At 41.7% G+C, this 72,089-nt stretch overlaps 3 protein-coding genes and 1 long non-coding RNA gene across 10 annotated transcripts in view; all 4 read left to right on the top strand.

Annotated features, from left to right (window-relative positions):
* The first annotated feature begins 21,003 nt into the window (after positions 1 to 21,003).
* On the top strand, positions 21,004 to 25,897 carry LOC136485152 (uncharacterized). 7 transcript variants are annotated; one of them, XR_010766333.1, is made up of 11 exons: positions 21,004 to 21,351; positions 21,446 to 21,538; positions 21,635 to 21,726; positions 21,814 to 21,860; positions 21,966 to 22,067; positions 22,772 to 22,825; positions 23,122 to 23,189; positions 23,880 to 23,988; positions 24,343 to 24,401; positions 24,817 to 24,920; positions 25,065 to 25,395. It is a non-coding gene; the product is annotated as an uncharacterized lncRNA (long non-coding RNA). The 7 variants fall into 7 exon arrangements; XR_010766332.1 differs by lacking the exons at positions 21,814 to 21,860; positions 25,065 to 25,395 and adding an exon at positions 25,423 to 25,897 and having other exon boundaries at positions 21,005 to 21,351; XR_010766334.1 differs by lacking the exon at positions 22,772 to 22,825 and having other exon boundaries at positions 21,005 to 21,351; positions 25,065 to 25,394.
* Positions 25,898 to 44,756: 18,859 nt separating this feature from the next.
* LOC136485989 (uncharacterized) lies at positions 44,757 to 49,264 on the top strand. The gene is made up of 6 exons (XM_066482762.1): positions 44,757 to 45,465; positions 45,555 to 45,656; positions 45,902 to 46,970; positions 47,067 to 47,590; positions 47,744 to 48,510; positions 48,631 to 49,264. Exons 1-6 carry the CDS (start codon positions 45,295 to 45,297, stop codon positions 49,262 to 49,264), a joined length of 3,267 nt encoding a protein of 1,088 aa, XP_066338859.1. The 5' UTR covers positions 44,757 to 45,294.
* Positions 49,265 to 60,334: 11,070 nt separating this feature from the next.
* LOC136489089 (UPF0481 protein At3g47200-like) lies at positions 60,335 to 65,513 on the top strand. Its single transcript, XM_066485817.1, has 5 exons — positions 60,335 to 61,249; positions 62,046 to 62,076; positions 62,214 to 62,503; positions 65,176 to 65,319; positions 65,409 to 65,513. The coding sequence occupies exons 1-5, from the start codon at positions 60,335 to 60,337 to the stop codon at positions 65,511 to 65,513; spliced, it is 1,485 nt and encodes a 494-aa protein (XP_066341914.1).
* A 36-nt stretch (positions 65,514 to 65,549) lies between these two features.
* The window catches only part of LOC136489090 (UPF0481 protein At3g47200-like), a 7,291-nt gene continuing 751 nt past the window's right edge, over positions 65,550 to 72,089 (top strand). The window contains exons 1-5 of the mRNA XM_066485818.1: positions 65,550 to 65,606; positions 69,934 to 70,350; positions 70,410 to 71,039; positions 71,836 to 71,932; positions 71,999 to 72,089. The exon at positions 71,999 to 72,089 is cut by the window's right edge and continues 157 nt beyond it. Of these exons, the coding sequence (XP_066341915.1) occupies positions 65,550 to 65,606; positions 69,934 to 70,350; positions 70,410 to 71,039; positions 71,836 to 71,932; positions 71,999 to 72,089 (1,292 nt within the window). The remainder of the gene's footprint in view (positions 65,607 to 69,933; positions 70,351 to 70,409; positions 71,040 to 71,835; positions 71,933 to 71,998) is intronic.

Raw genomic sequence — 72,089 nt, forward strand, 5'->3', positions numbered from 1 at the left:
AATATAAATTTTAGGGAAAGAATGTACTTACATACAAGGGATTAACTAAAAACATCTAACCATACACAGAAAGATGACCTCAAGTCATCCTTAAAACGAACAAACTGCAGTAAACATTGATTTTTAAAATTAGCTAGCCAGGCACTCGGACTCGGTTGTCGCCTCAAAAAGACCTTGTCATTCCGCATCTTCCACAATTCCCATGCTGCAATCAACGTAGCTTCTGTGAAGAAGGGTAGATTGTGAGCCAAACTTCCCTGCACCAATCTATCCAAGAGCTGCAATGATCCACCCCAAGCGAAGTTGAGAGTAGCCCAGCATTCCTGTGCAGAAGGACAGTCAAAAATAAATGTTCGATGGTCTCCTCTTCCCCATCATCACACATGATGCAGAAGATACTGTCTTGAATGTTCAGGTGCCTTCTCCTCAACATTGACTTGGTGTTCAAACGGTCCACTAGAATTAGCCAAGCAAAGAATTTGATGCGTGGGGTGCATTTGGATTTCCAGACCGCCTTGAAGATTGGATGGGCTTGCACATTGCTGAAAATGTGGGAGTAAAAGCGTCTCGAAGTGTACTTGTTACCCCAGATGGGCACCCACTTATCGATAGCAGTGTCATCATATGGAGAAAAGTTTTCTTAGTTCAGTTTTCTTTACCCAGTTGAAAGGTCCTAATGGCTAGAGGGGGGGTGAATAGCCTATTAAGAATTTCTACAACAACACTTAACAAACCGGTTAGACAATTATGAGGCGAAGCAAGTGTTGCGCTAGCCTACTAAAATTGCAAGCCACCTACCACAATTTTAGTTTCTATTGTCTCTAACCATACAATAGCTATGGCACTACACTAAGTGAGTGTGCTCTCAAAGACTAACTAAAGAGCCACACTAACCAAACTAACAAGCTCTCACAACTAGCTACACTAAAGAGCTTGATAACTAGTTTGCGGTAATGTAAAGAGAGAGAGTGCAACATAGTTATACCGCCGTGTCGAGGAGTGAACCAATCAATCACAAGAATCAATATCAATGAAGACCAACCACCTCGGAATCAAATGATGAACACAATGATTTTTTACCGAGGTTCACTTGCTTGCCGGCAAGCTACTCCTCGTTGTGGCGATTCACTCACTTGGAGGTTCACGAGCTAATTGGCATCACACGCCAAACCCTCAATAGGGTGCCGCACAACTAACACAAGATGAGGATCACACAAGCCACGAGCAATCTACTAGAGTACCTTTTGGCTCTCCATCGTGGAAAGGTCAAGAACCCCTCACAATCACCACGATCGGAGCCGGAGACAATCACCAACCTCCGCTCAACGATCCTCGCTGCTCCAAGCCATCTAGGTGGCAGCAACCACCAAGAGTAACAAGCGAATCCCGCAGCGAAACACGAACACCAAGTGCCTCTAGATGCAAGCACTCAAGCAATGCACTTGGATTCTCTCCCAATCTCACAAAGATATTGAATCAATGATGGAGATGAGTGGGAGGGCTTTGGCTAAACTCACAAGGTTGCTATGTCAATGCAAAATGGCCAAGAGCGTGAGCGTGAGCCGGTCATGGGGCTTAAATAGAAGCCCCCACGAAATAGAGCCGTTATACCCCTTCACTGGGCACAACACGGGGTGACCGGACGCTCCGGTCAGATTGACCGGACGCTGGACCTCAGCGTCCGGTCATGCGATGTGTGCCACGTGTCCCCTCTTTTCAAATATTGATCGCCCGATCTCAACGGTCAAGTGATGACCGGACGCTGAACCCCAGCGTCTGGTCGTTTCCAGTAAGCATCCAGAGACGACTTTTCACGACCGGACGCGTCCGGTCATGCTCGACCGGACACACCCAGCGTCCGGTCACACGACATCTCCCCTGTGTGCTGCCATGTCAGCAGGACCGGACGCACCCCTCCAGTGTCCGGTCACTAAGTGACCCAGCGTCCGGTCAGAGACCGACGCCAGCGACTTTGCAGCTTCTACCGACCGCACGCGCCGGTCCAACCGAGACCAGCGTCCGGTCACTTACAGTGACCTCTGTCTTTTCTATCTAGGGCGCCGGTGGCACCGTCGGACTGTCCGCACTCTACGGACAGACACTCCGCCAGTGAAGTTCCTAACCCTTGCTCAAATGTGCCAACCACCAAGTGTATCACCTTGTGCACATGTGTTAGCATATTTTCACAAACATTTTCAAGGGTGTTAGCACTCCACTAGATCCTAAATGCATATGCAATGAGTTAGAGCATCTAGTGGCACTTTGATAACTGCATTTCGATACGAGTTTCACCCCTCTTAATAGTACGGCTATCAAACCTAAATGTGATCACACTCTCTAAGTGTCTTGATCACCAAAACAAAATAGCTCCTACCATTTATACCTTTGCCTTGAGCCTTTTGTTTTTCTCTTTCTTTTTTTCAAGTCCAAGCACTTGATCATCACCATGGCATCACCATCATCATATCATGATCTTCATTTGCTTCACCACTTCGAATATGCTACCTATCTCATGATCACTTGATAAACAAGGTTAGCACTTAGGGTTTCATCAATTCACCAAAATTAAACTAGAGCTTTCACCAGTCCAGCACAAGTTAAAGGTTGTTGTACTAATCTGTACCTCTCTCTTAATGCAGAAAAACAATGCTACTTTGGTATGTGTTCTAAGAATTACCAAGTGAGTAGCTTTTGTATCGAACTTGTGATCCCAAAATAAATTGGTTTAACGCTGCATATTTTCACTAATTCAATCTTTGACGCTGAAATTTTGTGGGCTTGAATTTTAATCAAGTTCTTGATTCATGGCTTGATGCTGCTACAGGAGGTGAACGAGATGTTGGGCAGGTCTTGGCCACTACCATATGGATCGATTTTTGGTGGAGGTGAGTTGTGCTCGTAATGGATTGAGGATGAATGATTAGGCTCTCTATTGGAATGTTGACACTTGCTTGGCAACTTTAGCAGCTTTGCTTGTTTACAGTTTTACAACTAGTTAAATTACTGTGTGCATTTTCTTTTCCTTTTTTTAAAATGGTTCTGTTCTTACATGTTGTCTCAATTGTTGATGGATGGTTAGTGCAACATGATACTTGTAAAATGAGCTAAGATATAATTGAAAAATATGAACTAACATATTTCTGACAAGAGCCATAGACTTTCTCTAGAGTAATTCTTCAGGTCCATTGCTACAAAATGTTAAAGGGAGTGTTCACTACAGCTTGTTGCAGTTGCTGCTGCGCGGTTGCTACAGTAACTGCAAAGTGCACCCGTAGTTTGCAGCTGTTGTTAGGTTTTATCTTGCATTTGCCAATTACTACTACCAGCTATGATGATTCACTGAACTGAAATGGAAATTAGATTGGTATGTTCGACCTGTATGTATGCATGCATATGATAGTTTTCACACATTATTACTTCACAACTGATTAGCAGCGTGGCTGCTTACAATTACCATTTTATTACAGTACAGCATATCATCTTTGTTAGCATTAGTGGGTGGCCTCTTGTGTTGTCTATTCCTTGATTTTCTTGCTCTTTGTACATGTGTATTACCTTTATTACAATGTCCAGCAAAGCAACTTATTTCTGTTTCACTTGTTTGATTTGCGGTTTCCATGTAATTTCAGAAGCCAACTAAATACAAGGATGCTGTCCCAACTGCGATTGATCTTTTCAAGGACACCAACTGCAGATGACCTGGGAACTTATTTTGGATCTGGCTGTGACTATTCATGTGTAATGTTCTGTGAATTTGGGTTGTGCCGTTAATATTCTGGTAACATTATGGCTGGTAATATTATGTTAACATTATGGTTCATGTTGTCATTGGGTTGGGCTATGTTGTGTTGTTAATATTCTGGTAACGAATGTAATGTTCAAGGGGCTGTGCTGTGACAATGGATTTTTTAAATTTCAAATTGTATTGCCTGGAATTTGAATTGTGGCCTGTTTCGTTTGGTTCAGCTCAAAAACTGGGTTAGGCTAAAAACCTAGAAAAAGTAAGTGGGTTGCTCTAAAAAAAAAATTTGTGCCTGTGCTCGACATGGGCTGGATCAAAAAAAAATTATGTGAGTTTGCCCAATAAAATTTATGTGGGCCAAAATCAATACAATTGAGAAACATGCTGAAAAATCTTTAAAACATAAAATGTTGTGACTTGTACACTTAAAGGTGATAAGTTGTCGTTAAAGACGCTTATCTTTTGACATTTGATTTTTCGTCAACTTTGACGACCTATGACTTATTTTCTAGGTATTATGACTAATATCAAATGTCAAAAGATGGCACTTTTTTTTGCAGTGAGTAGCCATCTTGGATGACGTGGGCATTCATGTAATGCATGACATAGAACCCTCATTGATCATTGCCCAAGGGTTCTGTTGGGATAGAGTCGGCCTCATGTACAGTGAACCCAAAATTCCAAAACATTCGATACTTATTGCTTTTCTTTGACTTCCTTGGTTTAATTCTGACTTTCTGACGCCCAGTTCCTCGTTCTATCCACTTGCATGTTGCTGCCTTCCTTAACATCAAGCCCCAGATCATCAGATAGCCTCCTCTTCATCTCCAGGGTTGTCATCATCATTTTTTCCATAGCATTCTTGGCGTGTTCTTGCGTATAACCTTCAACCTCAAAAGATATAAGGAATAGTTCTTTGTTCATCTCAAATAACCTCTCAAAAGGTATTACAAGGATTTCAGCAAGCAATCTTTACTCTGACAGACTCATAAAAGGTTTTGAACAGGCTGGGCTAGTCCACCTCAGTCATCATACCAAAACCCGACGTCACCTGAGCAAAGACCTTCCAAACACACCATCTAGTGGAATTCCTAGGATCCTAAACCAGGCTTCCAGTAGCTGACCATAAGGTTCAATATCTCCAACCCATTCAAAAACTTCTACCTTCATTCCCTCCTTTCTTAAGTTGAAAGATGGGTAATTCTTGATATCTTCAACTCTCTTGTTTGGGGTATCTGACTAGGAATCTACCCACATCAAGCTCTCTGATCTGCCAGGGCTAATCCTTAATGTCTGAGAGTTCCTTTTCAAGTTCCCTGAGATTAATGTCACCCTGAATGATCCAAACAATCCCACAATTGCTCATGTTTAGTCAGTTTGAGGCAGCAGGTGTTGGTGTGTTCCATGGTAGAAGCCCAAACCTAAACTGGCGCTACCCATGTAAGCAGCAAGCGGGTGTGGTTCCTTCCACATATATTGGACAGACATTCATGTAGTGACCAACAGTAGAACAAATGAAGCAAGCTTTGAGTTTACTGCATATCCCCGCAAAGTGCCCCAGCTCTCCACAATTACAGCAGGTGAGGTGTGTCTATCTCGCTAATCAATCACAGGAGGGGTATCACCTTGGGGTGTAGCTGCTGGATTTGGGGCTAGAGTAGCACAGCATTGTTGCATCGGTGCTGAACCGCTGTCGACATGGGCCGCATGTCCCTCCGGCATTCACATGTAATATGTGGCCACCGCTGCTTCAAAGGGGCATGAAGACTCGGTTCAAAAAAAAAAAAAATAGGGCATGAAGACAACACAGCTACATCTACTCATAGCCTAGTACAGAATGTCCAATTTGCTGTGCACTGGCATTTTTCCAATTGTTGCACGTATGTATGGCATCGCCGTCGTACTTTCTAGTAGAAACACGGTCGACACTTCCCTTTCGCCAGTCGCCACTTGGGCACAGTGTCCGTCCACCGTTGGATCTACAGGCCAAGCACGTCATCAGGCGAGTATAGTTGAGAAAAAACAGGCAAAGCATGGTTATTAGTGGGCAAACCCGTACTACCGGACGTGACCAGGAGGAGGAATCAAGCTCGACTATGTCCTAAAGAAATTGGGCTGCATGAAACATTTTGAAAAATCCAGAAAGAAAAAATCCATGAAACGTGATTTTTACGTACATGTTCTGTATTCTTGCATAACTGACAATACTTTTTCTGAAAATTGCACATTTAGGGTGTTTTGCCTGAAACCACTAGAAAATTTCAGTTTTTACAGTAGCTTTCTAATTAGTTAACCCTAGACCGTCTTTATGCATATTTACTATATGTTCTGATATTCCTTGTGTATAAGAAATTGTATACAACATTAAATATGTAGTTTACTTGTTGTGTTGCCTAGCTTTATTTTTGTGAATTAAATAGTATATTAGTTCTAAAGGTTTTTCTACACTACTTTGAATTTAATTCTAAAATATGCTAGTGCAACCCTGTTATGAATTGTTATGAATTATATACCATTTTATTTCAAACCAAAATCTTGAATGGTTCAACTAAAAACATGGTACAAGGTTTATGAGCTCTCTTAGTCTGCAGACCTTAGACTTATCAACTTTGAGAGGCTTATATTTGTTTTTCCTAGCATGATGATTTTTTGGTATGAATAAATGCTTGGTATTAATTATGAAAGTCAGTGTATACCATAATTTAAATCCCAAAGAATGCGAGAAGTTAAAAGTAACCATATACCCTGACTGTTATATCCCAAGCGCAGTAGTTACCTAAAAAGATTATAACTTTTACATGTGAAGTCAAATCGAGATGAACTTAATATAAAACTGTAGATGTATAATGAGATCCATAACTTGTAATTGACAAGTTTTTTTATTCAAATTATTTACTGTCCCAAAAATTCTTTTAGATTCTTAGGTTTTGACTTTCAAAATTTAATTTTTTTGAGCGACCTTGGATGTTGACATGTAGGAGCCAATTGCCACAATTGAAAAGTATCTTCTAGCAAAGTGATAACATTGGCTAGTGCCCAGATGCAAATATTACACTGAAGGATGTCTTACAGCGTTTACCCTATTTACTACTCCCTCCGTCAAAAATACAATTCTAGCATAGTACTCCGTCACATAAAGAAGGCAATTCTAACACAATATCTTGATTTAGTATCTTAAGTTTGACCATTATAAATACAAAATATCAATATTTATGATATCAAATAAATATCATAAATTGATTTGGACACATAAATATGAATACCATTCACTGTAAACTTGGTCAAATGTGAATCACTTTAACTGGCATGCAATTCATAGTATTATTTTTTTTAGGACAGAGGGAGCTAGTATCAAGTTAAAATATCTTGAGTTTGAATAACTATATATATAAAAATAGAAACGCTATAACCACTCCACCATGACACACATTTGCCTACAATTATGTGTTGGCAAAAGTTGGGTTTTGACTACCCATTATGTGTTGGCAAATGTATATCTTTTTAACATCAAATTATCTGTTGGCAATAAGGATGTAAGACTACAAGTTAACTGTCGGCGTTTATCTACTGGCAAGAAATGTGTCGGCAAAAAATTCTAGACTTAGTAAGTGTCGGCGTAGCCTACACAGGGCTACTATCCAGGTGTGGGCCAAGGAGTACTCCACATGTGGGTCGGCGGCTGAGAAGCCAAAGCAAAGACTCTCCCACCCGCAGCACACTATTCCGATCTCTCGCTGGGGCCATCGCACACCGAAAAAAGAAAAGAAACAATCCCACTGCCCCAAAGCGTCCACCGCCCCCACGCTGATGCCCCCAATGCCGCCGCTGCCGCTCCCAACGCCGCCGCCGCCGCCTCCAACATCCCCCGTGCCAAAGGGCCACCACACACACCGTCCCCCGCTAGGGCAGTGCTGCCTGTGCGCTAGATCTGGCCGCGCCTACCTCGCCGGATGCTGCAGCCAACACATGCCACCATGCCTTCACTGATGGAGCTGCGTGTGCGGCTGCCTGGGCCAGATCTAGCCACGCCTCCCTTGACCCAGAGGAGAAGGCCCCACCACCGCCTTCTCGGCAGCCGCGCGGACGTTTGACGGTCTGCTTTGGCGGCGGCGAGGTAGGGGAGCTAGAGGGGTGCGAGGGGTGGGGTGGGGTGGGGGGATTGACTCGTCCACTCGTGTTGCCTTCTTGCGGACGAAGCTGGGGCTGTCTCGTGATCTTCCCCGTGGTGACTCACTGGTGAGGAAAGGGGATGCCACATTTGCGAGGGGTTTGATCGACGCACTGGCCTCAGTAGCCGTGGCAGCAGTGAAGGTTGGTGTCGCAATCCCAATTCTGACGATGCTCGAAGACAGCATGCTGCATTTCGGCTACAAGGATGATCAGGTATTTGTGCGGTCTAATCACTACTAGAGAACAGACTTTAAAACGATGTCCCAATTTAGCATTAGCCTCGGCATTTTTTACCCCCGGGACTAAAGGACCCTTTAGTCCCGGTTGGTAATACCAACCAGGACTAAAGCTTTTAGTCCCGGTTTGGGTGATGCCCTGGGAATAAAGATTAATCTTTAGTCCCGGTTTGGACCCCTAACCGGAACTAATTATCCCGGCCTATAATTCAGCTCATTTGACCAAAACAATTGTAGATCTTTTTGAGTTTAACAAACTTGGTATTCAGAGTTTTTTTATCTGAGGTCATTTAGTGTCTCATTTGAGCAAGTTTGACCAAGTCAAATTTGGTCAAATAAAAAAACAACACTTTGACTCTAGTATTATGAACTCTAAATGACTTCAAACTGAAAAGTTTTGAATACCAAGTTTGTTAAACTCAAAAAGATCTACAATTGTTGTTTTGGTCAACTTTCCATTTGAGAAAGTTTGGACGGTTCAAATTTGTGATTTTTAAATTTCGACGCCTACAAACTAGTTTTCGGGACCCTAGATTGTCTCAAATTGAAAAGTTTTGAATACCGAGTTTGTTAAGCTCATCAATATATATAATACTTATATAGGCCATTTTTTCATTTGAGAAAGCTTGAACAAAATGTAGTTCAAATTTCACAAGTGTGTGACATAGTTTTAGAAAGTATATATGAGATTCAAGAAGTTGTGACTAGTGTTTGATAAAAATTTCTCAAATGGGAAAATAAGCTATGTAACAATTGTAGATCTTGCTAAGATGATCAAACTTGGTATTCAGAGTTTTTTCATCTGAGGTCATTTAGTGTCTCATTTGAGCAAGTTTGACCAAGTCAAATTTGGTCAAATAAAAAAACAACACTTTGACTCTAGTATTATGAACTCTAAATGACTTCAAACTGAAAAGTTTTGAATACCAAGTTTGTTAAACTCAAAAAGATCTACAATTGTTGTTTTGGTCAACTTTCCATTTGAGAAAGTTTGGACGGTTCAAATTTGTGATTTTTAAATTTCGACGCCTACAAACTAGTTTTCGGGACCCTAGATTGTCTCAAATTGAAAAGTTTTGAATACCGAGTTTGTTAAGCTCATCAATATATACAATCCTTATATAGGCCATTTTTTCATTTGAGAAAGCTTGAACAAAATGTAGTTCAAATTTCATAAGTGTGTGACAAAGTTTTAGAAAGTATATATGAGATTAAAGAAGTTGTGACTAGTGTTTGATAAAAATTTCTCAAATGGGAAAATAAGCTATGTAACAATTGTAGATCTTGCTGAGATGATCAAACTTGGTATTCAGAGTTTTTTCATCTGAGGTCATTTAGTGTCTCATTTGAGCAAGTTTGACCAAGTCAAATTTGGTCAAATAAAAAAACAACACTTTGACTCTAGTATTATGAACTCTAAATACTTCAAACTGAAAAGTTTTGAATACCAAGTTTGTTAAACTGAAAAAGATCTACAATTGTTGTTTTGGACAACTTTCTATTTGAGAAAGTTTGGATGGTTCAAATTTGTGATTTTTAAATTTCGACGCCTACAAACTAGTTTTCGGGACCCTAGATTGTCTCAAATTGAAACGTTTTGAATACCGAGTTTGTTAAGCTCATCAATATATGCAATCCTTATATAGGCCATTTTTTCATTTGAGAAAGCTTGAATAAAATGTAGTTCAAATTTCACAAGTGTGTGACATAGTTTTAGAAAGTATATATGAGATTCAAGAAGTTGTGACTAGTGTTTGATAAAAATTTCTCAAATGGGAAAATAAGCTATGTAACAATTGTAGATCTTGCTAAGATGATCAAACTTGGTATTCAGAGTTTTTTCATCTGAGGTCATTTAGTGTCTCATTTGAGCAAGTTCGACCAAGTCAAATTTGGTCAAATAAAAAAACAACACTTTGACTCTAGTATTATGAACTCTAAATGACTTCAAACTGAAAAGTTTTGAATACCAAGTTTGTTAAACTCAAAAAGATCTACAATTGTTGTTTTGGTCAACTTTCCATTTGAGAAAGTTTGGACGGTTCAAATTTAAGATTTTTAAATTTCGACGCCTACAAACTAGTTTTTGGGACCCTAGATTGTCTCAAATTGAAAAGTTTTGAATACCGAGTTTGTTAAGCTCATCAATATATACAATCCTTATATAGGCCATTTTTTCATTTGAGAAAGCTTGAACAAAATGTAGTTCAAATTTCACAAGTGTGTGACATAGTTTTAGAAAGTATATATGAGATTCAAGAAGTTGTAACTAGTGTTTGATAAAAATTTCTCAAATGGGAAAATAAGCTATGTAACAATTGTAGATCTTGCTGAGATGATCAAACTTGGTATTCAGAGTTTTTTCATCTGAGGTCATTTAGTGTCTCATTTAAGCAAGTTTGACCAAGTCAAATTTGGTCAAATAAAAAAACAACACTTTGACTCTAGTATTATGAACTCTAAATTACTTCAAACTGAAAAGTTTTGAATACCAAGTTTGTTAAACTCAAAAAGATCAACAATTGTTGTTTTGGTCAACTTTCCATTTGAGAAAGTTTGGATGGTTCAAATTTGTGATTTTTAAATTTCGACGCCTACAAACTAGTTTTCGGGACCCTAGATTGTCTCAAATTGAAAAGTTTTGAATACCGAGTTTGTTAAGCTCATCAATATATACAATCCTTATATAGGCCATTTTTTCATTTGAGAAAGCTTGAACAAAATGTAGTTCAAATTTCACAAGTGTGTGACATAGTTTTAGAAAGTATATATGAGATTCAAGAAGTTGTGACTAGTGTTTGATAAAAATTTCTCAAATAGGAAAATAAGCTATGTAACAATTGTAGATCTTGCTGAGATGATCAAACTTGGTATTCAGAGTTTTTTCATCTGAGGTCATTTAGTGTCTCATTTGAGCAAGTTTGACCAAGTCAAATTTGGTCAAATAAAAAAACAACACTTTGACTCTAGTATTATGAACTCTAAATGACTTCAAACTGAAAAGTTTTGAATACCAAGTTTGTTAAACTCAAAAAGATCTACAATTATTGTTTTGGTCAACTTTCCATTTGAGAAAGTTTGGACGGTTCAAATTTGTGATTTTTAAATTTCGACGCCTACAAACTAGTTTTCGGGACCCTAGATTGTCTCAAATTGAAAAGTTTTGAATACCGAGTTTGTTAAGCTCATCAATATATACAATCCTTATATAGGCCATTTTTTCATTTGAGAAAGCTTGAACAAAATGTAGTTCAAATTTCACAAGTGTGTGACATAGTTTTAGAAAGTATATATGAGATCAAGAAGTTGTGACTAGTGTTTGATAAAAATTTCTCAAATGGGAAAATAAGCTATGTAACAATTGTAGATCTTGCTAAGATGATCAAACTTGGTATTCAGAGTTTTTTCATCTGAGGTCATTTATTATCTCATTTGAGCAAGTTTGACCAAGTCAAATTTGGTCAAATAAAAAAACAACACTTTGACTCTAGTATTATGAACTCTAAATGACTTCAAACTGAAAAGTTTTGAATACCAAGTTTGTTAAACTCAAAAAGATCTACAATTGTTGTTTTGGTCAACTTTCCATTTGAGAAAGTTTGGATGGTTCAAATTTGTGATTTTTAAATTTCGACGCCTACAAACTAGTTTTCGGGACCCTAGATTGTCTCAAATTAAAAAGTTTTGAATACCGAGTTTGTTAAGCTCATCAATATATACAATCCTTATATAGGCCATTTTTTCATTTGAGAAAGCTTGAATAAAATGTAGTTCAAATTTCACAAGTGTGTGACATAGTTTTAGAAAGTATATATGAGATTCAAGAAGTTGTGACTAGTGTTTGATAAAAATTTCTCAAATGGGAAAATAAGCTATGTAACAATTGTAGATCTTGCTAAGATGATCAAACTTGGTATTCAGAGTTTTTTCATCTGAGGTCATTTAGTGTCTCATTTGAGCAAGTTTGACCAAGTCAAATTTGGTCAAATAAAAAAACAACACTTTGACTCTAGTATTATGAACTCTAAATGACTTCAAACTGAAAAGTTTTGAATACCAAGTTTGTTAAACTCAAAAAGATCTACAATTGTTGTTTTGGTCAACTTTCCATTTGAGAAAGTTTGGACGGTTCAAATTTGTGATTTTTAAATTTCGACGCCTACAAACTAGTTTTCGGGACCCTAGATTGTCTCAAATTGAAAAGTTTTGAATACCGAGTTTGTTAAGCTCATCAATATATACAATCCTTATATAGGACATTTTTTCATTTGAGAAAGCTTGAACAAAATATAGTTCAAATTTCACAAGTGTGTGACATAGTTTTAGAAAGTATATATGAGATTCAAGAAGTTGTAACTAGTGTTTGATAAAAATTTCTCAAATGGGAAAATAAGCTATGTAACAATTGTAGATCTTGCTGAGATGATCAAACTTGATATTCAGAGTTTTTTCATCTGAGGTCATTTAGTGTCTCATTTGAGCAAGTTTGACCAAGTCAAATTTGGTCAAATAAAAAAACAACACTTTGACTCTAGTATTATGAACTCTAAATGACTTCAAACTGAAAAGTTTTGAATACCAAGTTTGTTAAACTCAAAAAGATCTACAATTGTTATTTTGGTCAACTTTCCATTTGAGAATGTTTGGACGGTTCAAATTTGTGATTTTTAAATTTCGACGCCTACAAACTAGTTTTCGGGACCCTAGATTGTCTCAAATTGAAAAGTTTTGAATACCAAGTTTGTTAAGCTCATCAATATATACAATCCTTATATAGGCCATTTTTTCATTTGAAAAAGTTGTAGAACAAAAAATACTACATTTTCTCTATTTTTATAGGTTCAACAAAAAATTCCTGTCAATTTTGGTCAAAAACCGAGAAAAAATTAAAACATTTGACGTTACAATAATGTGATAATAAATTTCCTATCGAATAATATTAGTTTTATTAATTTTAAGTTACAAATATATTTTTGCATTAACAAAATACTTAGTATTAGTAACATTTATATTCTATATTCATAAAAGAAATTAAAAACTTTAGGTTACAAAATTTTCCTATTTACAATAAATAATTAGTTAATCAATAGTATTTTTTAAAATAAATATTGCAAAGTATTGAAGTTGCTATGGAATTAATTGATTAACCTAGTATTAAACAAAATCAAAATCCCAGAACTTTCCAATTACGCGGGCGGGTTGGCAAAATTTTCAGGGCTTCAGTCCCGGCTCAGACCAAGAACCGGGACTAAAGGGTGGGCGGCAAATTCGGTGCCCGCCAAAAAAATACCTTTAGTCCCGGCTGGTAACACCAGCCGGGACTAAAGGACATTTAGTCCCGGCTGGTAAGACCAACCCAGCCGGGACTAAAGGGTCGCGGGCTATATATATCGAACGTCTGTTCTGTTCATCTTCGATCTCGCCTCCGTCGCTCAGCCCCGCCTAGCCGCGCCATCCGCCGTCGTCGAGCTCGTCTCTGCCGCGCCGCCGTCGTCGTCTACCCCCGCCCGGCCGCGCCATTCTCCAGGCTCGCATCGCCGCATCTCGTCTCCGCCGCCGCACCCGATTCCACCCTCCGTCGCCGACGCTTCCCGCGTGCCCACGCCGTACGGCCTCCGTCGAACTCGATATGATCTGCTGCTCTCGATCGGCCATGTTTTTTAGATTTTTTTTACAAAGTCTCGGCTGTATGTTAGATTAAAATAAGTACATGTAGTTTATTGTTAGTTTTTAGTTATTTTTAGATAGTTTTTGATATATTAGATTTAAATGTATTAAAATTTAATTAGTATTTTATTTAGATAGTTTTTTTAGATAGTTTTTTATTATAGTTTTTGATATATGTAAAATGTATTATCTATTACTAGTTTATCTAATTTCATGTTAGATTTATTTAATTGGATTTAGTAATTATATATTCTATCTCTCTATATATATTATATATCTAGAGAGAGATTCTATATGTATACATATGTACTTAATTATTTCTATATGTATATATACATGTACTTATTTTCATGTGTTGAGAGAGAGAGAAAATTGTATCTAGAGAGACATTCTATGTGTATCACATGCATATCTAGAGATATAGACATATGCACTTATTTCTATGTGTTGAGAGAGAGAGAAAATATATTGTATCATTCTATGTGTATATATATACATGTACTTATTTCCATATTGATGAAATATTATGTGTTATTATATTTAATTGGATTTAGTAATTCTATATGTGTTATCACATGTACTTATGTTATGTACCATAGTAATTCTATCTATGTGTTATCTTGAAGATACAAATGGCTGCTCCGGATGATAACTTGAGTGATGACATAATGGCGGATATTATCAACGCCGGCACCAATGTGGATGTAGATGACACGAGTTAGTACTTTGCTGATTATGAGAATATCCTGAATATGCCGGTGGTTGAAGATCAACAAATTGTCGCGCAAGAAAATACTGGCGAGGTATATTAGATTATCTATCATCTCTTATAGATGCATGCGTACGTATATTTGTTGTTAATCGTTGTGTTTCTACTCATGTAGCCGGTCTCTGGATCTACATCAACCACCGACAAAAGTAGGAAAGTCCGAGGGCCAAAAAAGCCATTAGAAGGCCGTTTCATAATATCAGAATTCGACACCGACACCGGCAAACCATTAGGACCACATGCTCAGACATATGTCAATCAATGTGGGTTCGTTGTAAGGGATAGGATCCCAGTTAGTGCTCGTGAATGGAAACAGAAGATATCCGCTCCTAATGTTAGTTTTGCATCTGATCGTGACAAGAACCTAGCTTGGAGAGATATCACTCAGCATTTCACATTACAAGCAGATGATGCTTTGAAGGAGCTAGTGAGGGATTGGACAATGAAGAAGATGGCAACATTGTTCCAGAGTTGGAAGAAGACATTGTATAAAAAGTTTATCTTGAAGAATGCTACGCCGAATTTCAATGCTAAGGCGTTTGTCAAGTTGGAGTCCCATTGGGATGCCTTCGTAGAATACAAGACATCCCAAGACAGTGAGGAACGTGTGATGAGGAATTGGCAGAATGCCCGACAGAAGCAATACCATCATCGCATGGAATCAGGTGGTTATAAGAGTGCTATTCCCAAGTGGCAGAACCTAGAAGCAGAGATTACTGCCAAGGGAATCATACCTGAAACAATAGAGAAGAACTGGCCTCAACGCGCGAAGAATTGGTTCTACGCTCATGGGGGAAGCCTAGACCCAGACACTGGCAAGCTAATTTTCGGCCAAAAAATTGAGAGAGCAACACAGAGACTAGCTCGTGCTAGGGAAGAAGCTGATAGTGGTGTTTTCAAGCCCAACAGAGAGAAGGATGAATTGACATATGCCCTAGAGAATCCCGAACACGGTGGTCGAACAAGAGGCTATGGGACGGTTCCATGGCTACACGCATTCCCAGCAGACAAGGATACCTACAGAAGCCGCCAGAGAAAGAAGGATGAGGAGGCAGAACGAATCCGTGCATTGGAGCAATTTGTTGATGAGTCACGACAAGCATTGCTTGAATCACGTGAACGAGAAAAATCTCTTGAGGCAAGAATGCAGGAGGAGATCAAGAGACAAGTGCAGCTAGCAATGAGTCAAATGCAATCGCAATCAACGCCGGGAGTCACCATTAGCCCCGTTGGTCAGATGAAAAGCAGTTGTGCTTCTACGGAGCTGCCAGTTATTCAAGACGACGCTGGGTTGCGCTTCCCTGTTGATGACATTACCGAGCCTCTAACAACATGTGAGCTGCACATTCTAGATGGTAATAATGCATCAGTCATGGTGGCTGTCGGGGTTGTATCTCCAATAGACCGAACGAAGACACCAAGAATCCATGGGTCAGTTATTCAACCTGGATATGCTAGCGTCTCGGTCGATAGAGTGCTCAAAGGTTACAGCAATGTTCCCCTTGACATTGAAGGCGGTGATGGGGAGAAGACACTAGGAGAAGCAGAGAAGACATTTATTCAATGGTGCAAATGCTTCATCATCATTCCTGGGGCGGCACCGCTTCCCCTACCTCACCCTAGGTATGAATGAAAGTGAATGAAATATTATTTTCCATTAATTTTCTATTGGCTTCAAAAATAATTGACACACAACTTGTTTTTGTAGCAGGGTCTCCCCCCAGCCTAGCCTAATCATTCATTCCCCATCTCATCACAGCGTCGCGGGGGGCGAGACGACTTCATCCCCACGGCGATCGCCAACTCCTACACCGGCCCCATCGCCTCCACAACGATCTCCAACTCCTACACCGGCCCCACCGCCTCCACAACGATCTCCAACGCCTCCACGCCGGTCTCCACCAACACCGGCCTCATCGCCTCCACGCTGGTCTCCAACACCGCCCCCACCCCCTCCACAGCGACGCACTACAAAGACGTCTAAGGTCCCGGCGGCAAAGAAGACCCCGAGAAAAAGAGTTATTTCTCAAGAAATACTTCCTGAAAAGACTGATGAGCAAATAGCAGCTGAAGAAGACAAAAAAGTGAAAGATTTTTTTATAGATATAAAAAACAAGAGTCAAGCGAAGCTTAAGGAGAAGCCGTACTTTTACATACCACGAGATGTGTTGAGGCAGAAGGTCGATGCTCACAAGAAAAAGATGATTGAACTTCGTAAGCCTTCGCCACTATCAGACTATGACCGCTCCCTCGTGAAGTCACATGATGCAGATAAGAAAAGGAAAAGAGCATCAGGGAAGGATGTCCCACAGCTCGGACAACAGAAGCAACCAATGCAAAATCTTGTTGTTGCTAATCAATATGGTTCCAACATAGAAGTCTATCGACCAGACAACTCTGGAGAAGTGTCGGTTCAAGCCCTTAATGCTTTTTTTCAAGATACTGGTTTAACCTTGGATCAATTGATGGGCAAAGCTCCAATCCAGAACCTGGAAGTTGATACCTAGAAGACTTATAAATATGGCAAAAGTCTGTACAACCCTGCGGCTCTGAATGAATTGGGTACGCAAATGTACTTGCTCAACAAGTGGTACATGCAGGCGTGTGGTAGGGGTGAGCATTGGATCTTTGTCAGATTTAGAGACCATCATTACTTTCGTGGCGATGACATCTTACATATTAGTTTCGAAGAATTGCATCAACTATACCACATGGACGCTCTGGACAAATCAATCATTAGCTCCTTTTATTTGTAAGTGATTCTTACTTTTATTTAATAAACTCACTTCCATGCGTACGTGTATATAATTATTCTCACATGTAACTTATATTTATATACAGATTCCAGATGTCAGAGCTCCAAAGAATATAAGACACCAGTGTTGGCTTCATTGATCCTTATATCGTATTCAAAACCGGTATTATTGTCAAGGAGCGATGGGTATCTGAAGCATAGGAGAATATCATGATGTTCTTCGTGAAGCAGCACGACAAGACAACAATACTTTTCCCGTACAACTTTGAGTAAGTGTTAATAATAATGTAGTCTACACATTTTATGTAATATCAATACAACTTATATGCATGTACATGTGTGTATAAACCAATGCAGTTTTCACTGGATACTCATTGTTATTGAGTTAAACTCAAGTCGGTTACTAATCTTTGACTCGTTGAGAAAAGAACGGGCACTATACCAAGATATGATAGACATTATCCAGGGGTAATTTCGATCTCTCGCGCACAACTATTATTGAATAGACTTTGCCATAATTTATTAACGATCGTACATTATTGGTCGCACAGGGTTTGGAAAGAGTTTATTCGGCAACATCGCAAGGATTGCAAGGCACCACTTAATGTAGTTGAAATACCAGTAAGTTGTACTATATACACTTCCCCACGTGTTTAATTACTATATCGTACTTCAATTTACGTGTGAGATGATGAGAATAATCTTCTTCTCGTACAGTGGTGTTTGCGGCAGAAACCAGGTAATAACTTGTGTGGATACTACGTTTGTGAATTTATCACTGCGCACATAAGAAGAACTCCTGAAGATGTCCTCAGAGTACGTATATATCAATTTTTATTTATTTTTAAATGAATATATATACATATATGTGTATTAATACGTTTCCTTTTATTTCAAATGCAAGACTGAATGGTTGAAACGAAGGGTCATGCAAAAAGACCATCTGAAAGCAGTCCAAGAGTCAATAGCAGGATATCTTCTAGAAAAAGTGCTAAATCCCAACGGCGAGTTCTACTTTGATCCTAAGGAATAAATGATGTAAATTAAATGTTTATTGATATCATTATTTTCGAGAACAAGATTATGAAAGTGTTGTATATATACATATATATATATATATCTATAATATATATAGTTTCATACTTTATTCGAATATAATAATGCTCAAGATGAGAATTAGATGTAATTATACGCATGCGTGTATTTATATTAGCAGCGTAGAATACGTACATAAAAACATATTATATATTAAACAAATACGTGTAACTGAACTGAAAACAAATTAAACAAAAAAAAAGAAAAAGAAAAGGAACCTTTAGTCCCGGTTGGGGTTACCAACCGGGACTAAAGGGTGCGCCAGGTTTGCTCGGCTGGAGGGCCTTTAGTCCCGGTTGGTGTTACCAACCGGGACTAAAGGTCCCTCTTTAGTCCCGGCTCGATGACCCGGGACTGAAGGTTCCACCTTTAGTCCCGGGATCGTTGTCCCGGCGCGGTAACCGGGACTAAAGGCTGTTACCGCCCGGGACAACAAGTCCATTCTGTAGTAGTGAATGGACTAACACTCAAGGATGATATATGTTCTCTTACTCTCGGTGATGCTGTAGCTGGCAATGCTGTGAGCCGTTGTGCAAATGAGCCTGCTGATGTGTATTGTGATGTTTTCGATTAATCCTGATAGCAGTTTTGGTGTTACATTGTGACAAGCAATTAAAAATCTCGCAATAAAATTATCTTTGTCTGTGATTTTTAATTGCTTGTTCTTTCTTTTCTTCAGGAAGTGTGGCTATGGCTTAGTTCTGCAGAGTGCTTACTTGATGCTTATGTGGTGCTACTGAAGAAATTAGCTCATGCTCAAATGGTACCTCTCTGCCCTTCGTTTAGTTTGTGCAATGAAATATTGGAGACTATTGATTGTGAATTAGCTAATGAGATGTTAGTATGACCCCTTGCTCTTTCTGTCTAATATTGTACAATGTCGTAATAACATTTGCACTTGACTTTAGGATATAGCAGTGACTCTAGAAACTTCTTTGACATGAAGAATTGTACTTCACCTTTAATGTTAAGAATTTAATTTATGGTTTTCTATTGCAAGTACAACATTGTCTGCTTGCTATTTCCTTATGCGGCTATAATTTTGTTATGTGATATTTTTCCTTTTGATGTTTCATACTCTTACTGAATGTGCAATTAAGATTTTACTTTGGGCTCATATGAAGGCTAACATGATTGTCTTCAGTTCTTTGAACTTGGGTCTTAGTATTTGTTCTCTCCATGAGCATCCTCTCCATTTTAAACAGCAGTCATTTGCTACAGAATATGTTTTAGGGGGGGGGGGGGGGGGGGGGGGGGGTGTTTAATAATGCTACACCGAGCAGTATACAGGACTTGGCAAAGTCATTCTCAAATTTCTATGATGAAGTCCTGGTATGTCTACCAGCTATCTGATGTAACTTATAAGCCTGAAATTATCATTTAATACTTGGTGCAAAGCGTTCTAAGTATTCACCACTTGTTATGTACTTGGTAGTCTACAGGAATGTAACTGCAGCTCAAATGTATTTCTAGTCTTCCTTCCGCTGATGAAACGTGATTGATTTCCTATTTTATGTCACATTGTTTTCAGGTCTAGAGAGGAATGCTGACATTGTGAGGTGACCATAGAATTCTACTTATTTGCTCATGAATGAAGTGATTTTTCATGCATGGTCAGAGAATGGACCAATCTGATACAAAATAAGCAAGGTTAAACACTGTATAGCCACCTGATAGGAAATCAGAAATGAGTACCAGATCTGTATGGTCTAAGTTGAAGGGCGGGCTTGGTGCAAGCGGTAGAGTCTTACCGCCTGTGACCGGTAGGTCCCGGGTTCGACCTTGTTGAATCCAAGATGACAATTAAACTGCTTGGTACAAAATAATGTTGACCTTGTTGAATCCAAGATGACAATTATATACCATTATTAAGCTGTTGGTACCTAGCTCGCTGCTTGTAGTTGGCACGTCATTGCTAACTAGATTGAATGGAATTATATAATGGGCCTATGTCACCAAATAGTTGATAGCATATCTGCCCATTGTACAGTAATATTGATTCACTATTTGCACCCAGTAACAAAGCAAGAGTTAATGATATAGAGCACATTTCACTGACATTTTGCCATTTTTTCATGTTAGGTACTTAAGCTATGTGGTGTTGCAAGTATTTTGGATTGGCAACCTTTTGAGGTTCGATCAGAGAGCTGGAGTGGCAGCAACCATATGTGCACCAAGTTGGTGTTTTTATGTATTTTGGAGTGGCAATAAGTGTCCGGGAATTGCTGCAGGAAGACATGAATTGCAGTTATGTTTTTTTGGTTGCACCTACTATAGACATGGAAGCGTTGAATGCCACTTTTGTGCCCAAGTCATGATCTATTGATCTCTCACTACCCCAGCTCAGTTTTTCCCCTGCGGTAGGGAGCACTCGTCTCGGCTCAGAAGCTCCCGTCACGGACGCTACTTCTTCCCTGGCGTGTGCGGGAAACCGAGGCGAAAAGTGCCAGGACCGTCAGGAGCTGTCGCCGCTCCCCCGAAAAACAAGGGAAAGACAAGTATCGCACGCTCCAACGCTGGGCATGGCCCACAGGTAAGGGAGAAGGAGCGAAAATAATGGCGCGGATGGGAGGTGCACTCGGGCGCGCGATGAAAAAATCTTCTCGTCCTTATCCATCCACCTCCCAGACTCTTCCCCATTCCCCTTCCCCTTCTCTCCTTAGACGGCGGCGGAGCATCGCAGGGAAGGACGCCACCGCCTCCCGTCCCTGGTACCTAGACGAGCTCCCCCTCCCCCTTCATCCCTCTCCTCCCAACTCAAGACCATGGGATCGCGGAACAACTCGGCATCGCACCCGGCACCGGCGCCGGCACGACAGCGACATGCACCCACTCCTCTCTCCTCCGCGCCCTCGTGCCACGGTCCCCTCTGGCGCCGCTGCCTTTGCCGCCGCCAGACCGGCCGTCATCCTCCCAGGTTCGTCCTCTTCCTTCCCCTTCTCCCCAGTCCCCACCGTCCACTTGCTCGCTCGCCCGCCTCCTATGTGCGTGACATGCGGTGTGTGTCGCAGGGGCTCGGGACGGCCACAGCCAAAGATGGGCGAAGCCAAGGTTGCCGCCGCCGTCGCATCCCTGAGATCCATAGTGTGGTGGCGCTGCACGAGGTACCCGGCCATGGAGTAGATTATTTCTTTGAACTGAGAGTATTTTCAGAAGTTACAAACAGACACCAAGATCTGACTGTTCTATGTTTCATATAGATTTGTTATCCTTATCGCATCATAGATGGAACAGTATATTCAAGGGCAGTCCAGACTCCAGAGATTTAATTGATAAAGCATACACAAAGCTAGTGAGTTTCAATCCGTTGAACGCATTCTTCGTAATACATATTATGCAGATTTATTTAATAAATTTATGCCCAGTGAAATGTTTCTAGAGTGTACAGATTACCCTCTGAAAATATACACAAGATCTAATCCTAAGGTGTTGCAACGATGCAAGATTTCTATTTTACTCTGTATTTGTAAAGATTATTTTTGTAACTTTAGTACTTCTTTTATTTTCACCATGTGGCTAAACCACTTTCAGTATTGAGAAATAACTTGAATCGGGTGCGGTGGCCACGGCGACAGGATTTCTCCATGAAGAGCGACCGGCGAGGCTGCAATCCCCAGCAACCTAACCCCCCGGGTGAGCTCTAGTCCAATGGCACTACAGCCGTTTCTGTGATTCTAGCATACTCAATCTATTGTTCAAATCTCTAGTGGTACTGTGGATATTCATATCTTGGAAGGATGTGCTTCTTCGTGATTAGGATCTAGGAATGGCTATATATGTATTTGTGAGTAAATTCAGATAAGCTAGAGATTCTGCAATTCAGATAAATCATGTTTGCAATGCTATGCTAGATATCAGGTTAACATTAATGTAGAAAAATAATTGTGTGTATGTGGTTCTTTAATTGTTTGGAACTATGTATGTGCATTGTCTGGGAAAAAAGATAGGAGTAGTTGAGAATGTATTTGGAGTCAAGCTAAACAAATGATGTACTGAATTACTACTTACTTTCAGTTTTGGACGCCAACAAATCATGCCTTAAATAAATCTCTGATAACTGTGAAGATGTTATTTCCCTAGAAAATGACTTTGCTATTAATTTTTTTTGGGTACTAGAAGACTAAATTTGAACAATAAATGCTGAACTTTTTTTAATCGTTTTGCAAGTGTGAATACTGAAACTAGTATCTAATCTTTAGTTTACTCTTGAACAGAAGTAAATAATCAGATCTGCTTTGGTTAGCTCATCTATGATACAATGTCAATCAGTTTTCCTTAAAGTCCCATGACATATGATGATCTCATGAATGGTTCCATTTATCTTGTTTTGAATGTAGAGAGGGACCAGAGATGTGCAGTAGCTGATGCATTGCCATCACAGGGCCTATTAGGTAGTAGTAGTTACTTCTATTTCTTACATTTGTAGCACTGCAGCTTTGCTCTTTGTTCTGACTTTGTTTTGCAAGGCAACTAGAATGTAGAACATTGTACTATATTATGTATGTACAATTTTAAGATATATATGATTATATGTACCAAGACTACTAAGTGTAACATTTACCACTTGTGTCTGTTTTAGCCGGTTAGTTCCGCTAGATGTGTCTGTTTTAACTATTGTTATGATCACAAGTTGTTCATCTGCATGTGAGAATTCTTTTTTAATTCCATACTTTGCACAACATTGCAGATCTGATTACACTCATTTCCAGTCTGGTTGATCACATTCTGGATATAGGCCTGTTGTGTGCTCCAATGGTAAGATATTGACTCCATGTAGTTTGAAGTTTTTTAGTATCAAATTCGTATTGAAGGTCAAGAGCACTGTCAAAATTAGCAATTATCCCATCATATTATCAATCTCATTTTAGAATTAGATGTGGTATGTAATGTGCAGTCAACATGAATTCTTTATTTCTCCAAGAGCACATGATTGTCGTCCTACATGCATTTTTTTCTACTGCCTAGAGTTAGCCACTTTATAGCTGCTCTGAAATTGTTGGTTGAATTTTTAGAGCTGCACATGAATGATTGTTCCATTATATATCCTGATATGGGCTGCAGTAGCAAGTTTCATGAATAAAAGTTGTCAAGTGTTTGCTAAAACAACACTGAAAAAAATATTTGGTTTGATAAGATTTGGGAGGCTAGCATGTTGTTTAACTATTTATTTACATGAATCTTAATTCATTGTTTACACATGTCTTTAGGACCATTTTAGTGTTTTGCACAACACTATAGATAGGCTTTAGAGTTTCAGGAGTATGCTTATTTCAAGTTCCATACTAATCTGGCTTCGAAAACTGTTTTTAGTGTACATTTCTTGTTAAGTATGCACAGCTGTTATCAGTCACATTATATTTGTATTTGAATTGCAATAAAAAAGATTCTACTTCTACACTTTACCAAAGTACCTAATGAGGATTTAAACTTCACTGATTGATGCAGTCCTTTAATCTTCGAACAGATAAGCGAGTGGGGCAAGTGATGTCTTCAATAGTGTTGAGATGAGAGACAGGTGCCCAAAGAAAAGATGATGACTATTGCATGGTATCTGGTGAGTGCTGCAAGTACTTTGTGGAGGCAACAACCAATTCAATATTAGATAGTAGTTCCATGTAGTTTCATTGATTCTGTGATCAACCAATTCAATGGAACACTGCTATGTAGAAGACTAGGCTTTAGTGTTTTATTAGGAGTGTGCTTCTTTCCAATTCCATATTTTTTACTTTGTGCAACACTGCAAATCAAGAGCTGAGTTACAAAACTGATTTTTATTGTACAGTTCTCTAAGTATGCACTATTGTCACTCAGCAAGTCATATCATGGAATGCAGTCCTGACTTATCAAAATGTTTGTTTGCAATCAATGCTCCAAAAATATCGGTCATGTTGGTTCTTATTTTTCGTAGGTCATTGCAAAAAAAAAGAGATACCACTTGTCATGCTTAAGGAAGACTAGAGTGGCTTGGTAAGATTATTCTGTGCACTTCATTTTTGCTCTAGTTGACCTGTATATCGTCTGATTGTAGGTGCACTATTAAATTATTTGCATAATTTTGTTAGTATGGATCAGATTGTTTTGGGTAATTTATTTATTCTTCAATAAAGTGCTAGAACATTCAATTTTATTTGCATAATCTAGTTGGCTATTTGTTCTTAAGTTATTGCACAACAATTAGCAGCTGTCATCTTTCAGCAACCGAATTGTTCGGATTAGTAGGAGGTGCTAGAGCACCACAATAATCAGTATTCAATTGTTAGGATTAATCTGAGCATGCTTGGGATTGATGGCTTTTTTGCTGTTTTTTTTCCTTCCCCGAGTATGCATGCCTGCTTGGCTGCTTCCACTGTAATATTTTCAGCATTCAAATATCTTTTGACAGGTTATCATGGGTGAAGGCAAACACATGCATTGGCAATTGGATATATACAAAGATGTCAGCAGAGGACAAGAAGCACAGAAGCTTGCCAACTCCAACAAGAATCTGTAAGAACATCATAGTACTCTTGCCGATATATTGTAGTGCTCTCTATGGTCACTCTTTTAATTCAGAGACGTTGGACAAGCAATCAACTGCATATTTAACAAGATTTCTCATGAATCATTATTTTTTCGTTGTTTTGACCGTAGGATATGGAGATGAATGGATATGTAGCAGCTATTGTGTATTGTTGTCGAAGGGCTTGTAGGAAGTAGTAATTACTAAACTTCTATTTCCTATATGTTAGTTCCATGAACTATAGCATTGTAACTTGGGTCTGCTTTATTTTGCAAGGCCCTTAGAATGTAGCTTATGATTTGTTGACCATTGAATGAACTATCTAGTGTATGAACAACTTGAATGGTGATTATATGTATCAGACACTTGAGTGTAATATTTAATGCTAGTTGGTGTGTGACTAAAAGGATCCGTTATGATTTGAATAGTTCAGTGAGATTTTATTGAATATTGAAAATGAAGTTTCCCTGACGGTATTGTAACTGATAGGTAAATATTGGACCTTCCCTGACGGTACAGCCACTGGCAGGAAAAGTTTCAACCTTCCCTGATGGTACAGCCACTAGCAGGAAAAGTTTCAACCTTCCCTGATGGCACTTTAACTGACAAGGAACTTTTTCCCTGACGGAATCGAAAAATCGGACAGGGAAAATCTCTCATGACGGTAGAAACCGTCAGGGAATAGTCCCTGACGGTTTTCCGTCAGGGAAGGTACACTTTCCGTGACGTTCGGTTCCTGACGGGTTATCCCTGACGGTAACCGTCATGGAAACTCTTTCCTGACGGTTTTAGGTACTTTCGCTGACGGTTTCGGCCGTCACGGAAAAACTTTGCTAGGGTGGTAGCTTTAGCCATAACCAGTTAGTACAAGACTTGTAGTATATGTCTATATATGTCTGCTAGTGACTAATCTATATCGTGGACCTGTATATGTATGGATCTATGTACTATGATCATCACTTGACCTACTATATATATATATATATATATATATATATATATATATATATATATATATAATATCCCGTTGGTGTATGTATGGAAGATCTAATATATTATTTCTATAAAATCAAGTGAATTTGCTCAATGTGATGCCTTCTAGCTATATGAACAACATTGGATTTATCAAATTATTCAAATTGTATTTATATCTATATCTATATCTACAGTAGAGTTTTGCCAATAGTTTAGTTGCCGGATAGGGCATGATTCACAAATACCTTGGAAATGGTTTCGCCGACACACATACTGTCGAGAAATGTTCTAACTGTCGGCAAAGGTTTCAACTATCGGCGTAGGTGCACCATTTGTCTACACAAAAAGTGTTGGGGATTCCATTAACTGTCGGCGAAAGTTTCGCCGACTACTTCTACCGCGACTATTTCTAAATTGTCGGCAAAACCTTTAGCGGGAGGTTATCTATCGGCAAAGGTGCCCTTTGCCCACTATAAAAAGTGTCGGCAAAGGTATGTTGTGTTATAGTGAACCCGAGCGTCCGACCCTCTCCAAAATATCGGACACACTCCAGGCACGGACAACCACTCATTCCTTAGTTAATTCTTATCCACTCATTTCTCAGCCTCCACAACACCACCTCCTATACCATGTCTCTTCTTCAAACTCCTCTCATCCTCACCTGGCGAACGGCACAACGAGCTCAGCCATCCCCATGCTCCTCTCACATTCACCAGGCACGAGTCGCTGTTGTTCTTGTCGCCTGATGGGATTGCTTTAGCTGCGGGCGGTGGCGGCGGCAGCTATCTGAATGTGGTTCCGCCCGTTCGCAGCAACTGAGCATCACCGCCACGGGATACATCCACTGCGCCGCCCTCGGTGGGGGCAGCTGGGCGATTAGGAGGCGTTCTTGAACATCATGCTGGCCTACATCAACCGCATGGTCATGGCCAAGGACATCGATGATATGTTCGAGCACTACCTGGAGCACCACGTGCTGCTCACTGCGCTGCTGACGACCTCCTTTCCCTTTCTCATCTGTTGCAAGAGTATGTTTCAAGTGTTTCAGATATTTTCGAGGTATGTTGCAAGTGTTGTATATCGACGTTGCAAAAGTAGATCGGGAGGTTGCACATGATGTAAAGGTTACACATGTATGTTCCAAGTGCATGTTCCAAATATTTCATCTGTTCCAAACTTATGTTCCAAGTGTTTTATCTGGATGTTACAAAAGTAGATGCGGATGTTGCATATACATGCATGTTGCAAACATATGTTTTAAGTGTTTTCAAGTGTTTTCAAGTATTTCATACGTATGTTTGCAAGTGTTTTTATCTAGATGCTGCATATCTTTACAATGGTTTTCAAATATTTTGCGGGCGTTTTCGCAAGTGTTTCAGACGCTTGTTTCAAGTATTTCATCTGTATTCTTTTGTATGCTGCAACTATTGTATATGATGTTTCAAAAGTAGATCGGGGTGTTGCATATGAGATTCGTGTGGGAAGACGCTGGCAGCGCGGGAAACATTTGGGGTGGCATGGGCGACGTCCGGGGCGGTACGGGTGATGTTCGGGGGCGGCGCGGGCCCACTTCTGGTGTGGTCGCTCGCGAGCCTAACGCGGTAGGCGCTCGCACGCTCCCAGTGCGAGCACCGTGCAGACGCTAGCGCCTGGATCGGACGTCGGGGCGCTAGCCTGTCCGATACAAAAAAAAATATCAATAATTATGATGTCAAAAAAGCATTAGATTTGTCCCTTTATCTATGTATTCATATTATACTATTTTCTTTGCCGAAGATAGTACTCCTCCGTCCCTAAATAATTGTCGTTCTTGCTTCCTGAGAAAAAACTTTGACTAATTTTATATAAAAAATATTAATATTTATGGTACATAATTGATATCGTTAGATAGATTGTTGAATCTATTTTCATAATAAATTTATTTAGAGATACAAATATTGCATGTATTTTCTATAAATCCAGTGAAACTTACTGCACAGAAATAAAAAACGACAGTTATTTAGGAACAGAGGGAGTATATCTGTTTGATGTTATAAATATTAATTTTTTTATTATATATTTAGTTCAATTTTAGATATTTTTATAAAGAATGTACTACTACCATAAGCTTTTGATCTGGTTTGTACTCCAGTATGCCATATAGCCCAAGGGAAACTTTAGCCAAACAAAAACATCAGGTCATGTCGACACCTCAGTCTGAGCCTCTGAGACCATCACATAGTCCAACCCATGACTCTCTCCGCTGTCCGCTCCAGTCTGCCCAAGCAGCATAAAAGTTTGGGTTATTTTGATTCAAGCCATTACAATTTTCATGCTTTGGAGATTTGCCATTATAATTCAGCTATTTGAAAATTTGCCATTATAATTGTTGAAGTTGCTGATAATTGCCATTATGGACGTATCCAACGCCCTTGGGCCCACCTACAGGTGTTGCATGCATACTGTATTTCCGTATTGACCGAATTGCCCCTGTGGACAAAAGATAAGGCATCCTGGCCATACGACCGATTCAGCCCCGAAGACGAACCCTACCCGCTCGATTCATTTCTCAGCGGCGGCTGCTCTCCAGGCTGGTGCGGGCGCAGGTGGCCGGCGGCGGCTCTCCAGGCCGGCGCGGGCGCAGGCGGGTGCCAGGCGCAGGCAGGCGAAGGCGGCTCTCCAGGCCTGGCGCGGGAGGTCGCGGGTGGTTGCAGGCGCAGGCAAGCGGTGGCGGGCGCAGGCAGGCGGTCGTCGCAAGCGGTAGTCCCCTGCACGTCGTCCCCGCTGGTGCTGGTCCTCTGCGACCCCCCCCCCCCCGACGAAGCGCCTGGCCACCAGCCGTCACTCGCTGTCCTCCTCGCTGCAGATTCGACCATGGCGACCAAGGGGAAGCTCGGGGAGGCACCGACGGCTGCTCTCCTACGCTGCAGGGCATCTCCCGGCCGCCCACTTGCGCGCCGCGCCCTGGCCCGACACCCGGCGACCCTGCTGACCACCCCCATCCGCACGGGCAGCAGGAGCCGCCGCCAGCTCGTGCCTTGCAGAGCCCGCGCGGCAGTGCGTCACGGCGACCGCGGATGGAGCTCGGCCACCGCGTCGTGGCTTGGATGCGCCGGCGAGCTGCTCTGAATGTCTCTCTTCTCTAAATGCTCTGAATGTTAGCTGCTCTGAATGTCTCTCTACCCTCCCCGCCACGCTGCTGCTCTGAATGTCTCTCTGTTCTGAATGCTCACTGCCTCCTGTCTACTCGGAATGTATGCTTGATCTGAATGCCTGAATGTTAGCTGAAAGTCTGAAACCTGTTCGATGTTACTCTGAATGTAGTTGCTGCCTTTAGCATGTTCAGTTTGTGATTCTGTTCTAATGAAATCTTTTGTATTATGTGGTATGGTTTCCATTTCGACGGCTTTTGATTTGTCAAATTTGGCCTATGTACTGTGCTTGATAAGTTCAGGCGTGAATTGTGATGTAGCTTTGAAGGAATTTGTGTTGCAGGTTTCTTAGAAAACAGCATTTGCATGTGCTGAAGCAGTGCCTGCTCTAGCCACCAGCGCTGCAGCACCTGCCTTCGCAATGACCGCATGCGCTAGCTGCGCCCGCCACGACTGCCTCCGCAGCGTCCGCTCGCCGCGCCAGTTGCGCCCGCCGCGACTACCTCCGCAGCGTCCGCCCACCGCGCTAGTGACGCCCGCCGCGACGGCCTCCGCAGCGTCCGCCTGCCTCCGCCGCATCACCTGCGCCCGCCACCGCCGCGACTGCCTCCGCAGTGACGGCCCGCCCGCGACTGCTCGCATGCCACGACCGGCAGCCTGCACCTGCGCCGGTTTGCAAAGCCGCCTCCGGCGAGACCTGAATCGAGGCTGCTGGAAAGCTAGTACGCCTCCGGTCATGTTCAGCCACGGACACGTACGACTGAAACGCTAAATCGAGCTGATAGGAATCGGGCCTTATCCTTTTGTCCACAGGGGCAATTCGGTCCATACGGAAATACAGTATGCATGCAACACCTGCAGGTGGGTCCAAGGGCGTTGGATACGTCCATAATGGCAATTATCAGCAACTTCAATAATTATAATGGTAAATTTCTAAATAGCTAAATTGTAATGGCAAATCTCTAAAGCACGAGAATTGTAATGGTTTGAATCAAAATAACCTTTTTACGTGCGCGAGAGGGTGTGGTCCCAAGAAAAAACGCGTAGCAGAAAAAGGTAGCAGGGCCTTCTTTCGGCAGTTCCTGGTTGGGACTTGGGATGGCCTGAAGCACCACGCATACTACCAAGCATGTGCCACCTTTTCGTCAGAAGCCAAGGTGTTCCTTTTTCTTCTGTTGACGATATATAACGTCAGCATCCACAGCTACTAGCCGAAACAAATGCAGCATGTAGTACGTCTATCTGAGTGATCATGCCATCTGCAACCATTCGCCTGATCAGCTGGCCTTTACCAGCTGCTATGGCTGGCTGCAATTAGTATTGTCTACAGTAATTCTACAGTGAAATGCGAGAGAGGCCACAGCCAGCAGCAGCAGCTACAACAGTGAAATGTTGTTAGCTGGCTTCTGTTACCTGCCTTATCCTGTTTAACTCGATGATTTATTTAACCACGTTGTGCTTCCTCCTTTTATTGAACCGATTTGTTGGATAAAAATGTTCAGTTTTTTCTATTTCAGTCAAACATAGATCTTCCTCTAGAATCCTAATACAAATAGAAAAGATAATGTTGTATGGGAGAATATAGTATTCATGTACTATAAACAACTCCAAAATAAATAAGAAAGACATATGGGAAGGATGCTCCCATGCATGACATAGATCCATGCCTGAGTCTCTGAGACCATCACATATTTCAACCCGTCACATGACTCTCTCCGCTCCACTCTGCCTCAGCAGCATAATAGTAACTTCAACTTTTTGCTCGGGGAGAGTTTTTACGTTCGCGAGAGGGTGTGGTCTCAAGAAAAAAACGCGAAGCAGAAAAATGTAGCAGAGCCTTCTTTCGGCAATTCGGCTTTACTTCATGGCCTTGCCCTGGCGATGCATCGAGTGCTCTTCGTCGGACGGAGCAGTACGTAGGTGGAGCACTCGTGACCCTTGCAGGATTCTCTCTTTCAAAACCTGCGATAGCGATGAAATCGGTTCTGGTTGGGGCTTGGGTGCTACCTTCTCGTCAGAAGCCAAGCTGTTCCTTTTTTCTTCTGTTGACGATAACGTCAGCAGCGACAGCTACCAGCCGAAACAACAGCAGCATGTGGCACGTCTATCTCAGCATATATGACTTTTGTTTCGGCATGGTTGCAGATAGCTACCAGCATGGCTATCAGCTGCACGGCTTTTGTTAGCTGGCTTTTAACTTATCCACTTAACAAAGTTCTTTGAGTCTTCTGTTGCCCGCTTATCCTGTTTAACTTGATATATTTAACCACCTTGTGCTTCCGCCTTTTATTGGACCGATTTGTTTGATTAAAATGTTCAGTTTTTTATTTTTATTTTATTTCAGTCAAACATAGATCTTCCTCTAGGATCCTAATACAAAGAGAATATAGTATCCATGTACTATAAACAACTCCAAAATAAATGAGAAAGACATGTCCGAAGGATGCTCCCATGACAAAGATGCATGGTCCATGCGGTTGGGACGGCATTGATGCATGAATATTCTCCCATCGTTGATTGACCCTCATTTTTTTTGTCTTAAACGACCTTTTGCTTCACTGGTCTTCATCACCTTGATTTGAGCTCCAGTAAATTCCCAATCGCTTCCTATAATCTTTCTTCTCTCCTCATAAGGCTTTGGATGTTACCGATAGAATCTTTGTTTACAGTCCACAACAACAGAACTCCCTCTCTTTTCATACACGTCCTAACTGTTCGGTTTGGTCTGGAGGCACAAAATGTGAAGGTGGGGATGTCGCTGCGAGGGCGTTTCCCCAACACTATGTCATAGGCACTCATATGGCATCTACAGGCTCTGGTCAGTACCTAAGATCTAATTTCCGCACTAAGTTGAGTTAGTGACCACGTTTAGACTAAGTTTAAGATCATGTTTATGTCTAAGTTTATTTCATCAAAAGTTAGCCTAACAAGAGCAGGAGGTCATGTCAACGACATCATTAGTACAAAATCAATTTTTGCTGATGCTTGTGATTTTTTCAGTGATGGTTCATAGTTTATAGATGCTAGTAGAAATGAAATTGTGGGCCCATGGCTATAAACCGCTAGTGTAAATTCATTTTTACTAGCTGTTTTCTTAAGTCTACCATCAGTAGATGTCATGTATTTGTACTAGCGATAGACTTAAGAAAACAACCAGTAAAAATGCATTTATACTAGCGGTTATTTCTTAACCTAGTGCCACTATGAAATTATTTTTTTGAATTTTTCAAATGATTTGGGATGCAAAAATGGTTTGAAGGAAATTTGTAGTATTCAAAAAGATCGACAACTTTGTCCTTGACTACTTTTTCAAATCATTTAGGTCTCGGAAATTATGTTTTAAGATTAATGATTTTTAAAATTCATATTTTTTTTGAATTTATCAAATGACATCTGGTGGGAAAATAATCAGAAGCAAAGTTGTAGATCTCGACTAGATTTAAAACTTTGTAGTTGAAACATTTTTTATTTGAATCCATTTAGGGCTTCAAAACTCCATTTTAAAATCTGATAAACTTAAGACTAAAGGAATATTTATGCTATTAATGAACAAGTGACTTTAGAGTGCAGTGGTAAGATTTGTAACGCATGAAGCCTAAGGTTCTGAGTTCGACTTTTGAAACCTAAAAACCTTTGGGCCTTCTTAGGTAATTTTCTCTATTTTTAGCCCGATTTTACAGTGGCGAGATTTCCTTAATAAAACCGCCACGTAATTTTTTACCTATTTTTAGCCTAATTTGCAATTTCTGAAAAAATAGTAAATCGATAGTATAAATATTTATAGTAGCGGTTCTTAGGTGGTACCAATAAAATTTGATGATTTTTATTGGACTTTCTTACTAACAATTGATAATAACGCCAGTAGAAATATGAAAAATATGGCCAATAAAAAACTCCAATAAGATGAACAGTAAAACAAGATGTTTGGAGGTAAAAAATGTTGCTTATTTTTTGACGGAGGAAAATATATTCTACTGTGCTAGTGGTGACCATCATATACTTCGTATTTTCCAACGCAAGTCACATCACTATCTCCTCTCCACTCTACCCCCGCAGCAGAAAGGTAACTTCAACTTTGGCGCGCGCGGGGAGAGTTTAACGTGCGCGACAGTGCGAGAGGCCGCGTGGTTAAAAAACACGTAGCAGAAAAAACGTAGCAGAGCCTTCGTCCTTCGGCAGTTCGGCTTTAATTCATGGAATCATGGCCTTTCCCTACCCTAGTGATGGAGTGCTTTCCGTCGGACGGAGCAGTGGAGTTGCAGGATTCTCTCTCGACAACCTGCGATAGCGATGCCACCGCCTCCGGTTGGGATGGGACATTGGGACTTGGTATGGCCTGAAGCACCAAAGTGTACATTCTGTAGCGTGTGATATCTCTTCAACCTTTTCGTCAGAAGCCAAGCTCTTAATAACTGTTGTTTCTTTTTCATGAGTTGACGATAACTGTCCTGTTCGTTTGAGCTTTTTTGGCTGATAAGTCATGACTGAAAGTACTGTTGGCTGATTTCGTGTGAGAGAAAAATATTATTTGTTGACTGATAAGCCATGGCTTATAAGCCAAATACGACCAAGCGAACATGCTGTATTAACAGTGACCGCGACCGAAACAACAACAACATGCGGATTAGAATGACACAGCAACATGCTGTTTCTACCATGTGCTACCTTATCTTGCTTGCTTCCTCCTTTTATTGGAAATATTTGTTTAATAAAAATTTCGAGAAACTTTTACAGAACTGGGAAGAGGCCGTCAGGCCGGCCAGAAGGATTAGAATGGCACAGGTGATGGGATGAGATGGCGTCTTGCATCGTTCACTTATACATGCGCGTGCGGGCGTGATGGGCATGCTCTTTATTGTGTGGACAGCTGGTAAAGCCTGAAGTCTGCGAAGATACATTTGCAGAGGCCGCTAGAGTTGGAGCCACCTGTAAATATGTATCTTCAGAAAATATTGAAATCCAACTATTTTCAGAGACGGCTGGTAAAGCCCGCAGACTATTAAATAACAATAATTTGAATTGTATTTCATAAACTCTTATGATGCACAACGGCAAAGCAAACAGTCGTTTGCTGTGTGCGGGTGCCTCGGTTGCCAAAAACTATATATGACTTCACAGCGTACGGGCAAAGCAAACAGTACCAAACTCTCAGTACTGGTGAACCTTCTTTTTGCATATTATTATCTGTACACCTAGCACCCGGTTGTCCATCTCTAAAATCGGCACCCACATACAGAAATAACGCCAGCATGCGTGCGCGCATCCCCATCCGCAGCCTATCTCCTCCACACCCCCATCCCACTACTGCGCTGCCATCTCAGGCGTGCTCCCCTCTGTGAGCCCCCCACCCCACGCCATGCAGCGCCGTGCCCGTTTCACGCTGCATGTGGGACCCATGCAGCCCGAGCTTCAAGAGGGGAAGGGCGCACGGCGCCTTCGATTCGGGAAGACCCTGGCCGCAGCGTCGTATGGATGCCCTGCCGGCTCCGGCAGAGACGGTGCAGCAGAGGTGGGGAAGAGAGATGCAGCACCCGATCTATTTTTGAAACATCCAAATACAACAGTTGCAACATATGTCTGAAGGCAGTTAAAACACTTGAAACATGCATATAAAACACTAGAAAAAAAACACCTGAAACATACTTAAAAACCATGGCAACCAGACGCAATATCCAAATAAAACACATGCAACGTATGTGTGAAACATATGCAACATCCAGATAAACACACTTGCAACATGCGTCCGGAAAACCCAGATGAAACATACCTCAAAAACATTTGTAAGGCCAGTCTCAGTGGAAGATTTCATATCACAGTTTCCAACACAGCCACGTCAGCTTTACAGATTGAAATTGAAGAATGAAATTACCTCTCTCAATATGCAGTTTCATTTCACGATTTCATAGGCTATCTATGACATTTAATTCTTATATGGTATTGTGATCAAATGTGCCATTCGATTTGTGTAGCCATTTGACATCGTATCTAAACTAAGTATATTAACATGCTGGAACATGACCATGTTGGCAAATAAATCATGCGTACCTAGCAAAAACGTCCCTCTGCTCTAGACTTGTCAATCAAATCAAATAAAAAAAGAATGGAGGCCTTATCCTCCCTTTTGTTGGATGCTTCTTGTCCACTTGTGAACACCGGCACAACCGCCGCCGCTCTTGTCCGTCATCTCGTACGGCATGGTTGGAGCCACGGCAGAATACATCGTCGTAGCCGCGGGGCACATGGAGGTGCCAAGATGGACGACGGACCGACCACACCACCACCGCCGCAAGGTCCTCATCGATTCACCTGGGTCGGCTTCTTCCCCGGAGCAGCTCCAGGCGGGAGGCGCGACGAGCTCCTCCGCATGGCAGGCAGGAGGCGCGGCGACCCCTCCGGTGCGACAGGCTGCTCGCTGGTGATTGTGGGAACGTGGGTTGACGATGCGTAGGTGACCGTCGGGTGCCGCACGGGATCTCCCGATGAAACTCTCGGCCCCTCAATGCGTGTTTCATTCGGTTTCATCGGCATAGGTAACTGAGCCAATTGAGTTTCATCCCCACGAAACTCTGATCATCTCTCTCTTCATAATTATCATGACAAGTCATCCAAAATGCTGATGTGTCATAGTAATTAATGAGAATGAAACCCTTATGAAACCTCCATTGAGACTGGCCTAACACTCGAAACATACACTTGCAACATGCCCCTGAAACAGTTGCAATATATGCAACATGAGCAACATCTCCTGATCTTCTTTTACAACACGTGCAACAAATGCAACATACATCTGAAACACTAGAAATATTTAAAACATACATATGCAACATAGGGGAGGGGAAGGTTGTGCCTGTCGATTTCGGCCGCCGGGGGTCGGCAGCGGCAGCCAGTGGTGGCTACTTCAGATCCTGGGCATTGCCAGTGGTGGCGACGAGGACCGCCGCGAATGCGACGGCGCGGGGGTGCCTTCGCCCTGTGGCCTCGACTCCGCGGTGCTCACCGCTATACTGGTGGTAGTGGTTGACACGGGCGCGAGGAACGACGGGGACTGCGCGGTTGGCCTCGCGGAGCTCGAGCGCGGGGAGAAGGCCCGTGCGCTGCTGCGATGCAGCCACCGCTTCCATGTCAAGTGCCGGGGTGGGGAGGAGGCCGCCAGGGTGGGGAGGAGGACGTCGGGGGTGGGGGAAGTAGCCGCCGGGTGGGGGAAGAGGACGCCGTGGGTGGGGGAAGGAGCCGTCGCTGGCCAGGGTAGCAGCGATGGCTGCGTCGTCCGGTGTGGGGCAAGACGCGAAGGGATAAGAATGGGGAGGGGCGCAAGCGCTGCGGAGAGTGAGCGAGGCGTCCGTCCGTCTGAGCATCTTAATCATATCATTATTATTTTCACTACACCATGAGTGCGTTTCATTTCTCTCGATGGCCGTCAAAATCACGTTTCTTTTTCGGTCGAACCTCTTTTTTTTCTTTTTTGCGGCGTGCAAGCTTGGTCGACGGAAAACAGCCAAAGCACACGACTGCATGCATGCGATTTTTTCGATGAGCCACGTCATAACATGCGTTCTTCTAGTCCCTGGGGCATGAGCGTCCGTCTTTGTCGTCGTCATCGACTCCTCTCCGAGACTCCGATCGACAAGCGCAGTGGCAGCGATGATCAAGTTCGGAGGAGCGCGGTTTTTGCTGTCACCGTGCATGGTGTCCGTCAAGCCAACGCTAGCTTGCGGTAGCCGTACTGGAGTCCGGCGAGTGTAGGTGAAAGACGCAAAGACGACCAGTAAAGCGAGATGCACGCACTTGTACCTTCTGCCACACTCGCTCGTGTTGCGTCGATCATGTTCGGGCCTCTCATTTCTTCACGTACGTGGGGCCGCGCGGACTGTGCTAGCTGTTGAGGCTCTCTCTCACCGCATAGGCAGGAATAGGACAGGAACCACGACGCCTGCGCAGGTCGATTGAGCAGCGCATCCCCTGCCCATGTCGCGTTGCAGCGAGAGCAGCTAGCATGCACTAGTACTCCATCGCTCGTCCACCAAGGAAAGCCGGAAATAGAAATCACGCCTCGGATGCGAGAGGGAGCAACGGGCCGCGTAGCTAGAGAGCAGATCGAATCACACCGGGATAAAGTATCCAATGCCTTTGCCTGTGCCGTTCTTAGGCTGGCTGAGTTGATTGTATACATATGAAGACATGAATGAAGAAGGAAGCTTTGTGTTCACTATCAACCTCATCCTTGATATTAAGTGACATCAAGTTCACAAGCGCGGGCCGCCGGTCGCGTCATTGCTGCTAATAGCGTGACCAGTCACGTGTTCATGATACATCTAGTGCCATAGTAGCATAATGTATGGTATAGGACTTTGCATTAATGTTCAGAATTATAATTTGCATAAATAAAGTAATATCTGAATAGTAACTGCCTAACTGGTTGAAGCAATATGCTTAATAACATTAATTCGGTCTAGCAACATCAACACATGAGTTCATGGTACTTGTAAGATAATCATAAGTAACATGTAGTATATTTACCTCAGGCACGATGCTGGTGCATCATTTGGTTACAAACATATATGCCCAGCAGTAAGATTGAAAGCGCTCTGGTTGCTTCTGTAGTGCAGGTAGCTTCTTCCGTGCATTGCACTGTGCACATAGCCAGACCACTGAAATCCGCCTTCACCGTACCAGTCAAACCACTGAGCAAAAACTGATGTGACATTACCATAGATACAAGCATCGCTAAAACCAAAACTTTCCAACCAGATGCATACGGAGTACTCCTCCTCCTTTCTACTCACCAGGCCTCTTTTCCTCTCACCTGTCGGTTTCACGGCTCATTTCCTTCTACCCGGCACATGCATTTCATTTTCTCTTTCCCGAGGCCACTATAGCCTCTACTACCACAGGCTATTTTGACAGCTAGCTGCAAGCCATATACTATGACTTTAGTACACGTAGCATCCGAATCTAAGAGCTACTAATTGGCAAGCCGGGACTAGAAGATGACTCACAGGCAAGCAGCACTTGGATAGCACCCTGGGACGCAGCTTTCACGATCATAGGGCGCAGCAACGTAGAAAAAGGTACGGTGATCGGCCACAAGACTGAAAACAAATCTAAAACCTCATGCGATGTTTATCGATTCTACAATATACATGGTTGTAGCTAGAAACTAATTCGGCTGGAATGTAGCTGAACTAATGGATCTCGGTAAACCATAACACAATCAGCTTAAATTTTTGGCCTGATGCAGCGGTACTTTAATGACATGCATGAACGAAAAATAAAACAAACGATATGCATGTTCGCCAGTACTAGCTAGCCTCCACTTCTGGTCCGCTGGGTATATATGAGCGTCTTTGTCGTCCTCGTCGTCATCGACTCCGACAAGCGCAATAATGGCGGCGATCGATCGAGTTCGGAGAGAGCGGCCTTTGCTGCTACAGTGCATGCATGGTCTATCCGGCAAGCCAACGCTTGCGGTATCCATCGTCAGAGTCCGTCGAGTGTACAGTAGGTCCAGACTCCAGAGCAACTAACACCCCGCTGACGCATGCTTACGAATCACAGTAAAGCAAGGAGTACGTACTGGAGTAGACAGCACAGGACGTACTCCGTATGCAAGCTGGCCTCATGCGCATGGGCATGGGTATCTGCAAGGACCAGCAAACACAAAATATATAGTGACTGACATCCACAGCCCACTCCCGCTCCGATCCCTCAAGCTGAAGTCCCTCAAGTCCCCAGCCCTCACTCCCGCTCCGATCCCTCACCCTCAAGTCCTCAACCCTGGCTGTCACTCCCTCAGCCCTGCTGCACAACTGATCGAGCTGAGCCCGGCCCTCTAAGTAGAAGTTCAGCATCAGCGCATCGCCTTCCAGGGGCTGCTTCGTTCCTAGCTAGCGTGACCTTGCGCCTAGCCTTGCCTCGCTGCGTCGGCCAGCGGGGGAGGAGCTCGCCCGCCCGGGCGAGCCGATTTGGCTTTCCTATGGGAGCGAGCCGAACCTCGCCCGCACAACGCCGAAGGCACTCAGGCGAGCGCTTTGCAAGGCGTCGCAAGTGAACCAAGCAGCCCCTGGCCTCTACCGTCGGAGCCTTGTTGGTTCCCTTCAGCATGGCTCCGTCCAAATAAAGCTTCTTCAGTCTACCGAGCTGAGGCTGCAAGGTCGTCGACTGATCTGGTCCTTACCGATGTAGTAGTTTTCAATTTTCTAGAACTTTCTGATGTAGTAGTTTTCTTGGTGTCGACTGATCTGGGTATACCCAGGCACAACAGTGGGTCCGCCCCTGGATCCAGTGACTCATCTTACCACTAACGTTGAAGAGAAGCTCGCCTTTTATTTAACTTTACAATCGAATTGCATGTGAAAATTTTAACATGGCATACCCTTTGCTAAATTGATTTAGTCTTTATTCTTATGAAGGAAAGGTCTAGTTGAGCCGGCAAGGGTATCCAAACGGCCGCAGCAAAGGTTCATTGTCCGAGACTCCGAGCAAGCTAGGCAGAACGACTCAGGTAGCCATGTATTGTATACTGTAGCCTAATTTTCATTTGTACATCATCATAGAGGATTTAGTGTTTGTTCTTATCAAGAATCTCTTGGTATATATGCACAAAATACCTAATTTTATTTGCAAAAAAGGGTACTGACAAGGATTTAATCTGTTAATAATTAGCAAGAACATGATATACTAAAGAATATTTTGAGGTCAGTGTTAGTTTATTTGCACACAAAGCTATATGTTTCTGAAAAGTTCTTTGTCCATTTTTTCATATAAAATAATCTCATAAGGACCACATGTTATAGCGTGCCACATATCGGAGTGCAAATTTTCCTCTAGGTTTCTATATGCAAAATGTTCAAAATGTTATTGATCAACCAATACTGGTCTTATATATAGCTAGTAGCCTGGTCTTAGGATGTTTTGGACACTTGGATTAGTCACATACGTTTTGCACTTTCTAGCAATTTCCGATGTAGTAGTTTTCCCACTGTCTACTGATCTGTCCTTGCTGATATAGTGACTCGTCTTGCCTCTAATGTTGAAGAGACGCTCATCTTTGTTTAATTTTACAATCAAACTGCATGTGACAAATTAACCTGACATACCCTTAGCTAAACGGATTTAGTCTTTATTTCCTATGAAGAAGGATTTTTCTAGTTGAACCGGCAAGGTTGTCCGAACGGCTGTGGCTAAGGTCCATTATCCGAGACTCTGAACAAGTTAGGCAGAGCGCCTCCGGTACTGTTTAGCCTAATTTGTATTTGTGCATTACCATGAAGGATTTATTCTTTGTTCTTATCAAGGATCTGACATGCACAAAATACCTAATTTGATTTGCAAAAAAAGGGCGCCGACAGATTTAGTATTTGTTCTTATCAAGCTGCTCTATTTGATATTTGACATTTTAGTTGAACAACTTGTTAAAAGTTGTTTGCCTATAGACTAAATTTCATATCTTGCTTACATCTATTGCCTAGTGGTTTCTTGCGAAGCCAGTCGGAGGAAGTATGGGCTTTCTGAAGCCCTTATGTGCCTTGCAGGTTCGGTATATGGTACATATTTTGAGCAAATGTTTAATGGACGTGGTTTTTGTGAATATGCTGCATAAGAGCCATATGAAATATCCTTATTTTCTTCAAATCACATGTTATATGGATTTTCTTTTTGCCAAGAAAAGATTTACTCTGTTAATAATTAGCAAGAACAAGATATACTGAAGAATGTTTTGAGATCAGTGTTAGTTTGCACACTATATGTTTCTGAAAAGTGTCCATTTTTCATAGAAAATAATCTCATAAGGACCAAATGTTATACCCTGCCTCAGATAGGAGTGCAAATTTTCTTCTATGTCAAGTATGCAATGTTCAAATGTTATTGATCAACAAATAAATGTCTTATATATATATAGCTAGTAGCCTGGTCTTAGCATGTTTTGGAAACTTGGATTAGCCACAGCTATTTTCCACTTTCTAGCAATTTCTGACCTAGTAGTTTTCCTGCTGTTCGATGATCTAGTCCTTGCTTATGTAGTAACTCATCTTGCCTCCAATGTCGAAGAGAAGCTCATCTTATTTTGTTTAATTTTACAATTGAATTGCATGTGAAAATTAGGTGACATACCCCTTTGCTAAACGGATTTAGTCTTTATTCTTATGAAGGAACTGTCTAGCTAAACCAGCAAGGTTGTCCGAACGGCCGTGGCTAAGGTCCATTGTCCGAGACTCCGAGCAAGATAGGCATAACGCCTCAGGTACTGTGTAGCCTAATTTGCATTTGTGCATCATCATGAAGGATTTAGTCGTTGTTCTTGTCAAGGATCTTGGTTTGCACAAAACACCAAATTTGATTTGCAAAAAAAGGGCACCGACAAGAATTTAGTTGTTGTTCTTATCAATAAGCTGATCAGTTTGATATGTGACATTTTAGTTGAACAACTTGATAAAAATTGTTGCTGGTAGACTAAATTTCATATCTTGCTTACACCTATTGTTTAGTGGTTTATTATGAAGGCAGTCTGAACAAGTTTGGGCTGTCGAAAGCCCTTGTGTGCCTTGTATATTCGGTACTACAGTGCATATTTTGAGAAAATGTTACATGTGTCGATTTTGGGAACATGCTGCATGAAAGACATATCAAATATCCTTATTTTTTCAGATTGCATGCTATATGGATTTTCTTTTTTCCATGAAAAAATTTACTTTGTTAAAATTAAGCAAGGACAAGATATACTGAAGAATGTGTTGCATGAGATCTCAGTGTTAGCTTGCACATAAATCTATATGCATGTAAGTTTTTTGTCCATTTTTTCATAGAAAATAATCTCAAAACTACCCGACGTTATACCATCCCTCATATAGGAGTGCAAATTTTCCTTTATGTTTTGTAGGAAATGTTCAAATGTTATTGATCAACCAATACTGGTATTATATATAGCTAGTAACCTGGTCTTTGGATGTTTTGGACACTTGGATTAGCCACATCTGTTTCCCACTTTCTAGCAATTTCTGATGTAGTAGTTTTCATGCTGTCCACTGATTTGGTCCTTGCTGATGTAGTTATGCATCTTGCCTCTAATGTTGACGAGAAGTTCATGTTTTGTTTAATTTTACAAACGATTTGCATGTGAAAATTTTAACATAATATACCCTTTGCTAAACGGATTGAGTCTTTATTCTTATGAAGGAACTGTCTAGCCGAGCCGGCAAGGTTGTCCAACCGGCCAACAGCAAAGATCCATTGTCAAGACTCCGTGCAAGCTAGGTACTGTGTAGCCTAATTTGCATTTATGCACCATCATGAAGGATTCATTCTTTGTTCTTATAAACAATCTTGGTATGCACAAAATACCTAAGCTGATTTGCAAAAAATTGGCACAGACAAGGATTTAGTCTGTGTTCTTATCAAGAAGCTGATCTATTTGATATGTGACATTTTAGTTGAACAGCTTATGAAAAGTCGTTGCCGGTAGACTAAACTTCGTATCTTGCCTACATCTATTGTGTAGTGGTTTATTATGAAGGCGGTCTGAGCAAGATTGGGCTTTCTGCAGCCCTATGTGCCTTTTATGTTCGATAACAGTACAGATTTTGAGCACATGTTTTATGTGTGGATTTTGGGAACAAGCTGCATGAAAGGCATATGAAATATCTTTATTTTTCTTCAAATCACATGCTATATGGATTTTTTTTTTTGCTAAGAAGAATTTTTACTCTTTTAATAATTAGCAAGAACAAGATATATTGAAGAATGTTTTGAGATCAGTGTTAGTTTGCGCACAAAGCTATATGTTTTTGAGAAGTTCTTTGTCCATTTTTTGATAGAAAACAATCTCAAAAGGACCACATATGTTATACCATGCCTCATATAGGAGTGTAAATTTTCCTCTATGTTTCTGTATGCAATGTTCAAATGTTATTGATCAACTAATACTGTTCTTATATATAGCATGTTCAAATCTCATCTTTTGTTTCATTTTACAATCTAATTTCATGTGAAAATTAAGTGACACACCCTTTGCTAAACGGATTTTGTCTTTATTCTAATGAAGGTACTGTCTAGCTGAACCGGCAAGGTTGTCCGAACAACCACGGCTAAGATCCATTGTTCGAGACTCCGAGCAAGCTAGGCCGAACGTCTTAGGTACTGTGTAGCCTAATTTGCATTTGTGCATCATCATGAAGGATTTAGTATTTGTTCTTATCAAGGATCTGGCATGCACACAATAACTAATTTGATTTGTAAAAAGGGCACCGACAAGGATTTATTCTTTGTTCTTATCAAGAAGCTGATCCGTTTGATATGTGACATTTTAGTTGAACAGTGTTAAAAGTCGTTTCTGGTAGACTAAGCTTCATATCTTGCTTACTTCTCTTGCATAGTGGTTTATTGTGAAGGTGGTCTGAGCAAGTTTGGGCTCTCTGAAGCCCTTATGTGCCTTATATGTTCGGTATGACGGTATTGAACAAATGTTTCATGTGTGGATTTTTGAGGGACATGCTGCATGAAAGAACCTATTTTTCTTCAAATTGCATGCTATGGATTTTCTTTTTGCTAGGAAAAGATTTATCCTATTAATAATTGGCAAGAACAGATATACTGAAGAATGTTTTGAGATCAGTGTTAGTTTGCACATAAAGCTATAAAGTTCTGAAAAAGTTCTTTGTCCTTTTTTTATAGAAAATAATCTAAAAAAGACCACATGTTATAGTTATACAATGCCTCATCTAGGTGAGCAAATATTCCTCTATGTTTTTGTCTGCAATGTTCAAATGCTGTTGTCTTATTGATCAACCAATACTGGTCTTATATATAGCTAGTAGCCTGGTCCTTGGATGTTTTGGACACTGCAATTAGCCACATCTGTTTTCGACTTTCTAGCACTTCCTGATGTAGTAGTTTTCCTGCTGTCCACTGATCTACTCCTCGCAATAAGTGGTGCAGATGGAAGGGGAGCAGCAGCCCGAGAATGTGGAGCAGCAGCAGCAACAACAACCTGTGCTAGAGATTGTCGAGCAGCAGGAGCAGCAGCAGCCCATGCTGGAGAATGTCGAGCAGCAGCAGCAGCCCGTGCTGGAGAATGTCGAGCAGCAGCAGCAGCAGCAGCAGCCCGTGCTGGACAATGTTGAGCAGGAGCAGCAGCAGCACCAAGAAGAGGAGCAGCAGCAGGAGCAGCAGCACCACCAAGACACTACTAGAGAACAGACTTTAGAACGATGTCCCAATTTAGCATTAGCCTCGGCATTTTTTGCCCCCGGGACTAAAGGACCCTTTAGTCCCGGTTGGGAATACCAACCGGGACTAAAGGTCCCTGCCCAACGGTCGTCCGCGGGGCAGGGATCTTTAGTCCCGGCTGGTATTACCAACCGGGACTAAAGGTTTACCTTTAGTCCCGGTTGGTAATACCAGCCGGGACTAAAGCTTTTAGTCCCGGTTTGGGTTATGCCCCGGGAATAAAGATTAATATTTAGTCCCGGTTTGGACCCCTAACCGGGACTAATTATCCCGGCCTATAATTCTGCTCAATTCTTCCTCCCCGAGCCCGAGCCATTCCATTATTCAAACTCACTGCCTCTGTTCTTCAGCTTGCTGTTGTTCTTGCACTCTCCCCCTCCATTGGTGTTGCTCTTCGATTTTGGAGGTAACAAACTTAATCCTCTTATGTTTTATCAGTAGCTTATCTCATTTTGCGATGTAGATGCATGTGTAACTTTATATGTTGGACTTTATTATGATTTTATATGTCATTTTTAGCTCAAAATCACATGATGATTTGCATATATGTTTGGATAAACAAAAGTTAAATTAGTTCATCAAAATCACGCCTCGCTCGTCCTCGCTGGAGCACGCGCCATTCTCGTCCCCGGTGGCTTACGTGATCTTAGAATTAATTTTTCCATGAAATGAAAAACTTAGAAAATTGTTAGAAAATTGTAGAAAATCCGCACTAGTTGAACTTGCGGACCGTGTTCATGTCGGCGAGCATGTTCTCTGCCGAGCGGTAACGGACGTCAAGGAGGAGCTTTGATTCTACGAGGGAGAGCGGCAACGGTCGTGGAAGACCGTGTTCCCTTTCTCGTAGAATCGGAGCTCTTCCTTGGCCAAGTACGGTGCCGTCCGGTGGAGAAATGCTCGTCGAGATGATCACGTAAGCAAGGTCAACTAGTACGGATGGTTATTTATTGAAACATGTTTTTGAGCTATAATTTGATGAATATTTGAAAATATGAAATTTACACTAGTTTGCAAAAATAAGTATAGAAAGTAGATGACAACTGTTACTGGATCCTCGGCCTCTCGTTCGGTTGCGAAACGACTGAGGCCAGAACTCCCTCTCATTATCTGCGGCAAGTGTAAGCAGAAGATTGTGATGGAGTACCGAGTCAAGAGACAGGGACCCAACAAGGGTCGTGTTTTCTACAAGTGCCCGGATCGCGATGTGAGTTTCTTACGCATTTTATAATTATGGCTAATTGACCTGCTTTTCTTGAATATTTTTGACTAAATATTTTTTGGCTTTAATTTCAGTGGGAGGGCAATGGATGCGATGGTTGGTACTGGGAGGAAGATTATGCTACATACGTGCAGAATTTGGGTGCGCTTGAGGTAGCGGATGCTGCTGATGAGGCAGTGAGCCAGCAGGAGAAGCTTATTGATATTCAACAGAAGAATGATTTGTCTGTTTTAGTTGCGTACGATCACAAAATAATTATGTTACTGAAGTGCATTGTAGTTTTAGTTTGTTTAATGATAGTTGGGATTGCTTACGTTGTAGCCAGGCTTAGTTAATTAATCAACCGTGTGTGTGTCATTTATGTTGTGTAATAAAATACTTAATTATGTTCAAGGTTTTCATAATTTGTCGTGTAATACAGATTATGTCACGCCATTGGATGTACAATGCCGATCGTCGCTCCCAAGACTTTATAGAGGGCTTGCACTATTTCTTAGGTGTGGCCGAGGCAAATAAGCGGGATGGTTTCATATGCTGTCCATGTGCCCTATGTAAGAATTTAAAGGAATATTCAAGCTCAATGAGTCTTCATTCACATTTGCTTAAGTCAGGTTTCATGTCAAACTATATATGTTGGACTAAGCATGGAGAAAGCGGGGTCATGATGAAAGAAGGTGAAGGAGAAGATTTAGACATTGATGACATTATTGCTCAGTATGGTGCCTTTGATGATACTACAATGGGGGGAGATGAAGAAGAGGTAGCGGTAGAAGATGATCTCGGTGATGCTCTTGGCGATGCCATTCGTGATGCACAACAAGAATGGGAAAGTGAAAAAGAGAAAGTTAAGTTGGAGCGCATGCTTGAGGATCATAGGAAGTTGCTATACCCGATGGCCGAAGAGGGGCAAAAAAAGCTGGGTACAACACTGGAATTGCTACAGTGGAAGGCAAAGAATGGTGTATCCGATAAGGCATTTGGGAATTTATTAAACCTCATAAAGAAGATGCTTCCGAAGCCAAATGAATTGCCCACCACTACGTACGAAGCAAAAAAGGTTGTCTGCCCTTTGGGATTAAAAATCCAGAAGATACATGCATGTCCTAATGACTGTATCCTCTACCATGGCAATGAATACGAGAATTTGGATGAATGCCCGGTATGTAAAGCATCGCGGTATAAGATCAGGCGCGATGATCCTGGTGACGTCGAGGGTGAACAACGTCCTAGAAAGAAAATCCCTGCCAAGGTTATGTGGTATGCTCCTATAATACCACGCTTAAAACGTTTGTTCAGAAATAAAGACCACGCAAAGTTGTTGCGGTGGTATAAAGAAGACCGTAAGGTAGACAATATGCTGAGACACCCAGCTGATGGGTCCCAGTGGAGAGCGATAGATAGAGAATTTTCAGAGTTTGCAAATGAGGTTAGAAACTTAAGGTTCGCCTTAAGTACAGATGGTATGAATCCTTTTGGACAGCAGAGCACTAGTCATAGCACTTGGCCAGTTACTCTATGTATCTACAACCTTCCTCCATGGTTATGCATGAAGCGGAAGTTCATTATGATGCCGATCCTCATCCAAGGTCCGAGGCAACCTGGCAACGATATTGATGTATATCTGAAGCCATTAGTTGAAGAACTTCTAGTTTTATGGAACAAACCAGGTGTACGTGTCTGGGATGAGTACAAACAAGAACACTTTGACCTACGAGCAATGTTGTTCGTAACCATCAATGATTGGCCTGCTTTAAGTAATCTTTCAGGTCAGACAAACAAAGGATATAATGCATGCACACATTGTTTTGATGACCTTGACAGTATATATTTGAAAAGATGTCGAAAGGTCGTGTACCTTGGCCATCGTCGATTCCTTCCTTTGAACCACCAAGTAAGAAAGAAAGGGAAGCATTTTAAAGGTAAGCCAGACCACCGGAAGAAGCCTCATAACCGAACCGGGGAAGATGTACTCGCAATGGTCAAGGATGTGAAAGTAGTATTTGGAAAGGGACAAGGCAGTGAATCTGTTCCCAAAGATGCTAATGGACATGCACCCATGTGGAAGAAGAAGTCCATCTTTTGGGAGCTACCCTATTGGCAAGTCCTAGAGGTCCGCAACGCAATCGACGTGATGCACCTGACAAAGAATCTTTGTGTGAACCTGTTAGGATTCATGGGTGTGTACGGGAAGCCAAAGGATTCACTTGAAGCACGCCAGGACTTGCAGTGCATGAAAGAACGAGACAACCTTCATCCAGAGAAGACAGGTGATGGACGTCATTACTTAAGTCCTGCTAGCTACACGCTTAGCAAAGAAGAGAGGGACAGCATGTTCGAATGTCTAAGCAGCATCAAGGTCCCATCGGGATTCTCCTCCAATATAAAGGGTATAATAAATGTGCCAGATAAAAAATTCCTAAACTTAAAGTCCCACGACTGCCACGTGCTTATGACGCAATTGCTTCCAGTTGCTTTAAGAGGAATTCTACCTCCACATGTACGTCTAGCCACCGTGAAGCTATGTGCATTTCTCAATGCAATTTCTCAGAAGGCAATCAATCCAGTGGAACTAGCTACTCTACAGAACGATGTGGTTCAATGTCTTGTCAGCTTTGAGTTGGTGTTCCCTCCATCCTTCTTTAATATCATGACACACATCCTAGTTCATTTGGTGAAGGAGATTAGTATTCTTGGACCTGTGTTCTTACATAACATGTTCCCCTTCGAGAGGTTTATGGGAGTCTTGAAGAAATATGTGAAAGTCCGTTCTAAGCCTGAAGGAAGCATCGCCCAGGGCTATGGAACAGAGGAGGTCATTGAGTTCTGTGTTGACTTTATTCCTGACATTGCTCCGATTGGCGTTCCCGAATCACGACATGAGGGGAGACTCAGTGGTAAAGGAACTTTAGGGAAGAAAACATATATTGGCATGGAAGACGATTATTTCAATAAAGCACACTACACAGTTCTTCAGAACTCGTCATTGGTGCATCCGTACATCGAGATACATAAGGAGTTCTTACGATCCAAGTTTCTAGGGAAGACTGAAGCTTGGATTAGGCGTCAGCACATGAAAAGTTTCAGTGGTTGGTTGCGAAAAGAATGTCAAGGCGATGACAATATTGATGAGCAACTGTATTTGTTGGCTAGGCAGCCATCGTGGCATATCCTCACGTACCAAGGGTACGAGATAAATGGGAATACATTTTACACAGTTGCCCAAGATAAAAGGAGCACCAATCAAAATAGTGGTGTTCGCATAGATGGCACAGATCCAAATGGGAATATACAAACATATTATGGCCGCATAGAAGAGATATGGGAACTAGACTACGCACCTAATTTTAAAGTCCCTTTGTTCCGGTGCCAATGGGTGAAGCTGACCGGAGGAGGGGTAACAGTCGACAAAGAGTATGGAATGACAACAGTGGACCTCAACAATATTGGATACAAAGAGGAACCATTCGTCCTTGCTGCCGATGTGAGTCAGGTGTTCTATGTGAAAGACATGTCTACAAAATCAAAGAGAGGAAAAAACGAAGACATCAACTCAATGATCAATGAGCCAAAGCGCCACATAATTCTTTCTGGGAAAATAAATATAGTAGGAATTGAAGACAAGTCAGACATGTCCGAAGATTACGAAAGAAATGTCCGAATTCCACCCTTCATAGTGAAGAAAGATCCAAGCATCATGTTAAATGATGAAGACACTCCATGGTTACGACAAGATCATAACCAAGGGTCATACGTCAAGAAGAAATTCACTGTTGTGCCCGCATGATACAACGATGCATGTTTAATATATTATGTTTTAGAGACGGATATTATGTAATATGTTTTCGGAACCCTAGATTGTCTAAAATTGAAAAGTTTTGAATACCAAGTTTGTTCATATCATCAATATCTACAATCCTTATATAGACCATTTTTTCATTTGAGAAAGCTTGAATAAAATGTAGTTCAATTTTCACAAGTGTGTGACATAGTTTTAGAAAGTCTATAAGAGATAAGGAAAATTGTGACTAGTGTTTGATAAAAATTTCTCAAATGGGAAAATGATCTATGTAACAATTGTAGATCTTGCTGAGATGATCAAACTTGGTATTCAGAGTTTTTTCATCTGAGGTCATTTAGTGTCTCATTTGAGCAAGTTTGACCAAGTCAAATTTGGTCAAATGAAAAAACAACACTTTGACCCTAGTATTATGGACTCTAAATGACTTCGAATTGAAAAGTTTTGAATACCAAGTTTGTTAAACTCAAAAAGATCTACAATTGTTGTTTTGGTCAACTTTCCATTTGAGAAAGTTTGGACGGTTCAAATTTATGATTTTTAAATTTCAACGCCTACAAACTAGTTTTCGGAACCCTAGATTGTCTAAAATTGAAAAGTTTTGAATACCAAGTTTGTTCATATCATCAATATCTACAATCCTTATATAGACCATTTTTTCATTTGAGAAAGCTTGAACAAAATGTAGTTCAATTTTCACAAGTGTGTGACATAGTTTTAGAAGTCTATAAGAGATAAGGAAAATTGTGACTAGTGTTTGATAAAAATTTCTCAAATGGGAAAATGATCTATGTAACAATTGTAGATCTTGCTGAGATGATCAAACTTGGTATTCAGAGTTTTTTCATCTGAGGTCATTTAGTGTCTCATTTGAGCAAGTTTGACCAAGTCAAATTTGGTCAAATGAAAAAACAACACTTTGTCCCTAGTATTATGGACTCTAAATGACTTCGAATTGAAAAGTTTTGAATACCAAGTTTGTTAATTTTGGTCGAATTGAAAAAACAACAATCCTTATATAGGCCATTTTTTCATTTGAAAAAGTTGTACAACAAAAAATACTATATTTTCTTTATTTTTATAGGTTTAACAAAAATTTCCTGTCAATTTTGGTCAAAAACCGAAAAAAAATTGAAACATTGACGTTACAATAATGTGATAATAAATTTCCTATCGAATAATATTAGTTTTATTAATTTTAAGTTACAAATATATTTTTGCATTAACAAAATACTTAGTATTAGTAACATTTATATTCTATATTCATAAAAGAAATTAAAAACTTTAGGTTACAAAATTTTCCTATTTACAATAAATAATTAGTTAATCAATAGTATTTTTTAAAATAAATGTTGCAAAGTATTGAAGTTGATATGGAATTAATTGTTTAACCTAGTATTAAACAAAATCAAAACCCCAGGCCAATTACGCTGGCGGGTTGCCAAAACTTTTAGGCCTTCAGTCCCGGCCCAGACTAAGAACCGGGACTAAAGAGTGGGCGGCAATTTCGTTGCGCGCCCAAAAATACCTTTAGTCCCGGCTGGTCAAACCAACCGGGACTAAAAGCCTTTAGTCCCGGCTTGTAAGGCGAGCCGGGACTAAAGGGTTCGGCCTTTAGTCCCGGCTGGTAATACCAGCCGGGACTAAAGGGTTTTTAGTCCCGGTTGGTGTTACTAGCCGGGACTAAAGGGTCCCGGCCTATATATATCGAACGTCTGTTCTGTTCATCTTCGATCTCGTCTCGGCCGCGCCATCCGCCGTCGTCGAGCTCGTCCTGCCGCGCCACCGTCGTCGTCTACCCCCACCCGGCCGCGCCATTCTCCCGGCCCGCATCGCGCCGCATCCCGTCTCCGCCGCTGCACCCGATCCCACCCTCCGTCGCCGAGGCTTCCCGCGCGCCCACCGCCGTCGAACTCGATCTCTACTGCGCTCTCGATCGGCTGCCGTCGTCGAGCCTCGCCCGCCCGGCCTCGTCTACCGTCGTCGAGCCCCGCCCGCCCGGCCTCGTCGTCGAACTCGCCCGCCCGCCCGGCCTCACTGCCGTCGTCGATCGATTATAATGTTGGATTTTTCATTGTTTTTTTAGATAATACTAATAAACAATATTTAGTAGTTATTTAGTTTTTTAGTTAGTTTTTTAGATAGTTTTTGATATATGTTAGTTAGATTTTTTAGTTAGTTAGATTTATTAGATAATTGATATATGTTAGTTAGATTTTTAGTTAGTTAGATTTATTAGATAATTGATATATGTTAGTTAGATTGTTAGGTGATATATGTTAGTTTTTTAGGTAATTTTTTAGTTAGTTAGATTTTTTAAAATGTATTATCTATTACTAGTTTATCTAATTTCATGTTGGATTTATTTAATTGGATTTAGTAATTATATATTCTATCTCTTATATATATCTAGAGAGAGATTCTATATGGTATACATATGTACTTAATTATTTCTATATGTATATATACATGTACTTATTTTCATGTGTTGAGAGAGAGAGAAAATTGTATCTAGAGAGACATTCAATGTGTTATCACATGCATATCTAGAGATATAGACATATGCACTTATTTCTATGTGTTGAGAGAGAGAGAAAATATATTGTATCATTCTATGTGTATATATACATGTACTTATTTCCATGTTTTTGGATCGAAAGTGTTTTTGATTCGATTCCAAAGCCTATACCTTATTATTGTTTATCCTTATGAAATATTATGTGTTATTATATTTAATTGGATTTAGTAATTCTATATGTGTTATCACATGTACTTATGTTATGTACCATAATAATTCTATCTATGTGTTATCTTGAAGATACAAATGGCTGCTCCGGATGATAACTTGAGTGATGACATAATGGCGGATATTATCAACGCCGGCACCAATGTGGATGTAGATGACACGAGTCAGTACTTTGCTGATTATGATGATATCCTGAATATGCCGGTGGTTGAAGATCAACAAATTGTCGCGCAAGAAAATACTGGCGAGGTATATTCGATTATCTATCATCTCTTATAGATGCATGCGTACGTATATTTGTTGTTAATCGTTGTGTTTCTACTCATGTAGCCGGTCTCTGGATCTACATCAACCACCGACAAAAGTAGGAAAGTCCGAGGGCCAAAAAAGCCATTAGAGGGCCGTTTCATAATATCAGAATTCGACACCGACACCGGCAAACCATTGGGACCACATGCTCAGACATATGTCAATCAATGTGGGTTCATTGTAAGGGATAGGATCCCAGTTAGTGCTCGTGAATGGAAGCAGAAGATATCCGCTCCTAATGTTAGTTTTGTATCTGATCGTGATAAGAACCTAGCTTGGAGAGATATCACTCAGCATTTCACATTACAAGCAGATGATGCTTTGAAGGAGCTAGTGAGGGATTGGACAATGAAGAAGATGGCAACATTGTTCCAGAGTTGGAAGAAGACATTGTATAAAAAGTTTATCTTGAAGAATGCTACGCCGAATTTCAATGCTAAGGCGTTTGTCAAGTTGGAGTCCCATTGGGATGCCTTCGTAGAATACAAGACATCTCAAGACAGTGAGGAACGTGTGATGAGGAATCGGCAGAATGCCCGACAGAAGCAATACCATCATCGCATGGGATCAGGTGGTTATAGGAGTGCTATTCCCAAGTGGCAGAACCTAGAAGCAGAGATTACTGCCAAGGGAATCATACCTGAAACAATAGAAAAGAACTGGCCTCAACGCGCGAAGAATTGGTTCTACGCTCATGGGGGAAGCCTAGACCCAGACACTGGCAAGCTAATTTTCGGCCAAAAAATTGAGAGAGCAACACAGAGACTAGCTCGTGCTAGGGAAGAAGCTGATAGTGGTGTTTTCAAGCCCAACAGAGAGAAGGATGAATTGACATATGCCCTAGAGAATCCCGAACACGGTGGTCGAACAAGAGGCTATGGGGCGGTTCCGTGGCTACACGCATTCCCAGCAGACAAGGATACCTACAGAAGCCGCCAGAGAAAGAAGGATGAGGAGGCAGAACGAATTCGTGCATTGGAGCAATTTGTTGATGAGTCACGACAAGCATTGCTTGAATCACGTGAACGAGAAAAATCTCTTGAGGCAAGAATGCAGGAGGAGATCAAGAGGCAAGTGCAGCTAGCAATGAGTCAAATGCAATCGCAATCAACGCCGGGAGTCACCATTAGCCCCGTTGGTCAGATGAAAAGCAGTTGTGCTTCTACGGAGCTGCCAGTTATTCAAGACGACGCTGGGTTGCGCTTCCCTGTTGATGACATTACCGAGCCTCTAACAAAATGTGAGCTGCACATTCCAGATGGTAATGCATCAATCATGGTGGCTGTCGGGGTTGTATCTCCAATAGACCGAACGAAGACACCAAGAATCCATGGATCAGTTATTCAACCTGGATATGCTAGCGTCTCGGTCGATAGAGTGCTCAAAGGTTACAGCAATGTTCCTCTTGACATTGAAGGTGGTGATGGGGAGAAGACACTAGGAGAAACAGAGAAGACATTTATTCAATGGCGCAAACGCTTCATCATCATTCCTGGGGCGCCACCGCTTCCCCTACCTCACCCTAGGTACGAATGAAAGTGAATGAAATATTATTTTCCATTAATTTTCTATTGGCTTCAAAAATAATTGACACACAAATTGTTTTTATAGCAGGGTCTCTCCCCAGCCTAGCCTAATCATTCATTCCCCATCTCATCACAGCGTCGCGGGGGGCGAGACGACTTCATCCCCACGGCGATCGCCAACTCCTACACCGGCCCCATCGCCTCCACAACGATCTCCAACTCCTACACCGGCCCCATCGCCTCCACAACGATCTCCAACTCCTACACCGGCCCCACCGCCTCCACAACGATCTCCAACGTCTCCACGCCGGTCTCCACCAACACTGGCCTCATCGCCTCCACGCCGATCTCCAACACCGCCCCCACCCCCTCCACAGCGACGCACTACAAAGACGTCTAAGGTCCCGGCGGCAAAGAAGACCCCAAGAAAAAGAGTTATTTCTCAAGAAATACTTCCTGAAAAGACTGATGAGCAAATAGCAGCTGAAGAAGACAAAAAAGTAAAAGATTTTTTTATAGATATCAAAAACAAGAGTCAAGCAAAGCTTAAGGAGAAGCCGTACTTTTACATACCACGAGATGTGCTGAGGCAGAAGGTCGATGCTCACAAGAAAAAGTTGATTGAACTTCGTAAGCCTTCGCCACTATCAGACTATGACCGCTCCCTCGTAAAGTCACATGATGCAGATAAGAAAAGGAAAAGAGCATCAGGGAAGGATGTCCCACAGCTCGGACAACAGAAGCAACCAATGCAAAATCTTGTTGTTGCTAATGAATATGGTTCCAACATAGAAGTCTATCGACCAGACAACTCTGGAGAAGTGTCGGTTCAAGCCCTTAATGCTTTTTTTAAAGATACTGGTTTAACCTTGGATCAATTGACGGGCAAAGCTCCAATCCAGAACCTGGAAGTTGATACCTGGAAGACTTATAAATATGGCAAAAGTCTGTACAACCCTGCGGCTCTGAATGAATTGGGTACGCAAATGTACTTGCTCAACAAGTGGTACATGCAGGCGTGTGGCAGGGGTGAGCAGTGGATCTTTGTCAGATTTAGAGACCATCATTACTTCCGTGGCGATGACATCTTACATATTAGTTTCGAAGAATTGCATCAACTATTCCACTTGGACGCTCTGGACAAATCAATCATGAGCTCCTTTTGTTTGTAAGTGATTCTTACTTTTATTTAATAAACTCACTTCCATGCGTACGTGTATATAATTATCCTCACATGTAACTTATATTTATATATAGATTCCAGATGTCAGAGCTCCAAAGAATACAAGACACCAGTGTTGGCTTCATTGATCCTTATATCGTATTCAAAACCGATATTATTGTCAAGGACCACTGGGTATCTGAAGCACAGAGGAATATCATGAAGTTCTTCGTGAAGCAGCACGACAAGACAACAATACTTTTCCCGTACAACTTTGAGTAAGTGTTAATAATAATGTAGTCTACACATTTTATGTAATATCAATACAACTTATATGCATGTACGTGTGTGTATAAACCAATGCAGTTTTCACTGGATACTCATTGTCATTGAGTTAAACTCAAGTCGGTTACTAATCTTTGACTCGTTGAGAAAAGAACGGGCACTATACCAAGATATGATAGATATTATCCAGGGGTAATTTCGATCTCTCGCGCACAACTATTATTGAATAGACTTTGCCATAATTTATTAACGATCGTACATTATTGGTCGCACAGGGTTTGGAAAGAGTTTATTCGGCAACATCGCAAAGATTGCAAGGCACCACTTAATGTAGTTGAAATACCAGTAAGTTGTACTATATACACTTCCCCACGTGTTTAATTACTATATCGTACTTCAATTTACGTGTGAGATGATGAGAATAATCTTCTTCTCGTACAGTGGTGTTTGCGGCAGGAACCAGGTAATAACTTGTGTGGATACTACGTTTGTGAATTTATCACTGCGCACATAAGAAGAACTCCTGAAGATGTCCTCAGAGTACGTATATATCAATATTTATTTATTTTTAAAAGAATATATATACATGTATGTGTATTAATACTTTTCCTTTTATTTCAAATGCAAGACTGAATGGTTGAAACGAAGGGTCATGCAAAAAGACCATCTGAAAGCAGTTCAAGAGTCAATAGCAGGATATCTTCTAGAAAAAGTGCTAAATCCCAACGGCGAGTTCTACTTTGATCTTAAGGAATAAATGATGTAAATTAAATGTTTATTGATATCGTTATTTTCGAGAACAAGATTATGAAAGTGTTGTATATACACATATATATATATATATATCTATAATATATATAGTTTCATACTTTATTCGAATATAATAATGCTCAAGATGTGAATTAGATGTAATTATATGCATGCGTGTATTTATATTAGCAACGTAGAATACGTACATAAAAACATATTATATATTAAACAAATACGTGTAACTGAACTGAAAACAAATTAAACAAAAAAAAAAGAAAAAGAAAAGGAACCGTTAGTCCCGGTTGGGGTTACCAACCGGGACTAAAGGGTGAACCATTAGTCCCGGTTGGTAACCCCAACCGGGACTAAAGGGTGCGCCAGGTTCGCTCGGCTGGAGGTCCTTTAGTCCCGGTTGGTGTTACCAACCGGGACTAAAGGTCCCTCTTTAATCCCGGCTCGATGACCCGGGACTGAAGGTTCCACCTTTAGTCCCGGGATCGTTGTCCCGGCGCGGTAACCGGGACTAAAGGCTGTTACCGCCCGGGACAACAGGTCCATTCGATGACCCGGGACTGAAGGTACTGTTTAGCCTAATTTGTATTTGTGCATTACCATGAAGGATTTATTCTTTGTTCTTATCAAGGATCTGACATGCACAAAATACCTAATTTGATTTGCAAAAAAAGGGCGCCGACAGATTTAGTATTTGTTCTTATCAAGCTGCTCTATTTGATATTTGACATTTTAGTTGAACAACTTGTTAAAAGTTGTTTGCCTATAGACTAAATTTCATATCTTGCTTACATCTATTGCCTAGTGGTTTCTTGCGAAGCCAGTCGGAGGAAGTATGGGCTTTCTGAAGCCCTTATGTGCCTTGCAGGTTCGGTATATGGTACATATTTTGAGCAAATGTTTAATGGACGTGGTTTTTGTGAATATGCTGCATAAGAGCCATATGAAATATCCTTATTTTCTTCAAATCACATGTTATATGGATTTTCTTTTTGCCAAGAAAAGATTTACTCTGTTAATAATTAGCAAGAACAAGATATACTGAAGAATGTTTTGAGATCAGTGTTAGTTTGCACACTATATGTTTCTGAAAAGTGTCCATTTTTCATAGAAAATAATCTCATAAGGACCAAATGTTATACCCTGCCTCAGATAGGAGTGCAAATTTTCTTCTATGTCAAGTATGCAATGTTCAAATGTTATTGATCAACAAATAAATGTCTTATATATATATAGCTAGTAGCCTGGTCTTAGCATGTTTTGGAAACTTGGATTAGCCACAGCTATTTTCCACTTTCTAGCAATTTCTGACCTAGTAGTTTTCCTGCTGTTCGATGATCTAGTCCTTGCTTATGTAGTAACTCATCTTGCCTCCAATGTCGAAGAGAAGCTCATCTTATTTTGTTTAATTTTACAATTGAATTGCATGTGAAAATTAGGTGACATACCCCTTTGCTAAACGGATTTAGTCTTTATTCTTATGAAGGAACTGTCTAGCTAAACCAGCAAGGTTGTCCGAACGGCCGTGGCTAAGGTCCATTGTCCGAGACTCCGAGCAAGATAGGCATAACGCCTCAGGTACTGTGTAGCCTAATTTGCATTTGTGCATCATCATGAAGGATTTAGTCGTTGTTCTTGTCAAGGATCTTGGTTTGCACAAAACACCAAATTTGATTTGCAAAAAAAGGGCACCGACAAGAATTTAGTTGTTGTTCTTATCAATAAGCTGATCAGTTTGATATGTGACATTTTAGTTGAACAACTTGATAAAAATTGTTGCTGGTAGACTAAATTTCATATCTTGCTTACACCTATTGTTTAGTGGTTTATTATGAAGGCAGTCTGAACAAGTTTGGGCTGTCGAAAGCCCTTGTGTGCCTTGTATATTCGGTACTACAGTGCATATTTTGAGAAAATGTTACATGTGTCGATTTTGGGAACATGCTGCATGAAAGACATATCAAATATCCTTATTTTTTCAGATTGCATGCTATATGGATTTTCTTTTTTCCATGAAAAAATTTACTTTGTTAAAATTAAGCAAGGACAAGATATACTGAAGAATGTGTTGCATGAGATCTCAGTGTTAGCTTGCACATAAATCTATATGCATGTAAGTTTTTTGTCCATTTTTTCATAGAAAATAATCTCAAAACTACCCGACGTTATACCATCCCTCATATAGGAGTGCAAATTTTCCTTTATGTTTTGTAGGAAATGTTCAAATGTTATTGATCAACCAATACTGGTATTATATATAGCTAGTAACCTGGTCTTTGGATGTTTTGGACACTTGGATTAGCCACATCTGTTTCCCACTTTCTAGCAATTTCTGATGTAGTAGTTTTCATGCTGTCCACTGATTTGGTCCTTGCTGATGTAGTTATGCATCTTGCCTCTAATGTTGACGAGAAGTTCATGTTTTGTTTAATTTTACAAACGATTTGCATGTGAAAATTTTAACATAATATACCCTTTGCTAAACGGATTGAGTCTTTATTCTTATGAAGGAACTGTCTAGCCGAGCCGGCAAGGTTGTCCAACCGGCCAACAGCAAAGATCCATTGTCAAGACTCCGTGCAAGCTAGGTACTGTGTAGCCTAATTTGCATTTATGCACCATCATGAAGGATTCATTCTTTGTTCTTATAAACAATCTTGGTATGCACAAAATACCTAAGCTGATTTGCAAAAAATTGGCACAGACAAGGATTTAGTCTGTGTTCTTATCAAGAAGCTGATCTATTTGATATGTGACATTTTAGTTGAACAGCTTATGAAAAGTCGTTGCCGGTAGACTAAACTTCGTATCTTGCCTACATCTATTGTGTAGTGGTTTATTATGAAGGCGGTCTGAGCAAGATTGGGCTTTCTGCAGCCCTATGTGCCTTTTATGTTCGATAACAGTACAGATTTTGAGCACATGTTTTATGTGTGGATTTTGGGAACAAGCTGCATGAAAGGCATATGAAATATCTTTATTTTTCTTCAAATCACATGCTATATGGATTTTTTTTTTTGCTAAGAAGAATTTTTACTCTTTTAATAATTAGCAAGAACAAGATATATTGAAGAATGTTTTGAGATCAGTGTTAGTTTGCGCACAAAGCTATATGTTTTTGAGAAGTTCTTTGTCCATTTTTTGATAGAAAACAATCTCAAAAGGACCACATATGTTATACCATGCCTCATATAGGAGTGTAAATTTTCCTCTATGTTTCTGTATGCAATGTTCAAATGTTATTGATCAACTAATACTGTTCTTATATATAGCATGTTCAAATCTCATCTTTTGTTTCATTTTACAATCTAATTTCATGTGAAAATTAAGTGACACACCCTTTGCTAAACGGATTTTGTCTTTATTCTAATGAAGGTACTGTCTAGCTGAACCGGCAAGGTTGTCCGAACAACCACGGCTAAGATCCATTGTTCGAGACTCCGAGCAAGCTAGGCCGAACGTCTTAGGTACTGTGTAGCCTAATTTGCATTTGTGCATCATCATGAAGGATTTAGTATTTGTTCTTATCAAGGATCTGGCATGCACACAATAACTAATTTGATTTGTAAAAAGGGCACCGACAAGGATTTATTCTTTGTTCTTATCAAGAAGCTGATCCGTTTGATATGTGACATTTTAGTTGAACAGTGTTAAAAGTCGTTTCTGGTAGACTAAGCTTCATATCTTGCTTACTTCTCTTGCATAGTGGTTTATTGTGAAGGTGGTCTGAGCAAGTTTGGGCTCTCTGAAGCCCTTATGTGCCTTATATGTTCGGTATGACGGTATTGAACAAATGTTTCATGTGTGGATTTTTGAGGGACATGCTGCATGAAAGAACCTATTTTTCTTCAAATTGCATGCTATGGATTTTCTTTTTGCTAGGAAAAGATTTATCCTATTAATAATTGGCAAGAACAGATATACTGAAGAATGTTTTGAGATCAGTGTTAGTTTGCACATAAAGCTATAAAGTTCTGAAAAAGTTCTTTGTCCTTTTTTTATAGAAAATAATCTAAAAAAGACCACATGTTATAGTTATACAATGCCTCATCTAGGTGAGCAAATATTCCTCTATGTTTTTGTCTGCAATGTTCAAATGCTGTTGTCTTATTGATCAACCAATACTGGTCTTATATATAGCTAGTAGCCTGGTCCTTGGATGTTTTGGACACTGCAATTAGCCACATCTGTTTTCGACTTTCTAGCACTTCCTGATGTAGTAGTTTTCCTGCTGTCCACTGATCTACTCCTCGCAATAAGTGGTGCAGATGGAAGGGGAGCAGCAGCCCGAGAATGTGGAGCAGCAGCAGCAACAACAACCTGTGCTAGAGATTGTCGAGCAGCAGGAGCAGCAGCAGCCCATGCTGGAGAATGTCGAGCAGCAGCAGCAGCCCGTGCTGGAGAATGTCGAGCAGCAGCAGCAGCAGCAGCAGCAGCCCGTGCTGGACAATGTTGAGCAGGAGCAGCAGCAGCACCAAGAAGAGGAGCAGCAGCAGGAGCAGCAGCACCACCAAGAGGAGGAGGAGCAGCAGCAGCAGCAGCAACAGCACCATGTGCAGGAGATTGTGGAGGAGGAAGAAGAGGAGGAGATTAACTTGGGGGAGGCCATTAGAGTCATGGAGGCTGGGTGTGCCAGTTGGATAGTCGAGATGGAAGAGACACTCGTCAACAGCCACTGGTCGGTGGTTACGGGGCGTGGCAAGAAGCCACCTTCTATCTACCGTGTCCCAGATCGGATCAAGCGCGGCAACACCGAGGCATATCGGCCAAAGCTGGTGTCCATGGGCCCGCTGCACTACGGCGAGGCTGACCTGATGCCCATGGAGCATCACAAGAAGGAGGCCGTCTTGCAGCGCATCAAGCGCTACGGGAAGCCTCTAGTGGAGTACGTAGCGTCTATACAAAAGGTTGTTGATGAGTTGCTTGGTGAGTACGACAACCTCGATGAAAAATGGCGCACTGAAGGTAGAGATGAGTTTGTCCAGATGATGGTGATGGATGGATGTTTCTTACTGGAGTCGTTACAGCGCTACTTCGATTACCCAACAGGCAACCCCGTCTTCAGTTATCACGGGTGCCTCACCCTGTATACAGCTATCCAATCAGACATTGTCGTTATGGAGAATCAGCTCCCGCTGCTTGTTCTGTATACACTCCTAGCCGTTGAGCGGCACACAGCCCTGGTAAGTATATTCAAACACATGCAGTAGTCCTACTTGGTAATTCTCTACTAGGGACGGTATATTTACAATTTTTTAGTTTTCTGTTGTGGAAATAATAGATTCAAATGTGGATTTAGCAGATTTTTAGCCATTTATTCATAACACTAGCAAACATAGAGCATACTTCATGTTAATTTTTGTAGTACCAGGGTGAATAAACCATATGCCAATTTAGGGTTATCTTAGGTTAATTACCATGATGGCAGAGTGCTAGTTTTGATGAAGAATTGTGAGTTATTTTCCATAAAAATTCACAAAGTAAAGAAAATGATCAACTATGATGTACTTAGAATAAGGAGTTACTGTTAATTTTGTAAAGGCAAAAATGGCCATTTTCTTTCGCCATTATGTTCCATTATTAATAACATGATGCATGTGTAGCTTAGATGTATAATTAGGCTATTATTTCAACTAATATTTATAATGGCAAGAGCGAGCAATTTAGATGTAGGTTTTGATGGCTATTTTTGTTGATTTTTATAATGGCAAAAGTATAATTTTTAGATGCTACAACCAAATAATGGCCAAATGTTTTGCTTTTTTGTTAAATCTAGGATTCATGTACCCATCTAGTACATTTTGTAAGATTTGTCATGGAGTTTTTAAAAATGTCTACAATTAGTAATAATAAGTTTGGTTTCTGAGCTATAAGTAAAGGATTAGCTGCGCTAAAAGTCTAGCTCTAGGATAGGTTATATGATGGAGACTAATCTCATTTGTTCTTACTACTCTGTGTTTATATATCATGGCTACACAGAGGGTTGCAGAGGTCAACACAATAGTGCTGGGTTTCTTGGGTTTCTCGTACGGGCCAATTTGGACAGCTTGGGCCTCCACCCTTTGGACTTGTTACATAAGAGTTTGTGTGGCCCAAAACTCACTTATTCTGGCGTACAATGGGCTTATACCATGCCTTCTACTGCAGAGCTTAGTGATGCTGGGATTCGTTTCAAGTCGAGCAAAACTCAGTTCATCCATGACATCAACTTTAAAAATGGCCTGCTTAGCTTGCCGGTGTTCAAGGCGCATGATGACACCAAGAAGCATCTTCTGAATCTGCTGGCCTTTGAGAAGTTGTATCCATGCACTGGCCATGAGGTGCTGTCGTACGTGTGCTTCATGGACAACCTAGTTAATACAGGAAGAGATGTTGAGCTGCTGAGATCTAAAGGGGTAATAAAGAACTTGCTGAGCAGCAGGGGCGGATCCAAGGGGGCACGAGCCCCCCTACCCATATCGGAGCAGTGGAACCCCTATGAATTTTTAGGCAAAGTTCTATAGTGTAAGTGGAGCTGAAACTTAAGATCAAGCAGCAGTCGGAGGTATGTGTTGTTCAGCCCCCCCCTAAAAATTTTTCTGGATCCACCGCTGCTGAGCAGTGACGAGGAATTGGCGCAGCTGATCAATAGCCTGGGCAGTGGAGCACTAATGACCCCATTCAGCATGCTCGACGATGTGCAACGCATGGTGAGCACCCACTGCAGGAAGCCGTGGAATAGGTGGCGTGCCAGCTTTGCACATACATACCAGAGGAACCCATGGGTATTCTTCTCTTTATTGGCTGCTGTCATCCTACTAGTTGCTGCGATCGTTCAGACTGTCTACACAATCCTCCCCTTCTACCACAAGAGTTAGCAACAAGAAAGTACGTATCTTTGCCACTATGTGCCTCTATCACTTTGCTGATAATTTGTCTAAGCCTAAATGATAGTATTAGTCTTTAATTTGACCAAAAAATGATGTATGTCTATTTTTATGCAGGCATCATAGTGGGACCAGGGTCTGGGCTAGGAGGGACTTCTTGATTCAGGAAGCTTGCTGATGGATATTGTCGCCAAGTACGGTGGAAGTTTACTGTTGTGATTTGCAGTTATCGAACTTTTCATCCTTTATTTCTATGACGAATGATGATGGATATTTGCGCCAACACTACAGGAAACATCAAATTTGCAGAGTGTTTTTAGGTTTGCCGAGTGTATTTCCTCGGGCACTCAGCGAACAAGTTCTTTACTGAGTGGTACGCTAAAAACACTCGGTAAAAAAAACACTCAGCAAAGAGGAGGTTTGCCAAGTGTCAAAAAAAAACACTCGGCAAAGAGAGGGTTTGCCGAGTGTTTTATTTTTTACACTCGGCAAATAAATAAAACCTTTTTTTTCTGGGAAAGAGGGAGAAGAAAAAAAATGAAAAAAAAATCTTTGCCGAATGTTCAGATCTAGGACACTCGGCAAAGAAAAAAATCTACTTAATTAACGCCGCGCCCGCGCCCTCTCTCCTCCTCCCTCCCCAGATCCGCCCGCGCCCTCTCTCTCCTCCTCCCTCCCGGCGAATCTCCAGCGCCGCCGCGCCCGCGCCCTCTCTCCTCCTCCGCACCCTCTCTCTCCTCCTCCCTCCCTAGATCCGGCCGCCCCCTCTCTCTCCTCCTCCCTCCTAGCGCATCTCTGGCGCCGCCACGCCCGCGCCCTCTCTCCTCCTCCCTCCCTAGATCTGCCTGTGCCCTCCCTCTCCTCCTCCCTCCCTAGATCTACCCGCCCGCGCCCTCCCCTCCCCCTTCTTCTTCCCCGCCGGGCGCCCCTCCCCTCCCTTCTTCCCCCGCCGGCATGGAGGGCCAAAGCGAGCTCTAGGCCGACGAATCCACGGCGGGTGGTCCTCGTGAGGGCTGCTGGGGCTCGGATCCGGCTGTTGGGGCTCGGATCCAGCGACGATGGGGTTGCGGCGGCCGGTGTCAGTCCGAGGTAGGTCAGCTCTCCCCCATCTCCCTCCTTTCCTCTCTTCATATCCCTCACTCTCTCCCTCGCCGGTGATCAGATCCACGGCGGCGGGGAGCAGCAGCGTGGAGGCGGGTGGATCCGGCGGGGAGCAGCAGCGTGGAGGCGGGCGGATCCGGCGGGGAGCAGCAGCGTGGAGGCGGCAGATCCGATGGGGAGGTGCCCTCCGATGGTGGATCCAGCAGATGGCGTGGTGGTGGCCGGTAGCAGGGCGTGGTGGTGGTACTAGAATGGAGCCTAAGGCCGATTTTGTCTTGAGCAAGCCCCAAAGGAGGGAAGTACTAGAATGGATCTAGACGGTAATGTTCCCTGATGGGTATGCAACTAATCTGAGGAGGAGAGTGAACTTATCTACTATGCGAGTCTTAGGAATGAAGAGTCATTACTACCATATATGGATTGAGTGGCTTCTTCCAGCGATGGTTCGAGGCTATGTCCCTAAGCATGTCTGGCTAGTGCTAGCAGAGTTGAGCTATTTCTTTCGCCAGCTTTGTGCCAAGGAGTTATCTTGGACCGTGATTGCTGACTTGGAAACAATGGCACCTGTGTTGCTCTGTAAGTTGGAGAAGATCTTTCCACCCGGCTTCTTCAATCCGATGCAGCATTTGATTTTGCACCTCCTGTATGAGGCACGAATGGGGGGCCCTTGTAGGGCTATTGGTGCTATCCAATCGAGAGATGTATAAAGGTTCACCGAAGGACAAGGACCGCTGCACGAGAGGAGAGTAGGAGGAGGAGCAGCCGCAGGAGGGAGCCGTCGCCTGCCGCCCCGTCACGTGAGGAGGAGGAGGAGGAGCAGGTGCCCTAGGAGGACGCGCAGGAGGACGACGAGGAGGAGGCGACAGCAGGGGGTTCCGCTTCCTCTAGTTCGTCGAGCATCTACTTGCAAGGCCCCACGAGCCTCCCTCAGTGACCGATACCTCGTGAGAGACGCCCGCTGATTCGACTCGAAGGAGAAAATTAAGTAACTTTAGATGTTATCACTACTTTATATGATATGTTGAAAATCAAAATAGAAACTAATAATTTTTCTTAATCACTTGGGCAGGAACTGGCCGATTGTGGCGAGTGGAGGTGCTCACACACGCCAAGTCAATGGCATCCTCGGTCCTCTATGCAAGGAGCACTTCCCTGGTCTGGTTGAGTACGTCGGAGTGACGGGGCCGGCCTACTCGTTTGACCACTATGCCGCCGCCCCTGATGCTGCAGATCGGGCCCATATGGTATTCAACAACAAGGCGGAGTGGGTGAAGCAAGAGCTGTGGGTAAGTCTTTCTCGCACTACATTGCTCAATACATCACATTCATTAGACATTCTTGAAATAATGAATGGATACATCGTGTTTGTGTGCAGGATTTCTTTAGATGTCAGGACGAACATGAGGCCAGGGCAGATGTGGTGGCTACCAAATGCTACAAAAAACTCGTCGTGGACATGCATTACGAGGCGCGCATCTAGGCCGTCGTAACTTACCACGGGACCGTCCTTCGAACGATGGTCACCAAAAGGGACGCAAGAACCATGACGCTGACCCAGGACCGGTACCTGCAGGTAAATACAGAACATTAATACTGATTCCTTTTGAGATTAAGTAGGCTTAATTTCATCTTCTGATATGTCATGTACTTAATGGCTTGTAGATGATTTCTTATTGGTGTGCCGCGCATCCCCAGTGCTGGGTACAGATGGTGGACAAGTGGTGCTCACACGAGTGGGAGGAGACGCACAACTTGTGCCAAGAGCGGCGTTTGATGATGCCAGGTGTAGCACACCATCAAGGCAGCCGTAGCCTCAGCGGATACAAAGAAACATGGGTACACGAATCCATTTATTTATTCTAACACTCCATTCTACATGATTTTTATTATCTTGCTATTTTTCTCACAGTCGGCGTCACATGGTGGCCAGCCTTACTCCATCTTCAAGGCATTTGCTATGGCCCACAAGGGTGTAGTTCCGCCACCTTCGCTAATCGCTCCACCTCCACCTCCACCTCCTCACTACTCTACTCCTGTGAATATAAATGCTTTAGTTTGTATGTTCATGCTTACGGTCAAACCTAGTGGAGTATGAAAGTTTTATTCATGTATGGTATATATTTATCTTGTCTCACACATGCAACCTCTTCTCCTTTGTGCAGAATCAATCGACGGCATCGAACGATCCTCATGCTTCAGCGAATCCTTCACCAAATCAGTCTCATTAGCCATCTGGTTAAGATTCTTGTGGTTGTTAATGGTACTTCTATTTGCAATTGTGGTTGTAAATGATGGAGTACTTGGATTACTTGTGAATTTATTTGTGATATATTGTGAGACATGTGACGTTTGTGATATATATGTGACGTTTGTGATATATATGTGGTGTTGGTGATATATATGTGTTGTTGATGATATATATATGATGTTGGTGACGTTTGTTATATATATCTTCTGTTTGTTTGGATGGGATGTAAAAAACAAATAAAAAAGACTGTTTTCAGTCACTTTGCCGAGTGCAATGGCCATGACACTCGACAAAGTGACTACCTGATAACATGCTTTGCTGAGTGCAAAGGCCATTGCACTCGGCAAACATCACAGATTTGCCGAGTGCCACGGGCCAAGCACTTGGCAAAGGTCTCCTGTTTGCCGAGTGTCTTGACAGGACACTCGGCAAATAGGATACCTTTGCCGAGTGTCTTGTCGGTGGCACTCGGCACAGTGGCCACCTTTGCCGAGTGTCTGAGTCAACGGCGCTCGGCAAAGCGGCGACCTTTGTCGAGTGCTTGACCTTGACACTCGGCAAAGCCGTCGGCACGGTGGCGCTCGCCGTCACGGCGATTTTTCTTTGCTGAGTGTCAGATTAGCACTCGAGTGTCCGATAAAGTGCACTCGACAAAGAGGCCTTTGCCGATAAACTGTTTACCGAGCGCTGTCGGCAAAGAGAAGCTCATCTTATATTGTTTAATTTTACAATTGAATTGCATGTGAAAATTAGGTGACATACCCCTTTGCTAAACGGATTTAGTCTTTATTCTTATGAAGGAACTGTCTAGCTAAACCAGCAAGGTTGTCCGAACGGCCGTGGCTAAGGTCCATTGTCCGAGACTCCGAGCAAGATAGGCAGAACGCCTCAGGTACTGTGTAGCCAAATTTGCATTTGTGCATCATCATGAAGGATTTAGTCGTTGTTCTTGTCAAGGATCTTGGTTTGCACAAAACACCAAATTTGATTTGCAAAAAAAGGGCACAGACAAGAATTTAGTTGTTGTTCTTATCAATAAGCTGATCAGTTTGATATGTGACAATTTAATTGAACAACTTGATAAAAATTGTTGCTGGTAGACTAAATTTCATATCTTGCTTACACCTATTGTGTAGTTGTTTATTATGAAGGCGGTCTGAACAAGTTTGGGCTGTCTAAAACCCTTGTGTGCCTTGTATATTCGGTACTACAGTACATATTTTGAGAAAATGTTACATGTGTCGATTTTTGGAACATGCTGCATGAAAGACATCAAATATCCTTATTTTTCAGATTGCGTGCTATATGGATTTTCTTTTTGCCATGAAAAAAATTACTTTGTCAAAATTAAGCAAGGACAAGATATACTGAAGAATGTGTTGCATGAGATCTCAGTGTTAGCTTGCACATAAATCTATATGCTTGATTTAGAAAAGTTTTTTGTCCATTTTTTCATAGAAAATAATCTCAAACCTACCGGACGTTATACCATCCCTCATATAGGAGTGCAAATTTTCCTTTATGTTTTGTAGGAAATGTTCAAATATTATTGATCAACCAATACTCGTATTATATATAGCTAGTAACCTGGTCTTTGGATGTTTTGGACACTTGGATTAGACACATCTGTTTCCCACTTTCTAGCAGTTTCTGATGTAGTAGTTTAAATGCTGTCCACTGATTTGGTCCTTGCTGATGTAGTTATGCATCTTGCCTCTAATGTTGACGAGAAGTTCATGTTTTGTTTAATTTTACAAACGATTTGCATGTGAAAATTTTAACATAATATACCCTTTGCTAAACGGATTGAGTCTTTATTCTTATGAAGGAACTGTCTAGCCGAGCCGGCAAGGTTGTCCAACCGGCCAGCAGCAAAGGTCCATTGTCAAGACTCCGTACAAGCTAGGTACTGTGTAGCCTAATTTGCATTTATGCATCATCATGAAGGATTCATTCTTTGTTCTTATAAACAATCTTGGTATGCACAAAATACCTAAGCTGATTTGCAAAAAATTGGCACAGACAAGGATTTAGTCTTTGTTCTTATCAAGAAGCTGATCCGTTTGATATGTGACATTTCAGTTGAACAGCTTGTGAAAAGTCGTTGCCGGTAGACTAAATTTCGTATCTTGCCTACATCTATTGTGTAGTGGTTTATTGTGAAGGCGGTCTGTGCAAGATTGGGCTTTCTGCAGCCCTTATGTGCATTTTATGTTCGATAACAGTACAGATTTTGAGGTCTGAGCAAGATTGGGCTTTCTGCAGCCCTATGTGCCTTTTATGTTCGATAACAGTACAGAGTTTGAGCACATGTTTTATGTGTGGATTTTGGGAACAAGCTGCATGAAAGGCATATGAAATATCTTTACTTTTCTTCAAATCACATGCCATATGGATTTTTTTTTTGCTAAGAAGATTTTTTACTCTTTTAATAATTAGCAAGAACAAGATATATATATTGAAGAATGTTTTGAGATCAGTGTTAGTTTGCGCATAAAGCTATATGTTTTTGAGAAGTTCTTTGTCCATTTTTTCATAGAAAACAATCTCAAAAGGACCACATATGTTATACCATGCCGCATATAGGAGTGTAAATTTTCCTCTATGTTTCTGTATGCAATGTTCAAATGTTATTAATCAACTAATACTGTTCTTATATATAGCATGTTCAAATCTCATCTTTTGTTTCATTTTACAATCTAATTTCATGTGAAAATTAAGTGACACACCCTTTGCTAAACGGATTTTGTCTTTATTCTAATGAAGGTACTGTCTAGCTGAACCGGCAAGGTTGTCCGAACAACCACGGCTAAGATCCATTGTTCGAGACTCCGAGCAAGCTAGGCTGAACGTCTCAGGTACTGTGTAGCCTAATTTGCATTTGTGCATCATCATGAAGGATTTCGTATTTGTTCTTATCAAGGATCTGGCATGCACACAATAACTAATTTGATTTGTAAAAAAGGGCACCGACAAGGATTTATTCTTTGTTCTTATCAAGAAGCTGATCCGTTTGATATGTGACATTTTAGTTAAACAGTGTTAAAAGTCGTTTCTGGTAGACATCTTGCTTACTACTCTTGCATAGTGGTTTATTGTGAAGGTGGTCTGAGCAAGTTTGGGCTCTCTGAAGCCCTTATGTGCCTTATATGTTCGGTATGACGGTATTGAACAAATCTTTCATGTGTGGATTTTTGAGGGACATGCTGCATGAAAGAACCTATTTTTCTTCAAATTGCATGATATGGATTTTCTTTTAGCTAGGAAAAGATTTATCCTATTAATAATTGGCAAGAACAGATATACTGAAGAATGTTTTGAGATCAGTGTTAGTTTTGCACATAAAGCTATAAGGTTCTGAAAAAGTTCTTTGTCCTTTTTTTTATAGAAAATAATCTAAAAAAGACCACATGTTATAGTTATACAATGCCTCATCTAGGTGAGCAAATATTCCTCTATGTTTTTGTCTGCAATGTTCAAATGCTGTTGTCTTATTGATCAACCAATACTGGTCTTATATATAGCTCGTAGCCTTGTCCTTGGATGTTTTGGACACTTCAATTAGCCACATCTGTTTTCGACTTTCTAGCACTTCCTGATGTAGTAGTTTTCCTGCTGTCCACTGATCTACTCCTTGCAATAAGTGGTGCAGATGGAAGGGGAGCAGCAGCCCGAGAATGTGGAGCAGCAGCAGCAGCAGCAACCTGTGCTAGAGATTGTCGAGCAGCAGAAGCAGCAGCAGCCCATGCTGGAGAATGTCGAGCAGCAGCAGCAGGAGGAGCAGGAGCAGCAGCAGCTCGTGCTGGAGAATGTCGAGCAGCAGCAGGAGCAGGAGCAGCAGCAGCCCGTGCTGGAGAATGTCGAGCAGCAGCAGCAGCAGCCCGTGCTGGACAATGTTGAGCAGGAGCAGCAGCAGCACCAAGAAGAGGAGCAGCAGCAGCACCAAGAGGAGCAGCAGCAGCACCAAGAGGAGGAGGAGCAGCAGCAGCAGCAGCAGCAACAGCACCATGTGCAGGAGATTGTGGAGGAGGAAGAAGAGGAGGAGATTAACTTGGGGGAGGCCATTAGAGTCATGGAGGCCGGGTGTGCCAGTTGGATAGTCGAGATGGAAGAGACACTGGACAACAGCCACTGGTCGGTGGTTACGGGCGTGGCAAGAAGCCACCTTCTATCTACCGTGTCCCGGATCGGATCAAGCGCGGCAACACCGAGGCATATCGGCCAAAGCTGGTGTCCATGGGCCCGCTGCACTACGGCGAGGCTGACCTGATGCCCATGGAGCATCACAAGAAGGAGGCCGTCTTGCAGCGCATCAAGCGCTACGGGAAGCCTGTGCAGTACGTAGCGTCTATACAAGAGGTTGTTGAGGAGTTGGTTGGTGAGTACGACAACCTCGATGAAAAATGGCGCACTGAAGGTCAGCCTGTTCAGGAGGCCGTATCATATCGTGGATTATTTACTGCTGGCTGGTTTGGTGTGAGAGAAAAACACTGTTCCTGGCTGGAAATTTACGATCGTTTACAAGCAAGCGAACAGGCTGGTAGAGATGAGTTTGTCCAGATGATGGTGATGGATGGATGTTTCTTACTGGAGTCGTTAGAGCGCTACTTCGATTACCCAACAGGCAACCCCGTCTTCAGTTATCACGGGTGCCTCACCCTGTATACAGCTATCCAATCAGACATTGTCGTTATGGAGAATCAGCTCCCGCTGCTTGTTCTGTATACACTCCTAGCCGTTGAACGGCACACAGCCCTGGTAAGTATATTCAAACACATGCAGTAGTCCTACTTGGTAATTCTCTACTAGGGACGGTATATTTACAATTTTTTAGTTTTCTGTTGAGGAAATAATAGATTCAAATGTGGATTTAGCAGATTTTTAGCCATTTATTCATAACACTAGCAAACATAGAGCATACTTCATGTTAATTTTTGTAGTACCAGGGTGAATAAACCATATGCCAATTTAGGGTTATCTTAGGTTAATTACCATGATGGCAGAGTGCTAGTTTTGATGAAGAATTGTGAGTTATTTTCCATAAAAATTCACAAAGTAAAGAAAATGATCAACTATGATGTACTTAGAATAAGGAGTTAGTGTTAATTTTGTAAAGGCAAAAATGGCCATTTTCTTTCGCCATTATGTTCCATTATTAATAACATGATGCATGTGTAACTTAGATGTATAATTAGGCTATTATTTCAACTAATATTTATAATGGCAAGAGCGAGCAATTTAGATGTAGGTTTTGATGGCTATTTTTGTTGATTTTTATAATGGCAAAAGTATAATTTTTAGATGCTACAACCAAATAATGGCCAAATGTTTTGCTTTTTGGTTAAATCTAGGATTCATGTACCCATCTAGTACATTTTGTAAGATTTGTCATGGAGTTTTTAAAAATGTCTACAATTAGTAATAATAAGTTTGGTTTCTGAGCTATAAGTAAAGGATTAGCGGCGCTAAAACTCTAGCTCTAGGATAGGTTATATGATGGAGACTAATCTCATTTGTTCTTACTACTCTGTGTTTATATATCATGGCTACACAGAGGGTTGCAGAGGTCAACACAATAGTGCTGGGTTTCTTGGGTTTCTCGTACGGGCCAATTTGGACAGCTGCCCACCCTTTGGACTTGTTACATAAGAGTTTGTGTGGCCCAAAACTCACTTATTCTGGCGTACAATGGGCTAATACCATGCCTTCTACTGCAGAGCTTAGTGATGCTGGGATTCGTTTCAAGTCGAGCAAAACTCAGTTCATCCATGACATCAACTTTAAAAATGGCCTGCTTAGCTTGCCGGT

This window comes from Miscanthus floridulus, chromosome 10 (assembly GCF_019320115.1).
Source record: "Miscanthus floridulus cultivar M001 chromosome 10, ASM1932011v1, whole genome shotgun sequence".
NCBI lineage: Eukaryota > Viridiplantae > Streptophyta > Magnoliopsida > Poales > Poaceae > Miscanthus > Miscanthus floridulus.

Bases quoted from the DNA above. Each gene is read 5' to 3' on its own strand.
- LOC136485989 (XM_066482762.1), top strand. From the start codon at position 45,295: ATGACAACTGTTACTGGATCCTCGGCCTCTCGTTCGGTTGCGAAACGA. The intron at 45,466-45,554 runs GTGAGTTTCTTA...CTTTAATTTCAG, and splicing joins ACAAGTGCCCGGATCGCGAT to TGGGAGGGCAATGGATGCGA. The intron at 45,657-45,901 runs GTGAGCCAGCAG...CGTGTAATACAG, and splicing joins CGGATGCTGCTGATGAGGCA to ATTATGTCACGCCATTGGAT.
- LOC136489089 (XM_066485817.1), top strand. From the start codon at position 60,335: ATGGAAGGGGAGCAGCAGCCCGAGAATGTGGAGCAGCAGCAGCAACAA. The intron at 62,077-62,213 runs GTTTCTTGGGTT...CTTCTACTGCAG, and splicing joins GGTCAACACAATAGTGCTGG to AGCTTAGTGATGCTGGGATT. The intron at 65,320-65,408 runs GTAAGTCTTTCT...GTTTGTGTGCAG, and splicing joins GGGTGAAGCAAGAGCTGTGG to GATTTCTTTAGATGTCAGGA.